The following is a 72089-nucleotide window of genomic DNA, read 5'->3' as shown; positions in this document are numbered from 1 at the left end:
CAACTCGCAACACAGAGCCAAACCCTGCAAACCACCTGCAAATCCTGGAAAGGTATTGCGGTGGTTCTCCGCACTCACAGTTTCCTGCTGATCCAAACTGCGAACTCAAGGAAGCAACTGTTTACAGTCCTCCAGAATGACTTTGCCCAAAATCAGCTGGTTATAGCTCTGTTGACAGACCTGCTGCGAGAAATTAGCTTCTCTATGGACAGAGTGGCTATGAATAGGAGTCCTCAGTATCCTACACAAACTGTGCTGGACTTTGCTACTGGCAGACCCAAAGACATGGTCAATGTCAGGTGGCGGCAACGTAACACCCATGCCAAGAAACACACCTCAGTTGCGGTAGCCTACCACAACAGCAACCCACGGCTGTGCCCGGCTCCCCACTTTCGCAGGTGTAGTTTCACCAAAGACTTTCAGTACTTCTGCCCAAACCAGCTCTTCCTCAGAAACCACACTGAAGGAATGGGCCGGTTGCAGCCCATGACCAGCGACACACGCTGCCCGGCCAAGCCTCGCACCCCAGTTATCGGAACACAAGCCGAGACTGTGGGTGATCGACTGCTCATCCAAACCCCTACTCATGCTGCCATCCTAATCTACAATCAGCACAACACCGCCACTCGTGTCAGCCTGCCCAATCCAAGTAAGTGGATCCAGGTACCCCTGGGTTCCATCCTTCACCGCAGCCATCTGGCGGTGCACTGTCTCTCAAGCAAAGAGGACCAGTCAGAACTGGAAATCCCATCTTCCCCCAGGGATCACCATCACACCTTAGATCCAGGAATGGAACTGAGGATTGACAAAGGGGGTCCCAGCTAAGTGACAGTACTCCTATTGATGCACCCCTCCAAGCACTCTCACGACTGCCTGTCCTGACCAGCCCACCTAAAGCCCAAGCTTGGACTCCTGCCAACACAACCCGTTGCCTCTCCATGGCAATCAAGTACTCACTCGCCCTGGGCCTGGCCTTCATCCTATCCCAAGGGATCAAAGGGATGCAAGAATCCATGGACAGGTGCTTATCTGCTCTCCCTCAAGGACCAGTAGGAACCACCTGCTGCATGACCATCCGGATCCATGTGCCATCGAACTTGGTTACCGTCCAACGAAGTCCGCGCAGGAACTTCGTTGGCCGAAAGGGGGAATCTGTAACGTCTGGATGGATCCGTTCAGAGTCAATAAACTTTGGAGTTTTCAGAATGCTTTTAACCTGATGAACTTTGTTTCTTAATCACTAAATCGGCTCCGAACAGTCTACTAAAGATGAGCCCACTTGACACCTTTGTTGCCCTCCGAGGTAACACAGCAGGCCCAATTTCCTTGCTCTTAGGACATCAAAGGGGCCCCTCATGTGGACTATGGGCCAGATCCACATTCCAGCACCCACACACACTGGCACACACAAAAACACACACACAGACACACATACAGAAACACACAAACATAAATTTTTAACTGTATATATATCCTACCACTATGCTGAAATATATATTTCATATATTTTAGGGCCTATGCATGTTTCCTAGTGTTTAAATTAGTGTATTTGTGCTAGTGTGCATTTTAACGATATAATTTTGTCTGTAAACCATAACTTCTTGTCTATGCCTTTCTAATCTGGCGAGTTTGGTCTCTCCGTAAAGCTCCGGACTCGAGCTATTTACTGAGGTGGGTCACATGGCTGACATATGCATTTTTCTATGTGTTTAATGATACTGTGAAGAAAGCACTCGATCTCGAAATCCGGTCTGATGGCCACTAAGTATGCAAATTCATCTAGGAGACCAAACCAAGGAACTTTGCCCGCCAGATAGTGCTGCGCATCTATTGGCCGCTACAATTCAGGAGGTGTGTTAGTTTGGGTTTCCATAAAAACAACAACACACACCTTTTCTGGGTTCTCCCGGTGACCTCCCGATCGTTTCGTGCACGTCTCCCCGGACGCCTCAGGTGACCGCGCTTCCCAACCACGCGCGCAGCTCGGGAGGACCACTTCCTTTCTCTCTCTCTCTCTTCGGTTAAGTTACTTAAGTTTAAACCTCTTTTGAAAACCCCGCCGGAGAAACCCTCTCGGAAAGGACCAAGCCAAGCGCGTTGAAACTGCTACTCACGGACTTGAACCAATAAGCAAGTATTATCATTTACCTTAAATTTGTCTAAACTGATTTCTGTGCTGGCTCTCTCAAAAGGGTTTAACTGTGTAATTTGCCATTCTTTGATCATCTTTCTTTCCCTGTCTTTTCTTCATTTTCATTCTCGTGTATATATATGTATTTTCTTGTATATATATTTAGATGTATAACCTCTGTATTCGTAGCTGCATGTATTAAAACACTTAATTCATGCTCGATTGTTCTGTTGTTCTTCCAACTGAAGACCAAGTCACTTTAACGTTTTTTCGATCGCTTTATGCTTTAGTTATTTTCATGGCCAGAGAATAACTCCGTTTATAATATTCTGTGAGGGACTTAGTTTGCTGGACAAACGAACAGTTTCTCTAAATAATTATTAAACCAGAACTAATCATATATGTAATTGATTATAATTCGTTGTAATTGATTCACAATATATGTTTAATTCCCCATTGGGTCGATATATGAATCATAATTTATTCATAACCTTATGAATTATTATATTCATATTTCATCCATAAATTGATTAATAACCGCTACACATTCGTTACACTGGCTTAATCTAAGCCCTGTCTGTGAAAACAAGATCTTAATGTTCTGTTATATGTCTAGGGCTGCAACTAACAATGGATTCTCATATTCTTCTTATTAACAGAGTTCATGAGCAGCACGTTCAGATAATTAACCTAATTAACATGAGTGGGAGAGCATTCAGTAATCAATTCAACCAATGACAAGAGGAGTATATACAGCAGACACACCTCTGTTCATTGACAGTTATCAGCATCCCTCCTCCTCCCTTCTCCTAACTCTAGTTCTAACTATTCCTATCATCCGGGGGAATAATCTGGGTTCGGGCCAAAAGCTTGGAGCCTCCCCCTGGGCACCACGCCAAATACACATAACTTTACTGTATTTCATTATATGTAAATGTGAACTCGTGAAATAAAAGCCCAATTTTCTATTATTATTTCATTAATAAAACACACTATTTACATCCTGCCCAATGCTGTCCTTCAAAGAAACATGCCAACTGAATGCTGTGAAAGCATATAGTGGATATATCTGGGTCAATGACGTGACGGGTCATTTTTTTGTCAAAATGCCTTAATAAAAAAAAATAATAATAATAAAATAAAAAAATATGACAATCAAACATTGTGAGGTAGTATAGGTAGATCTTTTTTATTGAATGCAAAAGGTTTTAATTATATTCTGCTACATAAAAAGGTGTTTTAAAGATTTTAAAGTGTCAAAAGCTCATTTGGTTTAACCGTCCAAAATATCTTAAAATGTAATAAAGGTATATATTTTTTATTCTGGTATGATTTTCTAAAATCATATATCAACATAGTGCAAAATGGTATTAACATTATGTGTAGAAGACGTTGCTTTGTTATGAGAAAGAGTGTCCAGAAAAATTAATTTCATTGATGTCATTCAGATTAATCGATATAAAGGGACCATTTTGGATCAAGTCATGTGGTCAATATCATGTGACAGAATGTGACATCATTCAGACACCTGCAAAGGACCACATGGACATGAAGTAACTAACTCTATCTAAACTATTTAAAAAATTGATGTTTTCACTTGCTCATACGCATGTCCCGAAACATCAGGTCATTCGGTACAACCGCTGTAAAACATGGAAAATGTTGTAATATATTAAAAACATTAAATGTTTGATTGTCTTTTTGCTATCTGGATAGACAATCACTCACAGCTACTGGATAGACCGCACTCCTGTAAGCCATGTTCTGGATGAATCAACAAACAAGGCCAGTGTGGCTCAGTTCACTGTTTTGGCTCACAATCAATGGGAAGGGAAGATTTTGGAGGACATTCTGTTCTGTAAGGAGATGCCTGTCCAGACAACGGGTGAGGTAATATTTAGACTCCTGGATGCTTTCAGGACTGAATTGGGACTGAGCTGGGAATGTGTAGTTGTTTGTACGGATGGTGGTGAGGTTATAAGACGGAGTTAAAGGCATGTTCCCCCAGCTGACTGGGATTCTCCACACAAACCACCTGTCTGTGGCTATAGTGAGAGATATAGTTACATCTCACCCCCCTGCACTGAGCGAGCACTTCAGCTCTACTTCTCGGATGTGAACACAGATGCCTGGGACTGGGTGCAGATCCTTTTACCCCAGCTGCCTTTTAAGTGGCCTTACTGGTGTAAGGTCTGCACAGGATCAAAAATTAGCAGACCAACTATAAACTGTGTTTAAGTTTTAACTCCTTGACCTTTTGTTTGTAAATCTCACATTGGCTACAGCCTGGCTGACATTAACAGCTCACTGGACACATTTATGGCTGCATCGATAGATTCCCAATGATTCCCTTGTGACTTCAAACGATCGTGGTCAACTCAGATCGAATTACTGCGAGCCATGCAGCTGCATTCCAGACGTCGTCAAACCACAACACACACCACACACACACACAAACACGCATGAAGATTGTATGTACATTTATCCTCAAAATATGACTGTGCCAAAGTGTACCCGTCGTTGTATTTCAAGTTGCATGCATGTATCCCTATAGTATAAGCTTAACTATGACTGTAGTTGTGTTAGTTTCATTCTAAACGATAAAATTCAAATATAAACTGTATCTCCACTTTTATGTTTTTGCCACCTGACAAGTTTGGTTTCTTTGTAAAGCTCTCTTTATGCCTTATTTGACAATGTATGTCACATTACTGTAAAATGCATTGTTCTATTTTTAAAGGTGCCATCGAATTGAAAATTGAATTTACCTCGGCATAGTTGAATAACAAGAGTTCAGTACATGGAAATAACATACAGTGAGTCTCAAACTCCATTGTTTCCTCCTCCTTATATAAATCTCATTTGTTTAAAAGACCTCCGAAGAACAGGCAAATCTCAACATAACACAGACTGTTACGTAACAGTCGGGATCATTAATATGTATGACCCCAATATTTGCATATGCCAGCCCATGTTCAAGGCATTACACAAGAGCAGCCAGTATTAACGTCTGGATGTGCACAGCTGAATCATCAGACTAGGTAAGCAAGCAAGAACAACAGCGAAAAATGTCAGATGGAGCAATAATAACTGACATGATCCATATCATGATATTTTTAGTGATATTTGTAAATTGTCTTTTAAATGTTTCGTTAGCATGTTGCTAATGTACTGTTAAATGTGGTTAAAGTTACCATCGTTTCTTATTGTATTCACGGAGAAAAGAGCCGTCGCTATTTTCATTTTTTTAAGAACTTGCAGTCTGTATAATTCATAAACACAACTTCATTCTTTATAAATCTCTCCAACAGTGTGTAATGTTAGCTTTAGCCACGGAGCACTATCAAACTCATTCAGAATCAAATGTAAACATCCAAATAAATACCATACTTAAGCGATTAGACATGTTGCAAGACGAACACTTTGTAAAGATCCATTTTGAGGGTTACATTAGCTGTGTGAACTTTGTACATGCACTGTTTAAAGGTCCCGTTTTTCGTGTTTTTTTGAAGCTTTGATTGTGTTTATAGTGTGCAATATAACATGTGTTCATGTTTCGTGTGTAAAAAAAACCCACAGTATTTTTCACATAATTTACTTATCTGTATACCGCTGTTTCCACTGTCATAAAAACGGGCTGATGACTTCCTTGTTCTATGAAGTCCCTCCTTCAGAAATACGTAACGAGTTCTGATTGTGCCAGCGGTTCCTGTGTTGTGATTCGACAGCAGCTTAGCGCTCCTTGCCCGGAAAGGTCACGTCTCTTACCATAACGTGGAGATTCATGCGCTCAGTGTTATTGTAAACATGTCTTTAATTTTACCCTATCAATTTGAGCCGGAATCAGACCCGGTGATTGGACTGCGGGATGAAAATAACAGCGTTTCGACGACATGGCAACAAACACACTCTACAAACACAACTCTTGTGTATTCCTGTGGGCGGAGGTTAGTCAAAAAAGTTTTAGTTTTAGTGACGTCATTAAAGAAGGAAGTAGAGGGATGTAGTCCAAACTGGCCGTTCGATGTAGGCGACTTCTGTTAAATAAAATATCTCGCTTGGCATTGAACTTTGAGCTTTAAAATTTTACAGATTTTATTTATACTCTAACAACAACAACATTACACACTAACTAAAGTTTGAAACATGGGATCACAAAGAACGGGACCTTTAAGGCAAGCGCGAGCTCTGTGGGCGGGGAGCATGAGCATTTAAAGGGGCCGCAGCGTAAATCGGCTCATAGTTAATGATGCCCCAAAATAGGCAGTTAAAAAATGTAATTAAAAAAATCGATCAGGTATTTTGAGCTGAAACTTCAGACACATTCAGGAGACACCTTAGACTTATATTACATCTTTTAAAAAGACGTTCTACGGAACCTTTAATGGTACTTTGAAGAAAATGCACTCCGATCTGACACTTCATAAACCATGCAAATGAGGTCATAAATAGAGACAAAGAAAAGGTCAGAATGCCCGTCAGAATTGCACCCTTATCATTGGCTGACTTACCCAAGGAGGCGTTCTGGTTCCTTAAAACACAATGACACGCGTCTCTTTGTCGCACAAGTTTCCTTTTGTCAAGCCTTCGTCATCCTCCATCGCCTAGGAGACTCCATCACTCTCTCTTGTTTATTTTCCGGTTATCTGACTCTTAATTTAAAACCTTGTTTGAAGAACCCGCCGAAGAGCCCTTCCCCGGGAAAAGGACCAATCGCTCCAAACCACGCGCACTGAAAATACAGCACCTGAACTTATGCAAGTAACAATATTTCAAAATTTATTTAATTGAGGTATATATATTATGCACACACAAACATACACACATGCTCCAAATATGTATATGTATGATTACCATCATATTTAATACGTTTTTAAAAATAGGCTAGTTAAATAAAATAGTTCCAACAGATTTTCCTAAGGTACCGAGAACAGTAAAATTTTACTGGTACTGGTACTGACTACTGGAATCTCTTTATGAACCTTTTGAAGTGTCAGATTGGTAGTTGTGTAGCTGTCTATGGAGGGACAGAAATCTCTCAGATTTCAGTAAAAATGTCTTCATTTGTGTTCTGAAGATGAATGAAGGTCTTACGGGTGTGGAACGACATGAGTAATTAATGACAGAAATTACATTTTTGGGTGAACCATTTAAATACCTAAAAGAATGTGAAAAAATCTACTTCTCCTTCATTTGCTATAGGGTAGAGGTCTCACATCTTCTTCAATAACGTGTGTCCCACTGTGACTTTGAATCAACCCTGACCACCAACATGATAAACATCTGCGGGTCTGACGTTATGAAGTGAGCTCTATGTACAGTACCTTTGGCTGTGCAAGGTTTGACCCTAAGAAGAGAAGTGTTTGTGGATGATCAGGACCACTGCGTGAATTCTTGCGTCTCTTGCTGATAGATATAAGATGTGTAATATTTCAGGGACCAGACAACCACGTCTCATTAGATATAAATGGTTTTGAGTTTACAGCAGTCACTGATCCAGCATATGAAATAATTTAGTCAACTGTGTAACCATAACCAATGTATTACTTATGATTAATTGAAATGTTATACATGTCATGATCATGAGTTGGAGTGCCCTGTTTAGCCACCAGAGGGCACTCCAACAAGGACTATTGATCACCTCAGACTACATTGCCCATAATTCACCTCCTGGACTCATTATCCTCGTTTCATTGCACCCAGCTGTTTTGAGTTTGTCATTAGTGTCTGTCTATTTATACTTGGGTTGTCTTTGCTTTTGTTATGGTGGTTTCATTTCATGTCACCGGCTTCTGTTTTGTCTCTGGCTTTTGTTTCGGTTTCATTGTTTATTATGGACTATAATCTGGATTTTGACCCTTGCCTGTCTGACTACGAGCTTGGATTACTCCATTAAAGATTGCACTTGGATCTCACCTTTTGTCTCTGTGCCAATCCTAGACAATACATGTATTCATCTACTAAACTAGTGATTTAATCGAAACACTGTAGGAGATGAGACATTTTTTTGTTTGTGTTACAGCTCACAGGACTCTACACTCTTGTAGGAAAGATGATCTCTGTGTGCCTAATTCATGGTGGGGTTGCTCCGCATTTTTCTCGAATAGAATATGTTTCTGAAAAATCCACAGGTCCTGCTAGTCTTGCAGATATTGGAGATCAACATGTTCATGAAATTAACCACTGCAAGGATGACATTTTGGTTACAAATACTTTGAATGTCTTTATTGCCACTTTAACTGACTTACCTTATTTTAACTAACCTTCTGTATCCAAGTTTTAAAAAAAAAATTAAAAAAATAAAAAATACAAATGATCAAGCAAGAGAGGTGATTCTTCAGGATTCTGAGACACAGTCCTGTGGACAATGTGTCAGATTTCCTCCAGAGATGAGAGAGAAAGTCTTGTAACCCATGCTATCCAACAGTGTTGAAGGACGTGTACAGACTGCATTTCAAGAGTGGCTACGAACACTGCATGTTTCCATTATGAGAGACGTGAGTGCTGATAAAGACTTTAAAATGTTAAAACTTGAATGAGATGTTACTTTCTACAGATTCACAGAAGGTCTGACTCAAACTGGCATCCAGTGCAGTTCAAAGCTGTTTGTGGAAAACACCCAGCAGCTAAATGATGAGGATTTGATCAACCTCGTTCAGCCTGTGCTACCCACAGTATAGACCCGTTTACAGCCCACGTGATCAAATAGTCGCGCACGCATTTTGGCAATGTAAGTGGTGTTGTTGACAAAACGGTTTCCCAGGATCAAAATGTCTGTTTGTTGCATTTACGGTTGCACTAATCGATATTCCACCAATGGGCTTAAGTTTTATAGGATTCTGGTTGATTATAACCCAAGCCTCATACCTCGTTGTCTTGTGTCCTTGTCTTTGACTAGGTAGAATTTCTGATTTCAACACAAAACTAAGTCTATGTCATGATATTTGAAGTTCTGTACATGACCACAGACAACGTATTCATAAGCATCCAGTGATGATCTGCTACAACTTCTTATAGCAATTTGTTGTTCTTTGTTCACAAAATTTAGGCTTATTGATATCTTAAAATTAGATTGAAATGTCAATGTGGTGGGTGGGGGTAGGAGGGGATTTGAGCCTTTCATAGAATAAATGAAAAACAAACTGAAAAACATGTTACACTGTAGTCCAAAACTTTTTTTCTGCTGTGTTTAGCAATGTATTTCTTTACATTCACAAAGTTTTAAGAAAGTGTTTGGTATCTTATGTTCACATAAGATGTACAAGGAATATAATAAAAAGAAGTTTGAAATGTATTTCTCAGCATCAATATTTCCTTATGTCAGTTTTATAAGAATTGCTCATGCTGTTGCATCAAAATACATAAAGCATATCAACAGTAAAGCACAAGATGAATATAATGTAAAATACAGATCACAGAATAATTCAATATTCAACCAACTTTAGAACTGCACAATGATGGATTGTCTCTTTCGACCCGAGAGCAAGATCGAACAAAAGTTTGTTAAAACCTTATGACTTACCTTAATCATATGATGTCCTCATGTAGATATTTTGCAGCCTTGCCATTGGCCAAAACAAACATTTCTACACAAAATAAGTGATTTCATTTATAATATTTTAAATATAAGTGCAATAACACATACATACGCCTACATTATATCGTCTGTACATGTTATGCCTATAGACATATTTGTATTAAAATACATAACACCGGTATGAGCATGTACTGTACAAGGTCCAAAACATGGAAGCATGCGTCCCAATTCACCTACTTATACTACGTCCTAAAATTATGTACTGTTTTTGTAAAGAAAAAGTACACTTTTGAGTGTGTAGCAGAAGAGTATGCAAGCTTTGGGACATACTACCTCGTCATAACTACATCTTTAATGGACGTTCTGTCGCTTAGTTACGCAACCTGTGACCGTTTAAATTGCCCTGTCAATCATCTTGTCACAGTTCTCCAAATCCTCCACATTCAATTAAATGAAATTTCCTAGCATTTCAGAGAGAAATGTAGTCACACGTTTATCTGCCAGTCGGGTCTCTCCTCATATTTGCATAATGATGCATTTAAAAGTTAATGACCAAACGCATCGTTATAAAAGTTTACAATTAGCTAGTCGTTAAATGTGTGCCCCGCATTAACGACTAGCTAAAACATTCTGTGCTCAACATACAAGCGATTGTTTCCTGCGACTGAAGCTGATTTAAATTCTTACACTTGGAATCTGAACACCATCTGCAATCGCAGACTGAACGCAACTGGCTCTGACTGGACGCGTTTGAGCGTGATCAGTCATAAGTATTAATTTACATTCATAATCAGCCTTACAATCGTCAAGTGTGTGCACGGCTTAACCGTCGGTCTCGCACATCCGTCATGTTTGTAGTTTAACTCTTTTTACTCGTATTTGTAGTTCTAATCGAATCGTACACAGCGCAATGTGTTATGGGCAATATTAGCCATTAGAAGTGTGCACGGATCTGCACTTTGGATTCTAACCGGAAAAAATAAACCATCTGGGTATCTTTGGAATAATCATTTTAACATACTTCTATTTGGAACACACTAATTCTTATTTTGAATATTATTTAGGAAGGATAGTATGTGAATTGGGACTGAAGCTGCAAGTGTCCCAATATGGCGCTGACATCATGTGCTGATTTGGGACCCGCGTCTGTGCAGTGTAGTGAAGTGGAGCATTACATGTCGGTGTGAAATAAACAGTTAAGGAAAATGTAGAAATTAAAGTTACAGCTCCAGTCTCCTCCCAAATATCCCCATGATGTGAGTTAGTGATAAGAGTGGACACAGGATGAAGAATATAAATGAATTCAAATATATAAACTAACTAACTAACTAACTAACTAACATAGACAACGGTCACCATGTACACATTAACCCTTAAATGCATGACTGTTTCGCCAATCATTCTTACATATTCGGGTCGTTATCGACCCGGATCAATATCTAACATGGAAGGATCTCTACCTGTCGCGATAATATAAAACTCCTCTGATATTAGAGTAACAATTACAGAAGAATAAAATAAATCGTATTTTGTTACCTTTTGGAGCTTGAAAGGGCTCATTCTGAGCAGATGTTTTATGCCATCATCACTGTCCTCGTCAGAGCTCATTTCCCAGTACATTCAGCAAATAATGGGCTAGTTTTATGTTTCTGGTCAACGAATATGAGTCCATTCGCGATCTCAAACGTATTCTCAAAACTATTTCATTTTCAACATCTTCAAAATCAATATTTCTATCACTAACAGCTTCACCAGATCCATCCTGTAACAGTTACAGTCATATTTGATTGCGTTCAGTACTTACTCTGCAGTAAATCACTGAGCCATTTCATGTTGTTATTGTTATTTCGTTTTCTGTCCGAATGAGTTGTCACTTCAGCATTGTGTATCAGACACTGCCACCTTGTGGAATAAAGGTGAATCGCACTTATTCCGTCATCTAAGATTAAATTATTGTTGCGCAGAAAAATATATGTACACTCATACACACCTCGGGTCGTTTGCGACCCTATACAATTTTTACAAAAAATGCATACAAAAATAGCCATTCTTTTATGATTTTATGATTTTTTTCTTGTTATATTGTTTATAATGAATTGATTGAGGAATACCAAGAAAGTTGATGTCTAACTTTAAAAAATGAACGAGGAGGAGGGTAGTGAATGACGTCCCGGGTCACAAAAGACCCGAGGTATGCATTTAAGGGTTAACACTGCATATAATGAACTCGACGGAGCATTTCTCTCCTGCTTCTGTGAAAAACATAAAAACTGTGTATAACTCACTAAAAGTGTATATTTCTCAATATTTCTCCTAATTAATGCATTTTTAATAGCACTGAATCTACCGCACGAGCACCATCCAAACCGCATTGTGGATTGCGCTGCTCTCAGTCAACTCTCGCGACACTTCCAGACAGTCAAGTTTCTTAAAGGGCCAGCGTAACATTACGTAAATGTATGAGAAAGGCTCTAAAACATGTTTTATGTGCAATTTACTTAAAACAGGACTTGAATAACCTGTCTCGTGATTGACATAGTAAAGTTTTCACCTGATTTCACAAAGATCCCAAAAAAAGTCTGTTGGCAACTCAGTTCGCTCAAAATCTGTCAATCACAGCTGTCAATCATGACGTCATAGTCCTGTTATTAGAGCGTCAAATAGCTAACAAAAACCTTTTTTTAAAAAAAAAACAATGAACACTTAAATTTACATCAGTGTGATAAAAACTACATAAAATGACATAAACCATCTTTAAAAAAAATATTTGAAGTGTAATTTAATTGTTTAGTTTGTCTCACATTCCATTAGATCAGGGGTTTTCAGTCTTTTTGGACATTTCACTCGCGCCCCCTACACCCCCACCACCACCAACATCATTAATATACTTTACGCATTCAAACAGATAGAGTATAGTGTAGATATAGTATAATGCATAAAACCGTGTCTACAGCTAAGATCCTGATTTAAATGTAGACACACGGAAAAGCTTGCTCAAATAGAGAGAGTGATGGCATTGCAATGGTCATGCGTCTACGCCGCAGCGAGATGAAATAATCTCAACTTTCAGACTGCTGCAAGTGCACAGGGTTTCATATAATTACTGGAGTCACAAAATAGAGTTAGCTAGGGGGTAAAAAAATAATTAAAATAATAATTAAAAATAATAAATTTGCATACTTGTGCACTATTCTATGACGTTTTTAAGTATAAATAGTGCAAGTAGTGCGTTCACACTGAAAATTCCAAAAAGAAAAAGCGCACTTTAAATACCCGGATGGTGCACTAAATTAACGGAAAAAACAAAAGTGTGGAATATTAAATGACAAACGTTGTTAAATGACAAAATAACCTTATACAATTCACGCACTACATGGATGAGTACATAGTGTATAAGTGCATAGTGTATAGTGCGTTGTTTGGGACGCAACTTAAGTCTTTAAGTAGCCTGTTAAGTATTTGGTGCTGTGATGAACACCAACGCGAATACACAATTCTGAGTGGCTGTTTGAAATATTAAAATTAAATATTCTGTTCAGAAACAGAAAGTGCAGCAGCAAATTATGCTGTACACTGGTTTCATGATTGCTTAGCAACGGCAGACTCAGACACCACAGGAGCTCCCGAGCACAATACAAATCTGTTTAGAAAGCTCTGTTCATGCCAGCTGGCACTGCACTTTTTTGTCTGTTCACTAATTGACTCTCACACTGGACACAGCACCATCAAGTCAACACAACACAAGAAATTACAACAACATTACACCTCCTTCTCCTCACTGTCCACATAAGAAGTTTCAATTGCTCTTTTGGCTCACTCTCGGGCTGTCTTGTAGTTGTCTAAGGACAGATTCAATCTGTGTTCTCTTTACAGTTTTGTAATAATTTTTAAGTATGTAAAGAGTTTCTCACCAGCCTCAGAGAGTATTCTTATTTTATACGGACTCCAGAGCTCCTTATCTGGCATGTGGGAGACCTTTGCCATGCGTTCCTATGGGGCCAGTATCAAATCAGAACCTAAACATTTCAGCAAAAAGTTCATGACATCTCACTTTTTCCAAACTATGGATTTGTTACGTTTGTGTGTGTACCCTTACCCCATTCACCTCCTCTACCCATGATGCAGTGCCACAGCAATTGAGTTTTCCTTATCAAAAACAACTCCGTACAATCCACCCTATATTACAAACAGAAGAACATGGACTCCTTAGAAATGAGGGCCAAGAAATATGACAGAAAAAAATAATACCATTGTGGCGAGAGGGGCATGGTTCAGCGAGGTCTGCAACTGGAGAGAGTGTCGGGAGACGCGTGGTAAGCGAGCGGGTTAAATGTAAATTACAAACACCTGTTTCTCATTCCAGTAATTGGCGCGGAGACAGGATAAAACGCCAGGAGAAGCAGGAGTGTGTGAGAGAGAGAGGGACTGCTGACTGAGACACTGAGCACGACAACACTGGAGAGAAGCCCTATTGTGGATTGTTTATACCGTTCTGGAGTGAAGCCTGGTTGTGGATTGTTTATACCGTTCTGGAGTGAAGCCCAGTTGTGGATTGTTTATACCGTTCTGGAGTGAAGCCCTGTTGTGGATTGTTTATTTTCGTTGTTGTGCGGTGCGCAGACTTTTTGTTGGACATTTTTCATTTTACTAAATAAAGCTCAGTCAGCAGTCAAAAGCCGACCCTTGTCCTCTTCCTTCCCCACGAACTTTGAACTTTACTACACTGGTGCCGAAACCCGGGAAGGAAGAAGGGAGCCGCCGCCATGCAAACGCCCTCCGCCGTGCCGTTTGCGGACATCATTACATCCCTCGCGGTCTTACACCAAGACCAACATCAAGCCCTGCTGGACCTCCGCTCGGATCAGGAACGGCGTTTCCAAGCCATCCTTCAGGTCCAGCAGGAAGACCGCGAGAGGTTCCGGAGCTGGATCGACCGGGAGGTTCGTACGGAGACCACCGGACAGCTGGCTGCGCCCACCCATCTCCCCCTCAACAAAATGGGCCCGCTGGATGACCCGGAGGCCTTCCTGGACCTTTTCGAGAAGTCCGCGGAGGTTTCAGGTTGGCCCCGGGATCAGTGGCCCATGCGACTCATCCCCCTGCTCTCGGGTGAGTCGCAGGTGGCAGCGCAGCAGCTGCCTGTACAGAACCTCCTGGTCTTCGACGACCTGAAGAGGGCCATACTTCAGCGGGTCGGCCGGACATCAGAACAGCATCGCCAACGGTTCCGCTCACTGGAGTTAGGCGAGTCCGGTCGGCCCTTCGTGATGGCCCAACAGCTCCGGGACTCCTGCCGCAAATGGCTCCTGGCCGAGGGAGGCGACGTGGAGCAAGTCATCGATCTGGTGGTACTGGAGCAGTTCATAACTCGGCTGTCCAAAAGAACAGCCGAGTGGGTCCAGTGCCACCGTCCCACGTCGCTGGACTCGGCCATCCACCTCGCGGAGGACCACATGGTGGCGTGCCCAGGGGTCGGCGAGCCCCTTCCATCTGCCTCTCTCTCTCCTTCTCTTCCATCCTCCTCTCTCTCTAAGCCTGTCCCTCTCCCCAGGTCTCGTCCGCCCGGCCCTCCTCGTGTCCCGCCCCGGGGGCGGGGCGGGACTGAACAGGGATTCTTTTCTGGACCTCGGGTCCCGCCCAGGGGGGCGGGACCATCTGCGGCCGGGCTGGACCCCACTCCTGCTTCTCCCCTCTCTCCGCGCCAACCCTTTAACCCTCTCCCTGCCACGAGAGCGGCGGGCAGGTCTGGGCCGGCCTGTTGGCGTTGCGGGGACCCGGAGAATTTCATGGACAGGTGTCCCATTATGGAGGTTGGGACGTTGATCCGGGTCCCGGACGTTCCACAGGCCGCCCCTGGTCAAGCTGGCAGGTACCAAATTCCTGTGAGTATCAAGGGGGGTACCTATCAGGCTTTGGTGGACTCAGGATGTAACCAAACCTCGGTGCATCAAAGCCTGATTTCATCCGGGGCATTGGATACAAGCCGCATGGTTAGGGTTCGGTGTGTGCACGGGGATGTGGTGAACTATCCTATAGTGCCAGTCATTATCCAATTTAGGGGACAAAAGCATAATGTTGAGGTGGCAGTTAACCCGCACCTCCGGCATCCGATAATTTTGGGGACGAATTGGCCTGCGTTTAATAAATTATTGGGTTGTTTGTGCTCGGATGCCTCTTGGAATAAAAATTCGCCGGGTAAGGATGTGCGCGTGCAGGTGGGGGAGACTGACCAGGGACCAGTGAGTACTGCCTCAGGGGAACAGAGCGAAATCGGGAGACTAATTCTTTCGGACCGCGATGACTTCCCCCTGGAGCAGTCTCAGGATGAGACGTTAAAACACGCTTTTGAAAAGGTCAGCACTATCGATGGTCAGCCTCTCCAGCCTGGACGTCCACTGAATTATCCGTATTTTGCGATCATAAAGGATAGGTTGTATCGAGTGACCCAAGACACTCAGACAAAGGAGGATACAACTCAGTTATTAGTTCCAAAGAGCCGCAGGGAAATGCTTTTCCACGCGGCTCATTCTAATCCAATGGCTGGTCACTTAGGACAAACGGCAACACTAAATCGCCTCATGACCCGATTCTTTTGGCCGGGCATTCACGAGAACGTGCGCAGGTGGTGTGCGTCTTGTCGTGAATGTCAGTTGGTGAATCCACCGGCCGCTCCAAAAGCACCTTTGCGCCCCCTCCCATTAATGCAGGTCCCCTTCGAAAGAATTGGTATGGACCTCATCGGGCCATTAGAGCGATCAGCAAGAGGGCATCGCTTTGCATTAGTCATTGTGGATTATGCAACGAGATACCCTGAAGCAGTGGCTCTCCGCAATATTTCCGCTAAGAGTGTTGCGGACGCACTGTTTAGTTTAATCTCCCGAGTGGGGATTCCGAAAGAAATCCTCACCGATCAGGGCACGGCATTTATGTCACGCACGTTACGCGAACTTTACGAATTGTTGGGCGTTAAATCGATTCGTACCAGCGTCTTTCACCCACAAACGGACGGGCTGGTCGAACGTTTTAACCGCACGCTTAAATCCATGGTTCGTAAGTTCGTTAAGGAAGACGCCAAAAATTGGGATAAGTGGCTAGAACCCCTGTTATTCGCGGTACGAGAAGTCCCGCAAGCCTCCACGGGGTTTTCCCCCTTCGAGCTTCTCTTTGGACGCCAGCCCCGCGGGGTGCTGGATGTCCTAAGAGAGACTTGGGAGGACGGACCGTCTCAAGCTAAAAATGAAATTCAGTATGTGATGGACTTGAGAGCAAAACTCCACACTCTGGGGCGGCTATCTATGGAGAATTTGTTACAAGCCCAACACAAACAGAGCCAACTGTATGACAGGGGAACTAACTTACGCAAATTTTCACCGGGAGATAAAGTGCTTGTATTGCTCCCGACTTCAAGCTCAAAATTATTGGCAAAGTGGCAAGGACCGTTTGAGGTTACACGGCAAATTGGGGATCTCGATTATGAGGTCGGATAGGAGAGGAGCACGTCAAATTTACCACCTCAACCTCCTTAAAAAATGGAATGAGGCGGAATCAGTGATGCTGGCGACGGTGATTAGCGGGGAGGATGATCTCGGGCCAGAGGCGAATGTCAAAAAACAATCCTTCGCTCTGGCTTCAGGGGGAGATCACCTCTCGCCCTCCCAGCTCACTGATTTATCTAAGTTACAAGCAGAGTTTGCTGACGTGTTTTCTCCCCTACCGGGCCGTACTGACCTCATTCAGCACCACATCGAGACAGAGCCGGGCGTGGTGGTTCGCAGCCGGCCGTATAGGTTGCCTGAACACAAAAAAAAGGTAGTTCAGGCAGAATTAGGGGCAATGCTTGAAATGGGAGTAATAGAAGAGTCCAGCAGTAACTGGGCGAGCCCGATAGTTTTGGTTCCCAAAACGGACGGCTCAGTTCGGTTCTGTGTGGACTATCGCAAGGTGAATGCAGTATCGAAATTTGACGCGTATCCAATGCCACGGGTGGACGAACTGCTTGACCGGCTCGGTGCGGCTCGATTTTATTCGACACTGGACTTAACAAAGGGATATTGGCAGATCCCCTTGTCGCCATTATCCAAAGAAAAGACAGCTTTCACGACGCCGTTTGGATTGCACCAATTTGTTACACTTCCGTTCGGGCTGTTCGGGGCACCGGCTACCTTTCAGCGGCTCATGGATAAAATTTTGCGGCCCCATGGTGCATATGCTGCTGCCTATCTGGATGATATTATTATCTTCAGTAATGACTGGCAGCGGCATATGCAGCATTTGAGGGCCGTCCTGAGATCGCTGAGGGGAGCTGGGCTCACGGCCAACCCGAAGAAGTGTGCAATTGGGCGCGTGGAAGTAAGGTATCTGGGCTTCCACTTGGGGCATGGACAGGTGCGTCCCCAAATTGATAAGACCGCAGCAATTGCGACTTGTCCGCGCCCCAAGACCAAAAAGGAGGTTAGACAGTTCCTCGGGCTGGCGGGATATTATAGAAGGTTTGTACCTAATTTTTCGGACCTCACCAGCTCGTTGACTGATCTAACTAAAAAGGATGCACCAGATACGGTCCAGTGGACGGAGCTGTGCCAGCAGGCCTTTACCCAAGTGAAGGCTGCTCTATGTGGCGGGCCACTGCTTCATTCTCCCCGGCCTGAGTCGGGCGGTGGGGGTATGTGGCGAGGGGGGCGTGGTTCAGCGAGTTCTGCAACTGGAGAGAGTGTCGGGAGACGCGTGGTAAGCGAGCGGGTTAAATGTAAATTACAAACACCTGTTTCTCATTCCAGTAATTGGCGCGGAGACAGGATAAAACGCCAGGAGAAGCAGGAGTGTGTGAGAGAGAGAGGGACTGCTGACTGAGACACTGAGCACGACAACACTGGAGAGAAGCCCTATTGTGGATTGTTTATACCGTTCTGGAGTGAAGCCCTGTTGTGGATTGTTTATTTTCGTTGTTGTGCGGTGCGCAGACTTTTTGTTGGACATTTTTCATTTTACTAAATAAAGCTCAGTCAGCAGTCAAAAGCCAACCCTTGTCCTCTTCCTTCCCCACAAACTTTGAACTTTACTACAACCATGTACATATATTCTTTTCTTTGTTAATCAAGATCATGGAGGAGAAAAAGGACAACATGGCGGCCATGCCCATCCTTGCCCTTCCTTGTAAATTTGTCTTATCCAGAATCTCCATCTTTGATGGATCACATACAAAGGCTCCATAGATCCTTGAATCACATGGCTCGCAAAGGTACGGTGTCAAGTGTGAAACGACTCTACGTAAGAGCTTTCCAGAGTATGTCCTCTCTAGAACTTCACAGCAGGATGTAGGGCTAACAATGTGAACATTATTAGGATTTTTCATATGTATTGGTCTCTCTTCAATTGATTCTATTGGAATCTGTGAACGTTCTTGGAGCCGTTTTTGCTGCTTGGATTAGAACATGGTTTCCTGATCTAACCATATACACATATAGTACACATAGTATACACATAGGCACACTAAAGGCCATGAAATGACAGTACAGGATTTCTGTCAGGATTCCCTGCAGAACAACTTTGCCTGTGTAGAGCATAAACTGTCTAAATTCAGTTGCCTTCCATCTCTCCAGTTCCTCCAGACTGCGTAGCTTCCTGGCAAAAATATGGGATATGTCACTTCTCAAATTCCTTAGACTCTGATTGACCTCCCTCAGCTGAGCTGGTGATAGCCGATGCCCCGACTTGCCCCGTGACCATAGTAGAAGCATTTTTCTCATCACTCCCAGGCAGCACTGGTGCATGTGAGACTTGACCATTTCAATTTGGAGATTGCTAAAAGGGAACACAGCATTTTCCTGATGATGTTCTGTCTGGTGTTGCTCTCTGAATGAGACATCATTCCTCAAAGTGAGGTCATGCACTTGTTGATATGTCATGCGCCCCTCCCAGCCGCCCTTTTGGGTGCGTTTGTCACAGCCAGAGTAACCTGAGAATTGTTTTATGCACTTCAGCATGGCTTTAACTAATGTGGAACGTCCCCCTAAAGTCATATAAGGAACCTTGAGCTGCAGCACTTTTATTACCAAAAGAGGACGTTTTAGGAACATCCTGAATGTTCTGTAAAGGTTCGGAATTTTCGTCACCTTTAGAGAACTTTTAGGGAACGTTGTGCAAGGTCCTGAGAAGTCGCCTTCTACGTGGAAAACCACTGTATTTGAAGGATATAATTTGAGGAAAACTGTAAGATTTGCATGTTTTCTTTTTAAAAAGACGCGCCGAGATAAACAATTGTATTTACACTGCAATAAATAAGAAGGCTGATCTGTTTCCACTAAAAAAATATCCTATTAAAATCCTAAAAGATATGTTTACATCATCAGCAAAACTGCTTAATTTGATGTGAATTGTTTAAAGTTATTAAAATACTATTTGGCTAGTGTAAATGAATGAATCAACTCTATATTAAAACCTTTATCTCAAGTATTTTATACAATTTTGTTTTTATGGATATTTTGATACATTTATTCTAAAACATAAAGAGGATATTGGGTGATTTTTATCAGTATAGTTGTAACGAATGGAGACTCAGGCAGGGATTCATATGCAGCATTTATTAGAGTAGAGTGGTCGAACAGGCAGGGTCAAAACAGGAACAAGCAGGAACAGTAAGGAACAGGCAGAATCGTAGTCAGGGAACAGGCAGTAGATCGAGGCAGGCAGATATCATTCACAGAACAGTATACCAGGCAAGGGTCAGGACAGGCAGCAACGGGTCAAGAAACAGGAACAGGCAGCAACGGTAACAGAAAGGCAGACAAGATATAAACGCTCGGAATTGTACACTGGGGAAACAATACTTCGCGGTGAGGTGGTGTGTGTGACAGTCTGTTATAGTCCTGGTAATGAGTGGCAGCTGGGTGTGGTGATTAGTGTGGAGTGATTGTGAAGTGAGTGCAGGTGAAGAGCAACGGAGGATCATGGGAAATGGAGTCCGGAGTGAACAGGAACAGACTGTGATCGTGACAGTAGTGTTTTGCACAAATGGCATTTATAGTCCATATCTAATATTTTCCAATGTCTTGTACCTTTGACGGTGTTAACCGTGGTGTCACATGGATGGGAACGTGTATGGAAATGATATGCAGATGAGGTTATGCATAGTAAAACTAGTCGTCGTAAGCTCCATATATGGTGATGTCAGGGAGGAGACAGGGTGGAGATGCACGTACGCACAATCTTCCGCTGACTGGGATTTATAAAGGGATTTGTGCGCAGGTTCTGGCATATGCATGGTTTTATAAATCTGATTTTTTTTTGTGCGTACTTTTACGCAAAGTTTTATTAATGAGGCCCCTGATCTTCAAACGAGTACTTTTATATTTTTTGAGAAATGAGGTGATATGCAGTGTATATTGTGAGAAAATGAAAGAGTTTTTTTTACCTTTGATCAATGTAATCCTGTTGTAGAATGTAAACCTGATCTGTGTCAGATGTGAGCCAAAAACATTTTTGTGCCAGTGTAAACACAGGCAGGAGATTCACGGACATGTGCCAGTACAGATTTTAAGTTCTTATTTTTGCGTCTTATCACGCTTGAATGGTTTAATAGCCCTTGAATGAATGATAGCGTGATCATATACTGCAACATATTCTTGCTTTTTACAGAAAATATTCAGATGTAACCCCCTTTGTAATCGTTCACATTTTCATAAGTAACTAATTACACATTTTTTCTTTGTAACTGTATTGAATTAAAGTAACATTTATTTTGTAGTTAAATCACGTAACACCCTTACATGTAACTAGTCACTCCCAATACTGGCAGCAGGTCAGGAAAAATACTCTCTTGCAGTGATACAGTAAGATTCATTCATTGTCATGTGTGTGCAGCTGCAGTTTATTACAACAGAAATACATTCACAAAATAACACAAGAATTTGAAAGGTTAAAATGAGATACAAAATGCAAATTCTTTCGAATAACTTGTGTAACAGGCAGAGAGAGATCATTAACGTGAGTAAACTGCTGCACTTTGGTGTCCCTGTAGGGTTTCTTCTGCAGACTATGCCTGAAAGATGTGTTGGACAAACTAGACAACATACACACCACAAATCACACCTGATTTATATTTCCTAACGTGGAATTAGGGATCCGAACAGATGCTATTTTAATTTTTTTTACTTTGGCTATTGTTCTTTCTACATGCCCTCAGTGTTTGGCTATTTTCTTTGTAATCTAAATAACTAAATAACTAATATAATAAATGGCTCTTGGTCAGAAATTGATCAGGTGTAAAGTGAACATGCAATCATAATGAAGCCACGAGGATCACAGGCTATCAGAGACTGAAGTGTGCTCAACATGCTCAGTTCGAGATTGCGTCTAACAATTGCCATGTACAGTTTTTCCAGGTCTCTAAACTCACCGAGAGTGCTTCCTGTTTCCAACTGAATCCATTTAATCACAGCTTTGTTTTCTATCAGAACAGGTTGAAGAAAGTACATGTAAAGGAGATTAGTTTGGTCATTGTACATCTCCTTTAAAAGACAAGCAGTATATTGTGTACATGAAGCCATGTTAGAGTTCAGTGTGAGAGCATCTTTTTGTTCCACAATACGCTCAGTGCATTCAGCCATCTCAAGCCAACGGATTCAGCTTGGACTTATTCATTTCAAAGGGCAGCCCCCGTTATTAATAGTCTCATATACTGTATTTAAAGGGGAGAGGTGTTTGTTTAAGTAGGGTGAAAAGAGAACAGTGTTTTATTACGCTGGCGTCATCTGTGGAAATGCCCATTATGTGTTTGATCTGCAGGCCATTCTGGGATATAAAGGCAACAGCGGTGTCTAATGTGCCTTTAGCACCTTTAGAGACTGTCAGGTGCTGGTGATGAATGACAGAATAACCCTTTAAACTCTTGCACAAAATGCTTGAGTACATAGAGCAGGCGTGCCCAAACTTGGTCCTGCAGATTAAACACTCTTGAACCAGCTAATCGAGCTCTTATCAGGCATACTAGAAACTTTCAGTCAGGTGTGTTGAGGACAGTTGGAGCTAAACTCTGCAGGACAGTGTTTGGACACCCCTAACATAGTGCACAAGTACAAGTGCATAGTGTATAGTACGTCATCTGGGACACAACTATAGTTTCTTAGTTGTTAGTTTGCTGTGTCATCCTCATTCGTTTCAGGAGTGTCACGTCAAATCACCTTTATATATGGCACTGAATACGATACAGACTGTTTTACAGCAGCTTCACAGTGACAGACTGGAAAATAATGATCAGTGAGGCACACAGAGCTCAATTCTGCTGTAATGCGCTCTACAAAGACAACAGTGTCACTGTCAGTTCAGTTCAGCTCTACAGAAAACAATCCCATTGTATTCGGACTATTGTCACAGTCAATACGATTAAAACTTTACTGCAAGGTTTAAACCTTTTCTGACCCTTTCTAAAATGTTACGAGTTTATATTCTTTGTGTGTGTGTGTGTTTATTTATTTCATGCTCCCATAAGCCTTGTGTGTGTGTGTGTTTGGTTTTTATTTATTTATTTGTTTAAATATATTTATTTGATGTTCCAATATGCTTACAAGCATTTCACTTGTGTTTTGTGTCACCTTATTAATTAAATGTTAATGTTAAAACAAAGGTATTAATGTAATTTCATGTTCTGTTAATATTTATGAACAGAAATTGGAATTTTACATGCTGTTTTATTGTTCATTGAGAATGAAAATATATTTATTTTGTCTATACTCCTGCCTTTTGTCCATGTTCTTGCTTATTGATAAATGAATACATTTATTAATGAATAATGAATAAATGATTACACTTGCCTGTGTTAGTAATTCTGTGTGTAATTTTAATTTCCAATGTATTTTGGGTTCATTTTAAGCCAGCACGTTGGGTCAAATATTTAGCCCAACGCTGGTTTTGTCCAATTTTGACCCAGCTCTGGGTTGCCAAATAATCTCAAGTAAATTCTGTGAATGAGTCACAGCTGAAGGATGCTGTTAGTCACAACACCAAACACTTCCCTTCAGCTATGACTTATTCACAAAATTTTCCTTTTAGTTCCTGCCATGTTTATGTTGTTAAGGGTGTTGCGCAGTGATACACAGAACCGTTGGGTGAAGTCTTGCTTTATCATGAATAAAACACAGCTATTGACCAATCTGCATCAAGGACTGGAACTAAATGTTTTATAGTTGAAACTTTTATATGTAAAATATAATTTCTCAGATCACATTGTTGTTTTTTTACAGGCAACATGCCCAAATAAAAGATTTTTATACACGTATTGCCATGTGTCTGATGTCTTAAAGGGATTGCATTCCCAAAAGGCTTTGTAATGGAAAACAAAAGTGTATCAATTAATGTTTACTGGACTAAAATAGGAAAAAAAAAAAAAGTTTATTAACACAATATAAAATGAAACAAACAAACAAATGCCGCCACTAAATAAAAAATAAATAAATAAAACAGTAATTGTGACTTTTTATCTCAGAATTCTGACTTTTTTTTTCTCACAATTGCGTGATATAAAGTCAGAAATGCAAGGAAAAAAATGTTTCACACATTTGTGAGTTTATATCTCAGAACTGTGACCGTATGACTCACAATTGTGAGAAAAAAGTCAGAATTGCGAGAAAAATTCTGAATTGCGAGACAAAAAGTATTGAGAATTGTGACTTTATATCATGCAATTGTAAGTTTATTTATCAAAGCTGCTTGACCCAAGTCTAGTGTTTTAAGTCAAAATGTATAATTCTTGTTGGTCTTTATTTTGTGTGGCAGACTGATGTACGCATGTCATCTACAAATCATTCGTCTGTATTTGCTCTTGGGTTGTCATGGCTGCAGATGTTGGTGGCGATGAGATTCCTGATCTCCAGTTTGGCCTTCATGATGAGATTTAGAGATTTGCACCTTTCTGAAGTCATATGGTAATGTGTTTTATTTCTGCAGTATACTGTTCACAAGTCAAGTACATTTTATTGGTGTAGTGCCTTTCACAATACACACTGTTTCAAAGCAGCCGTACAGAAATGTGAGATGTAATGCCTAAGAGTTCACAGCGCTGGGAAATAAACTTCTTTTGGCAATTATGTAAACCAGTTCAGCTTTGCTCTATAGTATATATGGCTTTATGTGAATGAACCGCGGGGAATCACTGGTTGTAAAAAAAAAAAAAAAAAAAAAAAAAAAAAGTAAATTATTTATAATGAACACTGCAATATTTAATAAAAAAAATAAGAACCGTCCATTTTGAGTTCATGGAGCCTTTAACTAATATTAATAATGTCGTCAGTAACAGATGGACGTTTTCTTTGTTCGTAGCAAACAGCAGCACAAGATTTAAGGCCCGTACACCATAGCTATAAAACACGTTTTGTCATCTGCCGTTTTAAACTTCTGCGCTTTTATGATTGGCTGTCGATGTTTTTAACATCAGCTGGAAAATTGTGATTCATTATCAGTATAGTTATAGTTATGATGTGAATTCTGCAAATTCTCATAGAATTATAACAAGCATTTTAACTTTATAGTTATTATCATTGGTGCAAACGGGCCTCGAGATTGAAACATATCCAGAAAATGATGGGAAAATGACTAAATAAATGAAATGGTAATGGTGATGATACAACGAATTCAGACTCTGGGCTAAAGTTGACCCTGACATAAACACTTTCTGTTCCTCATCCAGCAATAACGTCAGTATATCTTCATCTCCATCAGACTGATATACAAAAAATAAAAACACTTTAACAAATAATAAAAAAATCAATTCAGTATAAAAATACATCTTTATATGCTTGCGTGTACGGTAATATTCTCACATCTACTCTGAAATAATGCCAAGGATTTAGTCAATTTCTCCAGGAATCTAATTTCGACTCAAGTAGTCTGAACACTCCTCATCTTCCTCGTCTCCCTCTGGGATGTAATTCCCAATGGAGGTTTGGGAATGTGAGTCCGTTTGTAACAGGCTCTGAGGATATGATCCCGGCTCATCTTTAATACTGAGGATTTGATCAGGTTCAGCTTTGTGCGGTTCTGCCGAAACTCCTCCTAACTTCACTGAGAACAGGTTCACATCCGTCCCGCTCTCCTCCTCATCCTCCACATGTGTGGATGAAACCAGGCTTACGCTCAGAAGTGGACTTGTTTCCTGAGGAGGGGCTGTTGGCTCAGTGGTGTCCTCAAACACAAGCAGACTCTGAGCGTCTGTGGAAGAGGTGAGGCTCGGGTCGGCATCGGGACTCTGAATCATAAGCAGACCCGAGCTGGATGACGCTGGACAAATGATCGGTGAGGAATCTTGAGCGTCCATATATTGTGCCACTATTCTCTCATATTTCACAGTCTCCTCTGTCTCTTCTTCCGTGTCTGTTTCCTCACCGTTTCTCTTGATCTTCTGGAGGAAGTCTCGGTCCTCACAGACAGTGTTAACGGGCTCAGCAGCAGTGATGAGAAGAACTTCCTTCACACTCACAACCGACCGCTGGAAAACAACAGGCATTAGTTACACAGAGCCAAAATGACAGAAACTGAGTTGATGAGACAGAGCTGGAGAGGTTTTGTGCACTGTAAAAAATCCCAAATTGAGGATTTTTGAGGATGATTGAGGATTTTTTTGGAAAGTTTTATGCAGTATCATGCAATAAAGAACTATGACTTAGAGTTTTAAAGTTTTACCATTTTACCATTTAACGTATTACACTTTATTTCGATGGTCCACTTTAGACATTCTACTTACTGTCAGCTTAATCAGAGCATTAGGAGACGCTCCACCTGATATCTGCCAACACTTTATAGTGATGCTCCTCAACAGACATTGAGACAGACACTGGCCAGAGCCTAAAGTAAACACTTGCTGAGCGCCTAATGAGAGTAAATCATTGTTGGCTTGTTTATGAAACAGTGTCAATCGCCAGTACACATGCACTCCCATAATGCGATTATAATGGGATTTTGGCAATTAAACTTTACCTCATGTCAACGCAATATTTTGATCAAACGATTATGATTATTGCAGTAACCATAATCGCATTAAACTAGATGGCGTACGCCGATTTTAATAACAATATACAGGCGTGTTAACACCTTAATCGCATTATTCCTGCTTTGACCAAAGTGTGCGTGTGCTCGGACGTACACGGATGCCGTGTTGTTCACACAACTTCATGAATGAACTCCATGACAGTTTTCTCTCCAACAAATTGCTAAACCCTGTCAACACGACTCGCTGCACAATCTCTGCTCCGTAAGTAGATTAAAACAATGGCCGGTAACATGCGTACTGTATGCCTGTCTGAGTGTGGATTAACCACACGTAAGAGTCATAAAACTGCATGAAAATTTCTTATCACGATTATAACGGTTATCAAATTTATCATGGTATTGTTAAAATGTGATGGAAATGTTCAAAAAGTATTTACATGTTAATCTTTTCACCAAGTTTTACATTTAAAATCAACAAACAACAAATAAAATTGTCTTATTTGTTTAAAACACTAAAAACATAAATGACATGACTGACAACTATCTAATAACATATTTGAAATGTTCAAATAAAGCTTTATAAAATGGTAAACCACACATTTCAGCCTTTAAATAAAGTCAAGATGATAATAAATGATTACAGGTATTTTATCTGCTCCATAAATAATTCGGATGCTTTATCCAAAGTCTTTAAAATTGTAGAATCCACATAAGCTTGTTTTTCATCAACCGGTTAAAATTTATAGTGGTTCATGTGAATTCTGTCTGTGTGCAGTTTTTGTCTGGCCAAAAAACAGTCTGAATGTGAATGTAACCCTGTAAATCCACTCTCTGACACTGGGTGGCGCTCATGGAGCTGCAGAAATAGGGTTAGAGCATGAAGGAGTTGTCTGGCTATCACCAGACCAAGCTCAATTTAAAAATGAACAGAGTTTGCTCTACTGCACAAGAGGCGTGATCAACGAGCATTATGGATAGTCCTTCAACCAATCAGATCAACGACCCGGGTGACGTACTTTGCAGAGCGACGCTAAAACTCCAGACAGGTTTAGTTTGTATTGGTTTGTAGCATTGATCAGCGGTTTGCAGGAGCACCAATGGCATCGAGCGACTTTTGCAGGTTGTGCAAAAAAAAAAAAACACGAAAGTGAGTAGTATTTACACCCAGTCAAGCGATTTGTTTGCTAAACTGAAGAAGTCATTTAGCATCGTTGAGAGGTTTAAAGGAATTGGATTGACGGCCGTGCGAGAGACGTCATCGTGTTAAACCCGCCCAGAGCCATAGAAAGAGCTCTGTACCCGCCAATAGCGAGCAAGGTGGATAAGCCAGTCTGTGATTGGTTCCCGCAAAAGTGTAACAGAAGCAGCAGAAATGAATGTACAGGTTTCCAGACTGAGTTGCCGGGCAAAATCGAATCACCGGCAGATTTACCCAGTCTAGTGAAGGAGTACAGCTATGGCCAGACTGTCCTACTGGGCACGCGCACGTCAATATTTCGTCTTTTTTGTTACACTGAACAACAGTTAATTACTCTATTTGCATTATTGTAAGGGTGGGTTTAGGATTGGGGTAGGTGTAGACTTTAATAAAATAAAATCTGATAAGTAGCAAATTTAATCTATTGTTACTTTAAGGCGAGATTTTGCGTCACTTCTGGCTGTAGCTGTATCCCTTCTAGCCACAGCCCAGAAATAGAGACAATTCCCGGTAACCTCCGTTAAACAAAGAAGCATTGCGATTTTAAACACTAATTTATAGGCTTTACATGAGCGAAGATGAAAACAAAACTTTTCTGAAGACAGTCAGAACCTTCAGAGGTACATTCAAATATTCATTCTCTTAGCTTTACCTCACCACTTTCTGCCATGTTCTCACATAAAATTAAACTATGTTGCTTAAAACTTTGCATAATGCTGGACAGTGTTTATTTATCATGAGTTGTTCAAATCGTGGTAACTGAATATGGTTTTAATGACAATTAAAACATGAAACAGTAATACTAACCGTGGGGAATTCTATCATGATTTATCGTCAAAGCGTTTCATCCCTAACTCTGATTAATAGCATATAATAGCATATTGGTGCACATGTGAACATAGTCATTGAAAAGTTGTGAGAACGTGAATGTGAACAAACGTGAACGACGCTCTGGACAGTCAACAGGCCAGTGCTGCAACGTCACAAAGCCTTGACAATTGAAATATTCAAGTGCAAGAAGATGCAAAAGGGAACTTAATTTACTTGCGCACTGTTTCAAGTTGTGTGTGCAAACATCCGAAGCGCGCACCCAGAAAGCCACGTCAGACAGCGCACGAATACTACACTGAGGTCTCTTTCACATCTTGCACTTGAACAGACAAGTGACAGCATCCTAAAACTACTAGTCAGACCTGTTTATTTCATTTGTATCGTAGTTCTATTGTGTTAAGCAGTCTACTGATACCCTTAATTCAGTTAGTACAATATCTAAAGTGGACTATTAAAATAAAGTGCAACCGATTTAAGAGGTCATATGATGCTTTTTAATTTAGTGTGTAAAGTATGTTTGAGCATGTATACGATCTGCAGAGTTACAAAGCTCATAGTCTCCAGACTGACACTGATCCAGACCTGCCCAAAACACTCAAAGTCCAGATATTACTTTGTCACAATGTGAAATATTATCAGTCTGCTCAAGTCAAGCTTGCAAAGTTGTTTCCGATCGATCTGCGTTTGTGTGCATCTCCCTAATCAGAACAGACTTGCTTTAAATCATGGTTTTGTTAGTAGACTCCAAAACATAAAATAGGTGTGCTAGATAAGGAAAACATCTGAAATATGTTCTCCAGGATTCTCCAGAAGCAGTGTTGGGAACCACTGGTCCACCGACTGAAGACAAACGACAGCTTTAATGTGAGGAACAGACTCAGATTTAATGAGCTTTGCGAGCAGGTGGAGAAGATTCACAATTAATACCTTTAATGCCATTCTAAGTCTACTTTCTTTGTCTGGACCTATTCTTTTATTTAAAAATGTAATTAATATCTACTATACAATGACTTGAATATACCTCTTTTATTTATCATATATCATATCTAATATCATAATGAAGAAAAAAGTCATTTCTTGCAATACAAAGAAAAAACAGTGAAGCAGGATTATAATTATACATTTCTCTGCCAAATCAAAAATGTGGTGCATCAAATGTGCAGCAACACGCAGGGGAAAATATACAACTTCATACTTTTTCCTATTCTAAAAATCTGTTTAAAGGTTTTTAAACTAATGATGAAAATCGTTTTTCAGATTTTCTTTCTTTCTTTTTCAGTGCAAAGCTGAAGTGTATTTTACTGCACTTTAGTCAGACTCAGAAGTCAAGTCTCGTATCACTTCATCAAATCAAAACCCTCTTGCATCATTTGCATGATATTTTGAGTTTGCACATCCTGTTAAAGTGTGTTTCTCTTACCAGGACTGCAGGAAGGGGTTTTGAGCAGAAGTAACGAGTAACCAGTCTGGGGGTGAAAATCAGTAACAGCATCATCAGAAGAAACAGGACGACAGAGACCACTGCATCTGAAACACACACACAACACTGGACTCAAGTCTTCAGTATTTCAGCATTTAATCTCTTACTTTCAGTGCTTTCACACTTGATTCCACTGCTGGGTCCAAACCAGATCTTAATTACTCCACACTTCCCCCTGCTTTAGTTTACACTGTATATTTGGGCAAACATTTTCACAGTATGTGAGAATTAGCAGCAGCTCTTTACCACTGTAAACAGATATTTCTGAAATCAAATTAGATTCAAGTCTGATTAAAATCTTGATCTGGATCAAACCTCCAGTATGTGTTGTTCAAAATGTTTTAGTGGGATACTTCTGAGGCAAAAAATAAATAAATAAATCAGGATTATCCTGATCCTAGAATAAGGGTGGATTCAGGATGGATACGATGTTTGCGTCGTATGTCAGGGTCTGTTTACACGACACCGTTTTCAGCTAAAAACACAAAACGTTCAGTGTGTTTTGGCCGTTCATTTACACAACAATGGTGTTTTGGAGGCCTAAAAACACAATACAGTTCTCGTCTCACTGCAAGTTTTCTGAAAACGATGACATCACGCACATGCGTGTTACGTGTTTCTTTAAAAAGTGACATCGCCAACTGGTCTGGCAGCAGAATTCAACATTTTTAGACATTTTTTCAGATCAGTGTGAACAGGGATCATTCTATACGAAAAACACAATTGTTTTTAGTACAATGATGTTGTGTAAACGTTCCCTGAGTTTCTTTGTGTTTTAGCTGGGTTTTCCTTGTTCCTGTTTTCCTTAGTTCTCATTCATTCTTGCCATGTTTCCAACTGAGCTTCACACCTGTTCCCTGTTCAGATGATTATTATCATTCACTGTGTGTGTGTGTGTGTGTGTGTAGCCCTCAGTGTATTCAGTTCTTTGTCTTGTGTTGTTTGCACAGCCACACGTTTGCTCCTGTTTGGGTTATCTTTGTTTTTTGTTATTAAGAAATAATATTGCTGCATTTAGATCCTTCCTTCTTCCTTTACTGTCACACATGTAATATATACACACATTTTGCACTTGATTTTTTTAGCCATAACAGTGATAAAGTAGATAAAGTAGATGAGTATCTTTGAGTATCTTGATTTTTCCCTACACAAAATTATCCCCAAACAGCTGTCAAAAATAATGGCTTATTTTAACTGTCATTTATCACAGTATATTGATTATGAGATGAACCAGTCAAAAGTGGTTTATAACAACTGCACTCCTCATTGAATGCATATTTGTCAGATGAGGGCATGGGATTTCAAAAAACATGGGATTTACAAATCCACTCTGATCCAGATTAAACTTTTTGAACAACTGGGCCTTTATGATCGCAGTTACACAAATCACATGAGCACTTCTGTAGTATCAGTCTAATACAGTTGGAGCCTGTTGTAATAGTTTTCCTGTTACTAATATATACCAGCAGTTTTCTCCAGTGGATTTACTGTTATTACTCACCTGAGCTATTTGAGGTGTATGAGTTGCCCTATTTAAGGGAACAAAGAAGGAGAAATGGCAGGAAGTTGATCCTCTAGCTGCAAAGAGAGGCTTGCCTCATGGTGGTGGTGGGCTTTTTACCCAGGTTGAGGAACTTTAGAGTTATAAGCTCATCTGTAAGTAATTGTCATTGTTTCTATTTTGGTTTGTTAACATTAGTGTTCATAGCACATGGTTATGGTTTGTTTGACTTTTGTTTGCAGAGGGTTTGTGTTTGAGCGTATATGGATTACTCGGGGGCTTAAACAACTGAGAAGATTGGGACTAAGAGTTGATTTCCATTTACTACTTGACTCTTATCGGTTGCTAAATAACGTCTTACTTCAAACATGGACAAAGCTCCCTGAGGATTGAACTCTGCTGTGGATCATCCTGCCATTTAAGTACTGTTTTCTCTATTCATATTCAACAAGGACAACTGATGAGAAACTAAAGACTATGCTTTATGTGATGGACTAAGTTTTTTATCCTTTCGTTCCAACTGTTTGACCGTCAGCTATTGGTTGAATTATGAATGTTTTGTGTAACTATGTTTAATACATTTGACGCATGAGTAAGATTGGTCTGGTTATTTTACGTAGCACTTCAATAAAAGTTAACAGGATCGGCGTTACACTGTTACATATTGAAGAAAACTGGATACCTGAGTGATTTGCAGTTTGTGGGGATGGAGGGATGGAGGCACACACGGGCGGTCTGTGGGGTGTGCTTTGATCGACGATACGGACACTCACGCAGTACCGTCGGCCAGGGGCCAGGTCGGGAATGGTCTCGTTCCCTAAACCTTCAGCGTACTGAGCAACCTAGAAGTCAACACAAAGAGCAGCAAATACAACATTTGACATCGTAAATAAAGTATTAAATTAATGCACACATTTAACTGATTTATATGGAGGTTATACTAGAGCAGACGGTTCTCTTTCAAACATTCACTCAGCACCAATTACACCACATCTGTCAGGGAGTCCCGCCTCCCTAATATATACCGCTGCCGGTGGGCCCTACTTCATTCTCTCTTCCCCGTGAAGATCAAACTGGAAGCTATTCTTCAGCAGGACCGGTCTTTAAAATAGTTGTTTAACTGTTCTGAGACAAGCCGTCAAGGTACGTCACCGAACGCAGCCGTTTTGCTGGCGGGTCTGTTTCACTGTAGCGGTAATTTATTAGCTTCATGTATACTAAGAAAATTAATGCGTTACGGCGAATGATCTTAGATATTCGTTGTGCAGCTGGGGCGAATTTATGGATGAAGACTCCCCCGACCTACCTACCATTTTTGAATCCTTTACGGATGTAAGGGAGGAAGACGATGATGACGACGAAGCTATCGCTCGTCTGTTGGACGAGGACAGAGAGGAGGATGATGACGACGCGATCCTCCCGCCAAATCCCTCCCGGATTTCCCGTTAAATGAAGGGTCACCCTCCCCAGCTCAGGAGGAGCTCGACCTTCTCGAAATGAGCCGGAGGGCGGCGGCAAAACACTCCACAGACTGGCCGTCGCAGCAGATGGGCCAGGGGACGAAGAGAGATCTCTGGAATGAACCCTTTTCACACAGGCTTCCTGTAAAAGGATTTTCTAGGCTGGATGTTAATAACATGGATGTGTTAGGGATGTCAAATCCCCCTCATGTTGAGCTGTCAGTGGCACATTATCTCAACCCGAACCGCAGAGCAGTCTTTTCATCGCCGCAGCAGGCAGAGAGAGACAAAAATTGTCGTACCTCATTTGGAGAGCCTAGGCTTCAGGATAAACGAGACAAAAAGCTGCTTAGTGCCCACTCTCAGACTGAACTCAGACCTGTATCAAGCGTTTCTGTCGGAGGAGCGCATGTTTGTCCCCCTTTCAGAAAGGAAACAGAGTTCAATTCAGACTGTGTTTACGTCTTCTGGGTCTGATGGCCTCGACAGTTTCAGTCATTCCACTGGGACTGTTGCGAATGAGGGATTTACAGCACTGGACAGCGATGCAGCACTTGTGTCCAAAACGCCACCTAAACCACAAAGTGATAGTAACATCACTTAGCATGCGCCCTCTCCGTCACTGGAGAGATCGTGTTTTTCTCGAGTCAGGCACTCCGCTGGGAGCAGTTTCTCTGAGAAAGGATGTCACAACGGATGCGTCGCTCACAGGTTGGGGTGCAGTGTGCGAGGGCAGGATAGCGAAAGGGAAATGGCCCATCTCGCAACAGAACGCACACTTAAACTTCCTGGAACGGTTAACGGTGTTTCTAAAGAACCACCACGTTTTGATCAGATCAGACAACACATAAATAGTCCTAAACAGTATTCGAAATAAGAATTAGTATGTCCCAAATCGTAATATGTTGAAATGAGTATTCCAAAGATACCCGGATGGTCTACTTTTTCCGGTTAGAATCTGAAGTGCAGATCCGTGCACACTTCTAATGGCTAATATTGCCCATAACGCATTGCGCTGTGGACGAGGATTCGATTAGAAATACAAATACGAATAAAAAGTGTTAAACTACAAACATGATGGATGTGCGAGACCGACGGTTAAGCAGAGCGGTTAAAATAAAGTGGTTTGAGTGATTAATAATCAGTATCTAACCTGACGAAAATATATTAAATGTTATCCACATTATATTTCATCTGCAACAGCATTGTGAACTTTTATAACGATGCGTTTGGTCATTAGCTTTTAAATGCATCATTATGCAAAGACGAGAGACCCGACTGGCAGATAAACGTGTGGCTACATTTCCCTCCGAACTGCTAGGAAATTTAATTTAATTGAATGTTGAGGATTTTAACTGTGACAAGATGATTGACAGGACAGTTTAAACGGTCACAGGATGCGTAACTAAGTGACAGAACCTCCATTAAAGACGCAGTTATGACGAGGTAGTATGTCCCAAAGCTTGCTTACTCTTCTGCTACACACTTTTTCTTTAGAGAAACAGTACATACTTTTAGGGCGTAGTATAAGGAGGCGAATTGGGATGCAGCAACTGTCTTGTTGGCAGAGGTGTTTTACACTATCTCCACATTTACCATTAATCTGACTGAGAAAAAATGACAAGAAACCTGTCTGCACCCTTTTCCCATCAGATGAGAAAGGTGTTTATTTTATTATAAAAATGAAAAACATATTTAAAAGTGGAAATAAAGTGCCTAGCAGGTCTTTAATGGATTAGTTCACTTCTGAAAGAAAATTTCCTGATAATTTACTCTCCTCCATGTCATCCAATATGTTTCTCTTTCTTTCTTCAGTGGAAAAGAAATGAAGGTTTTTGAGGAAAACATTCCAGGATTTTTCTCCATATAGTGTCACTTCACCCCTTCACTGGGGTTCAACAGGTTGAAGGTCCATATGTCAGTTTCAGTGCAGCTTCAAAGAGCTCTACATGATCCCAGACGAGGAATAAGAGTTTTATCTAGAGAAACCATCGGCCATTTTCTAAATGTAATTTTTAACTACAAATTACCATTTTGTGGTTAAAAAGTATATATATTTTTTTTAGAAAATGACAGAGAAGAATCCTGGAATGTTTTCCTCAAAAAAGTTTTCCTTCATTTCTTTTTCTTTCTTCAGTCGAAAACATGAACACCTTGGATGACATGGGGGTGAGTATTCTCTTCAGTAATATAAACAGTGTTCAATAACAGCAACTGCCACAATTTACACTAAGTACAAATAGCATCTAAGAACTATTTACACATAGTGCAAAGAAAATACTGCTATTTTCCCTTTTACTGATATTTATTAGGCCTGGAAACAATTATACTTAATACACCTCCTCTGATGCAACTGCTCAGCTGACCCAAATTCACCCTAAATGAGTGTCATGTCAGTTCTCTCACCTCTGTCCCATCTTCACTGATGGCCAACAGTTTATAGCGAAACCTGTGTGAATTGTAAGCTTCGTGGAGTCTCTCAGCTGGAGCTCTGAGAACCACACAGAGCGAACGATTACATGCTGTGACTTTCAGCAGCGGCTCCTCGAATGTAGCTTCAGGAGAAAAACAGAAAGAAGACATGTTGTACGAGGCATTCCACACAGGTACCACATTATTCAGTAGTGTACGCTTACAAAACACAAGTATCTTCATCTTATTAAGTATACTTAAGTAACGTTCAAGTATATTTTATGTGGTAGATATACTAAAATCAATGCACTAGTAGTTAACTTGTAAATGTGATATTTCAATACTGTCTGGGACACTTTTTAGTGTATAAAAATATATTTTTAAGTATACTTTAAGTGTAAACTTGAGTACACAACTAGTTTACTACACAACTACATTTTTCAGTTGTACTGCAGCATTTACTAGTCACATGTAGCACATTTTGTAGTTTATGAAAGTACGCTTTGAAGTGTATTAAGTAAACTACTGCACGTATACTTCTGTGTTTTCTTTAAGTGAACGTAACATCACACTTATAGTTTACTAATACTATTTATATATTATTTTTGCAATTTAAGAATATAACTATGTTCCTGTTTAGGTATTAATTTGATACTTGAAATATGCGTTTAAGTCAATTTTAAGTAAATTCCCACTGTATGTACACTACCAGTGGACTGACTACACAAATATTCAGAACATGTCTGTTTTCTTTATAAATCAATATTTTCAAACAATGTAAGTTCGTAAGACAGTGTGTAAAACTATGTGAAAAAAGTATTTAACAGTCTACTCAATCAGAAGAGACGCAAGTGTTTTTTGCTAGTTTCAGCCTGACACAGTTATCATTGTCACGTCCTACGCCACGTTGTTTAAATAGCAAATTATTTGCGCATATGTCTAAAGACGAGGTGTGTTCAGGTGCGTTGTTGGCGTGTGGCTATTTTGAGGAAACTAAAAACGACTGTGCCATTGACCAACCAAAACCTGGTCTAAAGTCAATGCTGCAGTATTTTTTTGTTGTTTAAAAAGTCAAGTATGCTTGAGTTTAATTTGAAGTATTTGTCTGAAGTAAAAGTAGAATGAAAGTATACTTGCTTATGTTTTAGTTTTAAAGAAGAATACTAATAACACACTTGAATTAACTTTTTTGTAAGAGTAAGAAAATTCTTCACCCCTTATTAAAATATTACTAAAAATGTGTTAGAGATTTTGTAAGCATATTGTGTGGTTGTACATGAAGTCAATTATTTTATTTATGATCAAGCAATGAAACATGCCAAAACAGTAAACTTGAAAGTAATGCAATTAGTTACTTTTTAGGGAGAAACACAATATTGTAATGCACTACTTTTAAAAGTAACTTTCCCCAACACTGAACCTAGGATTGTCCACACAATAGCTGCTATATGCATTATCCATGGAGCATGTTTTGTAGTTCAAGTAGGTCTATAAATAAAGATATGTCTCTCTCTTACTGCCAGTAATGGGTTTGAATTCATTGCAGTGTGCTTCTGGTGACTTCTGGCTGCCCAGAGCAGCAAACACACTGATGTAATAGGTTTCCTCCACATTAGATAAGGCTTCTGTCAGGTCACATCGCAGAGGAGACGTCACGTTCACGCACTCCTTCACCACCACCTCTCCACTACTGCAGCACAGAGCAGAATTACACTTAGATTAAGCATCCATCCTAAAATATAAATTGACACTCTATGCAAAGAGACATGAAAATGTTGTTTTGTTGTAGGGTGAATGTTCGCACCTCATGTGAATAGCCATTCAAATACTATACTATACAATACTAATATCTTAAACAGGCTGTCACCATGTCATCTTTATTGGATTTATTGTTATGCATTAATAATACTGTTGTAGAGTCACTTAGTTATTAAACAATTGGTTGAAGGAATGGCTGAGTCTATATGTTTGCTTTTGCTGTGTGAGAGGCAGTACATACTCGAGTGTCCGTATTCTGACTGTGTAGATGACACCATCAGGAGAGCCGGGCCCCATTTCCCAGGACAATGTGTGGATGAAATACTGAGAGGATAGGTTCAGATTTACCGGGGCAGGTATGTCCATGCATAATGCTTCAGAAGGGAAAAAAAAATGAGATAAAGTTATGAATTAGTCAAGTTTTCAATTCTACACTCTTACATAAAAAGGTTCAACGACTCAAAGTTAGATCCGGACTCAATTTTTAAGGGGTGGTTGATTATGATTTGACCTTTTTAACTTTAGTTAGTGTGTAATGTTGCTGTTTGATCATAAACAGTATCTGAAAAGGTACGACACTCAAAGTTCAATGTAAAGGGAGATATTTTCTTTTACAGAAATCCCTTTTTAGGACTACAACAAAAAGGCAGTAGAGACTACAACGAGCTTCTTCCTGGGTTGGTGACATCACTAACCCTAAAATTTACATAAACCCCGCCCCTGAGAACACACAACAAAGGGGGCGGGGCCATGTTGGGCTGCTTTAGAGAAGAGGAAGAGTGTTGTTGAGATGCCGTCATTTTACGCCGGACTGCTTCACAAACGAGGGTCAATTCAACACAAAAGATGAACATGACGGCACATGCTAGTGGATGAGTTGAATCAACTCCACAGCAACTACATCAATTTATCCGCTAACCATTCAGAAACGTCTAAAAGTTGTAAAAGCTCCATCAGTGTCGACTCCGGTTTGAACAATGTAAGGCTGAACACTTTCCTCATTTTGGCTGCGTGAGATTCTCCAGCTTTGTTGTTGTTGAGCTGTTAAAGCTCCACCCTCTTCTGGAAAGGGGGCGGGAGCAGCAGCTCATTTGCATTTAAAGGGACACACATAAAAACGGCGCTTATACCCAAATAGGGGCAAATTTGACAAGCTATAATTAAATGATCTGTGGGGGATTTTGAGCTGAAACTTCACAGACACATTCTGGAGACACCAGAGACTTATATTACATCTTGTGAAAGGGGCATTATAGGTCCCCTTTAAAGAACCCTTTATGCCAAAAAGGTTCTGCACAAGGAGAAATGTCTTAAAATGTAATTGAAATTAAAAAAAATAACCAATTTTCCTACCATGAACTTGACCTTATAACATTTCACCCCAAAATCAAAAGAAATGATAAAATAAACAATGTATGAGTGCACACCCTTTTATAACCATGTGGCTGTGTTCAGAATGATCTAATCATTAAGCTCATGTGAAACAGTGCACAACTACAAATAAATCTTCTTGCTGCTATAAGAGCCATGGGCCACAAAGAGCTTACAAAACATCAACAAGATCTCAGCGTTGAAAGGCATCGCTCAAATCAGGCAAAATTTTCCCAAAATTTCCAAGGCATTAGATATCCCATGGGACACAGTGAAGACAGTCATCAGCAACTGGGGAAAGTATTTCACAGCAGTGATGTTATCAAGAACAAGGCGTCCCTCCAAAAGAGAAGACAAAGAGAAGACTGGACAGTAAGGCTGTCAAGAGGCCGACAGCGACATGAAAAGAGTAGCAGATCTTTCTGGCAAGTACTGTTTGTTCCCTACATGTGACTCCTGTATTTTCCATCTGTTTGCGCTATGAGACTAAAAACATCAAGCCTGGCTAAACTTTGCAAAAACACATATTCAGTCTTCCAAAACCTTCTGGAAAAATGTGTTATGGTCTGATGACACCTAGACTGAACTTTTTGGCCGTAGAACTGTAATTGTGACATTACTTCAGATCTTAACTTACCCCTCTAGTGTATGATATATGAATTATTTTGAGATTAAACCACATGATACTTGCTACCTTAAACTGACTGTTTGTCATAGTTTACAGCATTAATATTTTATGTGTTTGCCAATTTTATGTTTTCTCCAACAGCCCAAGCTATAGAATGATGTATTAAACAAATTCAGAAGGAATAAAATGTAATTGGGTCATTGATGAATAAGGTTTTCTAAAAGTGTAAAAAACATTATAGAGATGTAATTAATTGTTAACACTTTATAAAAAACACAGTCTCATTTTTAGTTTTATTATCAATTAACACTGCTTTTGTCATTTTTTTTTTTTTTTTTTACAAGATGGACAAAATTGGTCACCAAAAAAGTCATTTGGTATAACCAAAATTTTGGTTATACCAAATGACAATATTTTCAAACAATGCTAACAGGCTGATATCTAGCTAGCAAAGGACAATCAAACATTTTATGTTTAGTACAAGTTTTTAAAATATTGCAACATTTTTCATGTTTTATAGCGGTTGCACCGAATGATTCGGGACATGTGTATGAACAAGTGAAAACATAAATTTATCGAATAGTTAAGAGAGAGTTAGATACTTTGCTTCATGACCATGTGGTCCTTTGCAGGTGTCTGAATGATGTCACATCCTGTCACATGATACTGACCGCATGACTTGATCCAAAATGGTCCCTTTATGGTAACTTTTGGTTACTCTGAATTTCATCAATGAAATTAATTTTTCTGGACATTCTTTCTCATAACAAAGCAATGACTTCACATAATTTTAATAATAATTTTAATTAACATTTTGCACTATGTTGATATATGATGTTATTAAATTATGCCAGAATAAAAAAATATACATTTATTACATTTTAAGATATTTTAATCAAATTAAATGGCTCTATTGGCCTTTGGATGGTTGAACCGAATGACATTTTGACACTTCAAAATCTTTAAAATACCTTTATATGTAGCAAAATATAATTAAAACCTTTTGGATTCAATAAAAGAAATCTAGTTGTACTACGTTACATACTTTGAATGTCATATCTTTGTTTTTTATTATTAAGGCCTTTCGACAAAAAAAAGACCTGTCACATCATTGACTCAAATAATAAATCGGAAGGTAACTTAGGAAGAGGACTGCTCCCTCAGTCTGTCCATTTCCTCATCCGTTTGACGAAGTGGAGCGCACTTCAAAATGGCGGCTGGGATTCCGTGAGAAGAAGTGCTCAGGGAAGTGTCTAACGAGCTTAGCCGTGTCCCACTGAGTGTTCTGAAATATTTGGTGTCTGTTGGATGGGGAGGAGCAAATATTTCCCATGTCGGTGTTAAAGCGACACTAGAAATTAGTGCACGCTCTCTGGATCACGGAAACTTCTCAAACAGGTGACTTCATGTCAAACACACCAAATGAAATTAAGCTTTGATTGTGACCGTTCAGATATGCACAACAATTTTTTAATTGAATCTTGTGTATAAACTTGTGATTTTTCTGTGCTAATCCTTGATCACTTGCTCAGTTGGTAAATAATTTAAAACCGGCCTCAGTATTAAATAGGGCTGGGTTTAAAAAATATTGATTTCTCGATTTTAATCGAATCTCATTTTTACGAACCACTATTGATTCTTAAATCCCAAGAATCGATTAGTCTAGGCTGTTTTCAGTTGATGAATGAGCAGAATATGTAGCGCCTCCCATCCAATAAATCGCAATAATCTTTGTTACTTTTGATATGAAGCAAAGTCTCAGATTTCAAATGACGTCCATCTTATTATGAGATTCAAAAAATAAATACAGTTTTGCCGCTGTTTAATGTGGCGTGACGGATCGCTTTAGCGCCTCAGTTAAAGAGAAGCATGTGATCATCCTCTCCTCCGCTTTAATACCAGTTACAGCGAAATAAACATGAACATCTGAAGGTATGTTAAAATATACAGTACAACTTACTGAAATCCGTATCATGTCTCGTGTAATCACTCAATCAGTGCTTCAACCTCGGAAAGACTCAATAAAACAGCTTCAGTGTCACGTGACGTCACATTTACCTCAGAAAAACACATTCAGTGACCATAAACTTATTAGTCAGCTAGAAAAGTGCTCTAGAAAGATAAATATAGCTATGCACCATTACATATTCATTATAATTTTTAATGTTCTTCAATATTTAATGCATGTTTGAATAAATCAGTTTTGACAGCCGGGATTTAAATGTTTATATTTTTAAAAAAAAACTAATTGGAGTAGAAATATGAATATGTAATTGTAAACTTTATTTATAATAAAAACATCATTGAGTGTAATTTAAGTGTTTGTATATAAAGAAGTTAATTTAACCTTCAAAATTATTATAGTAGTACCAGCTGACTCACATGAGTAGTTTACAGCATTAGTTGAGAGATTTTTGTCCTCTAGAAAATTTGCCATGTGCTGAAACTGAAATACTACATCCAAAATAATCGATATCGAATTGAAATCATAATCAAATCGAATTGTGAAAATTGTGTCAATACCCAGCCCTAGAATTAAATATTCAAGTGATTTCCTTCTCTTTACATCTTCACATTTTCCCCTTTAACAATACATTTAGTGGACACAATATGGTTGAAGACAAAAAATTGTGAGGATGTTAATCTTTTTTTCTTTTCTGCACTGTGAATCAGGATGCAAATAAGTTTGAGACGATTGGTATCAAATGTGTGTTGGTCGAGTTGAAATAAACGAGCATCTCTGCAGTAAAAGATTTCGACAAAAGGCCTTGACATCCTGGACAAATGAAAATTGTTTTCAAACTTTAGGCCCCAAAAAGCGAAATCGAAGAATGAACTAGTGTGACGTAATTCTGAATGAAATCAGGCCAAAACGATGTTCTTTGGTGCTCGTTTCGGGAGTTTAAAACCGTTCGCCAAAGTGACTTTCCCAATGAAAAGGATGTTAACGCATGTTTTCACACGTGTCAATGCTGGACTCGTGAAATTCACGTCTCCCCATTAGAAGCGTATCTAAAATTAGGAAGTTGAGCAGGAATAAAACAATACATTTCAAGTAAAATGAAGATTTGCACAAACACCCCAGATGAACTGCTGTTATAAAGTCTACACCTGATAAGGGTCTTTATTTCGCCCTACAGCCTTGATGCAGGTTTCCTGTCGTCTTCACCACAGGAGCTGCTCACTGTGCCACTGCCACCACAGACACTTTCACAGAGTTATCAAACGACCGTTTTAAAGCCGTGATGTAAAGCAGAAGCATAAGAACATGGCTGTCGGCTCGCTTACTTGAAGAGGATCAACGACAGGCCTACCAAACCAAGGGCTGTTAATGAAATCAAACAAAACTAAACAAAATCTGATGCACATAGAGTACAGTTTATATCTCAGCTTTAGAGATGTCTGTTTCTGTGATCCAGTGCTTTAACGCCAAACTCATCAATATTCACATATGATTGAAAGTGGATGTTTAAAATAAAACTATTAAGTCTAAATTAAGCTCTTTTACTTGTTTTCTTTATTAAAAAAGTTTTCACAGGATGACTACTGAGAGTTTAAGCTTTCGACTGACACTAATTTATGATGATTACTAAAAAACACAGACAGTTAACAGCTCAAATCTCATTCAGTTTTAGTTTTTAGTGCAAACACTTAATACTTTAAATAATAAGGTTATAATTTGCATAAACATTGAGTAGAATGGACGCAGAATAGCTTAAACGGAGTCATTCAGTTAATATCAACAAAACTTGGGAAAGTTCAAATCATGTTGGTTGTACTAAACATTGTTTATTCTCATAAAACAGTTTAAAAATCTCGATTTTCAAGAGTTATCCAAACAATATTAGCAGAAAAGTATTAACAGAATAAAATAATCAGGTTGGGAATTTTTTAGTTGATTAGACATGGAAGATTTCACATGTCCATTTACTGAACTTGAGAGAGTTTGTCTGGTCAGGTTTGATCAGTATAAGTCATGCACTCTTACCCAGCTGAAGCAGAGCAAGTGCTGTCAGTGTTCTTGTTATCACACACATCGTGTGTCTGTCGGCTTCACATCAGTCCAGTCTTTCCTCATGTTCTCCCAGAGACATCCCGTGATTTAGCTCCCTCAGGATCTACACCACTTTCTCACACAGCTCTGTTTGAATACCGCAGCATTATGTGCTTCTACTGACACCGAAGAAGAGAAATGTTTGACAGTGGATTCCAGATACTTTCATTTTCTTTGTACTATTTCCGGTTTTGACTCGTTTCAAGTCTTGACGGTGGGCGTGGCTTGTTCTGCTCGTCACGGAGCATGCGCAGCATTCGGCGTTACACACACACACACACACACACGCTCTGTCCGAGCAGACTTCACGGTGAATAACAAGACGCCGCACATAAATCCCTAACTCTGCTCCAAACACTGGATTGTGTGGTTTATCTCAGAGACTGAACTGGCCTGAAGCGAAAGGTTTGTGCTCCCTAACTAGTGCACTAAATATACACATGCAGGGCGCCAAACACAGTGTTTGTCCACATGCGGACATTTGATGGCAGGGGAATTACGCAGTTCACTGAATTACTGGAGATCATTTCATTTTCGCTTAGGAGGAAGAATACAGATCAATATCGAAACTTACTGGACACAACATGCCTATGTGTGTGATAAAAGCGTATAACGTACATCTCAATCACCAAAGACGCGAGAAATAAGCGCAATAATTTATTACAGGCTGCATTTTCATGCGTCACAATATATAAAGTGTAATGGGATATTGATAAAGAGTGTTCAGGGAGAATGATTGTGTTCCTGCAGAACATCACCTCTGACCTGAGCTTCTATCATTTAATGATTTAAAACTTTACACCGTAAGTGTAACTATTTTATTTAAATGAATACATTTGTTTTCTATAATATATATATATATATATTTTTTACTTTATTATTTTGTATTTTGAGGGGATTTTGTGCAACTAAACAATATTTACCTCTAAATTATGTGTTAAGACATTTGCACACTGAGTTCTGAAATTTTGAACTCTGTGCAAAAAAAAAAAAAAGTTTTTATATATATATATATTTCTATTTAAGATCAAATTTAAAACATTTAAAATTGAAGCACAGTAATCTGGTGGAAAAGAAACATAAAATCTTATGTAAACACATCTCTCAGTAGTTGTTCATAATGTTTTATTGAAATAAAATTCTAATTCCTCAGTCATTTCCTCTCATGTCAGTGTTCATTACCCATTGAATTAATGATAGATTTCTCTGACATTTTGTCTGAAACAAAAATCTTGCTAGTCATTTGGAAACTTTCTCTTAAATGAACCCCTTAGTTCACTTTCAAATTAAATTACCTGATCATTTACTCACCCCCATGTCATCCAAGATGTTCATGTCTTTCTTTCTTCAGTGGAAAAGAAATGAAGGTTTTTGATGAAAACATTCCAGGATTATTCTCCTAGCTTTGAGTTTTCAAGCGCATTTGAACTCTCATGCTCATTAAACTCTCACAGCATTAAGCCAGTGTTTGGAAGACTGTGAATCCCAAATAATGTACAACCAAAACAGAAGATTGACTCTGAAGATTTTGAGTACATTAACCGTGATCTATGTACGCTCTCTCCATTTTTCATCCTCGCAGTCACCTAATGTAAACTTCTTGTCTATTGATCTGTTGCATAAAATCAATATCACAATTGCATTCGTCCTTACATTCGGAAAAACACAACTCTTTTATTGCTTAACTATGTCCTTACAGAAACATTTTCCCCATATCTTGAATTTGGTGGTATTTTATTATTATTATTATTAATTTTGGTGGCACTTCTGCCCCAAGACCAGATGGCGGGCTCTTTTGCGAGCGGAGGCCCCTTCTGTTGCGAGGCCCATTTCAAGTGAAGCAAAAGCCTTTACTGGGAGAGAGAATGTACTGAACTGAGGCTACATCTGCTCTAATCCACACTTGAAAACGCATCTTTTTCTCTATGTTTTGGCCTTCTGTCCCCACTGAACTTTTTGAATAAGCTGATGATTTATGTTGTAGCCATAGATATATTTGTTTATATTTGAGTAATTTACTAATAATTACGACTTTGTGGTGCTCCAAAATTCCTGCTGTAAAATTGAACAGAAACAGAAAGAACTGGAGGGAAGAGTGAAAGAACAGGAAAGTCTTGGGAAAAACCACAGTTCTGAAAAGAGAAAGTACCAGACAACAGAAGTAAAGATAGATCTGCTTTGAAAGACTTTTCTTTTTGAATGTTTGTCTGTTTTGATCCATGTTCATCCAATTTCATGTTGCCACCATGAATGGGGAGAACAATTTGTGAACAGAAAACAGAAAAAGAGGGAAATCATCATGTAATTAGGCATTTCTACTAGTCAAAAAATAAAGTGATATAGATGCAGCTTTAATAAAACTGAGCTGACTTTATATTGTGAACAGTGTGATTAATCCAGGCTAAAATCAAATTCTCAGAACTTAATTCATAAAAACACTTTCTTCTGGTCATTCTTCTGGCACTTGGGAAGGAAATCCCAATAATTCACCATATTAAACTCTCTGCCTTGATCAGTCAAAACTCATTCGGGAACTTTGTCTGTAAATAACAAGTTTCTTGCTACTTCCTTGGCTGACTTTACCTTCAGTGGAAATGCTTCAACCCACTTGAGAAGTAGTCTGTAATTGTTAATATGAAGACATTGCCATTTACTGCTTTGGAAAGTGGCTCAGTCATATCCATACCAAGTAACAGCCTGAAGAGACCTAACATAAAACAGGAAATGTAATTATTATCTATCAGCAGATGTTCTCATTGCCACAATAAAGAAATAAAAGCAAATCAAGTTCACATACACAGATACTGTCTATGTAGCTAAACTCTGCAGGACAGAGAATCTGCGTCTGAAATCACATCTGAGCACTCAGACTGGCTCAGACTCACAGTCACCTGCAATCACCATAATCACGTACATCAGCATTTCAGTTATTTATTCATTATTTATAAAGCACATTTAATAAACAACACAAGGTTGACCAAAGTGTTGTACAGAACAATATAATCAATAAATAAAGACAAACACATAACAATACATAAGAAATAGAATACACAAAACGAATAGATTCATGAAGTCTTAAAGAGATAACGCTGTTCTGATAGATACCGGAAGGCTATTCCTAAGTTTAGGGACTACTATAGCAAAAGCTCAGTCCAATCTAGACCTACGGACAGAGATCATCCAAGATCCCCGGACCCAAGCGATCTCAATGGATTGTGAGGACACAGCATATCAGAAATATATCCAGGTGCTAGGCTATTTACAAACAAAAATTAAAATTTACCAAAGAATTCATTTGTTTATCAAACTTAAGTCTGGAATCAAATAAAAGCCTAGGTTTTTTCGCACATGCCAAGGTCCATATTACAGGTGTCATATGAATCACTTGGTCCAAACAGTACCACTTCTGTTTTATTCTCATTCGAGGACAAAACGTTTTTTTTTTAGCTGTAGTTTCAGTTCCTGTAAATAAAGTGTCAGTGACCCTGTAGAGAGTTTATCATTACGTTTAATGGAAGGAACAATTGGATATCATCAGCGTATAAATGAAAAAATAACCCATATTTATGTACGCTGGAACCCAAGGGCAGCATCTATAAGGAAAACAAAATTGGTGCAAGGATAGATCCCTGCAGAACACCACAGGAGTCCAATGCTGTCCGATACAGACAGAAAACTTGCTATTGGTTAAGACTGAAACCATTTTAAAACAATGCTTACACAATTTTCCAGTCCAGACTGAAGAATTTTATGATCAACCATATCAAATGCTGAGCTAAGATCTAAAGGACCAAAGCAACAGCATTCCCATCATTCGTAGCCAACAAAATACAGAAGATCTCTGATGTTGCTTTTTGCACCATTGCTTTGACAAAGCATCAATTGAACTAAAATTAAAATTTGGGAACGCACCAGTTACGCATTATTTTCATTACCTGCTTCTAATGCATAAATAATTTCACATTTAGCAGTGAGAAACAGACAAAAATCTAACTCCTTTAGGCAATCATGTTTTGAAGCTCTATTGCACTTCCTTGTGCTTAACACAAATGCAGAATGTACATGAACGTAATTTCTACAGTTTGCTCTGTTTCATCATCTCCATCAAAATACGTTTATGTTCTGTATTTTTTATTCTCTTACAGCTGAGAAGAAGATGTCACAGAAGATTTAGATGATGTCACACTGACCTCTCTTATCCTATTATTGGACTTTGTTTAAAATTTAAGAAGTATGTGCTTCATATATAAGTATAAGGTGTAGAAGGTATGGGGTACATCTGCTTTAAATGCAGACAGTCTTTGGGAGCTGAGATCAAAGCTTTTTTTTGCACATTTGAGGGGTTGACCTTCATGTATTTTCTAGATCTCTAGATACTTTCAGTGTGCTCAAGCTGGATATCCTCACGCATTACATGCTTACTAGATCATTCAGAAGACACATACTGGAGTGTGTGATGACACTGGAAATGAAATGGAGGAAACTCCTTTGGTTGAGCCTGATAACAATTCATCAAATTCAGTTTTAGACACTGTTGAGCAGTGTGATGAAGACTGTGATGAGATAGAGGAAGAAAATATACAAGACATTTTTAGCTAAATTTCAGATTATATTCCTCTCGGATGTTGAGTGCTGTTAATTTTGTGGTAGATCACACATCTAGCCTTATCAGTGAGGTTGGATCTCTACAGGGAAATATCAGTATCAGAGAGAGTCATTTCTAAACAGTTGTCCATTCCTCTTGTGCTTTACAATGATGAATGTGAGAAGGCCAATCCACATAAACCAAACCCAGCTTGTGAACTGAGGTTTTTGATCCATTTTACTCTTAAATGCTTGCGACCAAATGATCTTTCTGGCCTAAACTCTCACTTCTTGTTGGCAGTGTATGGACGATGTAAAAACCTATGGAATAAATGCTGTCTTAAATCCAACTGTGTGAGGATCAATTAAGGAGCTGGAATTGGAGGGAACTCAGGTTGACACGAATCATTTCAAGGGCACTGTCAAAGCAGGAAGCGGACAAGTTTGTGAAGATAACCTAAGTCTTAATGCCATCCCAGGGTAAGCTGTGTGTCGATGGTGTCGGGTACATAGAGAGGTTATGAGAGGACAGACAGTTGAGGATCTGTCAATGAAGTGCAACTGGGATAACTACCACTCTACTTCAGAGTAACTGAACCTGGATCAGAAGAGTGTTCACTAAATAAACTTCAGTTCTACCATGTAACTGACAATGTAAATCCAGATGTCATGCATGACGTTCTGGAAGGGGTTGGAGGTTATGAAACCAAGCTTGTTCTTAATTCTCTGATTGAACAAAAACTGAATAATAGACTGACAAGCTTTGACTATAGTTTTTCTGATAGTCACAACAAGCCATCTGCTATCTAACCTCAGGATATTAAGAACCCTGTTATGACACGAGACTTTATTCCAGGAGGAACTGGGATCAACCCTGTGACCTACTACTTTCATTACTGGGCTGTATGGAGTTGATTTGCTCTCCAGCCATGAGAGCAGACGCGGATATGTTTTTGGAGCATCTGATTGAGGAGCAATATGGGGCCATCAGGAAACTTTGACCTTTGGTTCAGTTCTGGTGCATGCGTTTTAAGGCAATGCATGTTTTTTGTTGTTGTTGTTTTTGAAAGACTACATCATATAACCTGCAATTTCTGCAACATTTGTAAAACACAGGCTCTGACACCAGATAATGTTGTGCTACACCCTGCTCTCTGTGAAGATGTTCTCACATGACATTAAAGTCAGTCTGGATACGCCACACTCCTGGGATCTATAGAGGGTTTTGAGAGAGTGAAATGTGGTTTTGAGGGAATTCAATTGTCTCTGTCTAGGCAGATGTCTATTTACAATTTTTGATTAAATGCAAGGGAACTACCTACAGGTCAGGAATGACACTGTGTTTTTACACACATTTTTTCAATGTGTTTTTTATTGTTTTTGTGTGCGTATTATAATAAAGTATATCCTATGTAGCCAAGAAAAAAAAATGTAAGAAAGTAAGAAAATGGTGGAGGGCCACCTCCTCAAAAATAGACCACTGCAGAGGAGTTGGCCCTGTCCAGTAACCAGGGTCGACCCATGATGGATGGCATTGATGGGAGTGCATCCTCAGATCCAGGTGCTGCCTCCTTCAAACAGGATACACTTATACAGGGTATGTGTACATAAAGTTTAGAGATAATAAAAATTAGCTATAAAATGCAAGCACTTATGACTTACTTAACTCCCTCGGGTTGGCAGTCACGTCGGCGATACCACCTCAGTTTTTTTCTTACCAGTGTGAAAGAGACTCAAAATACTCCGTCAATGTTGCACATAAAATTAAGAGTTATACACCATTTTAATCAGTGGAATATCTTCTTTTATTTGTGTACACTCAGAGTAACAACAAAATGTTGTGCTTTTTGTAAAATAAAGAAAACTAACATGATGCGTGATCTCTCGTCTCCCTCTGAACGAAGTCCAATCTGATAGTTCTCAGAAAATGAACTGTAACTTAGTGAATACGAATGACAAAAAAATTAGACTTATGTCTAAAGAAACGTTGAAATGTCAAGTTTTAAATCGTGTAAGTCAAATTGAAAACAAAAATTCTGTGTTTATGTAATCTGTATGAAAAGAGACACGTCAGACGCCCGTCACCCATGGATGCGAGCACTACTGAGACGCAAATTCTGAGGCAATACATGCATACATCGTCTCAATCGTGTATTTATCGTCTTGAAAAGTGTTTATCTGGATGTTAAAGCCATGGTTAGCGATCTCTAGAAGCCTTTGTTTGTTCCATAGACAGTAAAAGAAATGGACACAGCGACCCCATTGGAACTCAATTGCATAGCTGTCAACCCTCCCGTTTTTTCCGGGTTTCTCACATATTTTAGCTCTTTTCCCGCTGTCTTCCCGTTTTAGTATTTTCCCGTAAAACATCCCGTATTTTTACGCTCTGATTGTGTTAACTCAGAACACGCAACTATCTGTGTCTGTGAAGTGGCTTGCACTTGACCACGGGCGATCACGTATGCATGTGCCAAACGTGTCTTTCCGCGCTCATGGAGTTTCTCTGAAAGGCTCGCGGGAAATGTAGTATATAAATTGTAATGGACATCGGGAGAAATGGGAACACGGGGCACCGCGATGCGACTGCAAAGGGCACTTTCACTTTCACGATCAAAGTGCACGCCATTGATAAGCATTATAAATGCAGTATTACAGATTAAACGCGCAGGTCTCCTCTCGTGCGTCCTCCTCACTGGACGAGGCAATAGGCCTATCACTTTCGTTTCACTTTCAGATATCTCTTTTATAGATGCCATCAATGCTTTTACCTAGATGTATTTACCGAAATCAAAACAGTCCATAAACTATTATCCTCACGAAAACTTCAGTCAAGCCAGCTTGCGCGTCAATCTGAGAGATCAGCCTTCAGTTTCTCGGTTTCTGAATGGGCGGTTTGGCTTGATTGACATTATATACCATCGACCTGTCCTAAAACGTTAGCACGCTTTGATCGATGGTTTGGAGATCGCGTGTTTCTCCGTTCGAGAGCGCATTTGCATTGATTGTTTACGAACGAAAGCTCACAGAAATGTGAAAATGAAAGAAAATATCCTAAGCTAAAAGATGATATAGTGTGACTGATTGAAGCAACCCTTATCAAAAGTGCAGGGGTCCTGACCCCCTGTCCCCAGTGCCAACCTAATAATCGTGTAAAAAAAAATCCCTTATTTTGGGGATGTATCCCAGGAAATCTCCCTTATTTTCAGTGTTCAATGTTGACAGCTATGCAATTGAGTCAAGTGAAGCCCATTTTTAGCGATTTTTAGCACTTCCGTTTCTGACGCTCAGACTCAAACTAAGCTTGATGACGTCAGCAACCTGTCTGACATATGTAAATCTTCTAGTAGCTGTGCGTGCAAACTGCCATCGTTAATCTTGCAGAGATGGCGAGCTTGAGCGGGGAGTTCTTTGGCGTGAGTGAGCAGGAGCAGAGCCGGATTAACGCAAAGGCAAACTAGGCACGTGCCTAGGGCACGATTGGCGGGATGGGGCCCAGACAGAGGGACAATAATAATAATAAAAATAAAATGTACAAATGTCCTATCTACAATTTATTTCAATATTTATTAATTAACTAAAAATAGTGACAATGCTTATCTTAACTTTAGACTGTTATATTACGTCACATTAACGCCAGCCCATTAAGTCCGAGGAGACGTCAGCGGCGGTAAGAGCGGGACAACAATGCTAGCAGGCAGGTGTGTTTTGAGTAGGCTAACATTCAAGATGCTTTCGGGTGCGGCAAAACGTAAAAAGAAAAAAAAATGAAGAGGAACAAAAGAAGAGACAGCAGGGGGCTTTACAGAAGTTTCTGTCGGGCAGCCGTCCGACAGCTGTGAACCTGCTCGATTCAGCAGAGCCAAAGGCCGAGCCAGGCCCGAAGACGCGGTGGAAGATTCGGCGGGAAATGCGGCGGAAGACACTGTGGCGCCCGCGCCGTCAACATCCGCGCCATCACAGAACGACAAACTGGTGGAAGAACAGCAGCCAGCCAGAAGTGAGCCCAATATCGTTTTGCAGCAGGAGCCTCTAGACCCAGAAAGGGTATTAACAAGCTACCCATCTGATCCTGCAAAGTGGGACCAAACTGATGACAGGATGTGTGAGTACTTTGCACTAAACCATCCCTGTCAAAATATTGGAGATTTCTCTGCATCACAGAGGAAATATGGAGACATTAACCGAAGCTTAACCAAGGAACATTTCTTTAGAAAAAAGCTAAAGGGAGAAACCCTGTCAAGAAAATGGTTAGTGTACTCACCGTCTACTGGCACTGTATTCTGTTACTGCTGCAAGTTGTTCAGTATAAGAGACAATCAATTTCTTTTATCCATTGTTTTATAGAAGGTGCTTCCATGCTCTTCCAGTTCATAGCAATGGCTCTTCTGGCATGTAACAATCCAAAGTCCAATAGTCTAGTGTGTTTCTTTGTTTGTGAGAAAACTGTAGGATATATTCCCAGTACACAAAGTTTGGCACAATGTGGTATTTTAAGATTAAACCGTTCTGACAAACAGTTTATGACATCCTTCCAGATCTTCTGTATATCAGAACATTCCCATAGACAGTGGATTAGAGTTCCTTTATAATTTTGGCATTTTGTACATATCAGGAATATTGCTAGACATATGATTGAGTTTTTCAGGTGTTATATAAACCCTTGTCAACCATTTATACTGTAATAATTTAAGCCGCGTGTTTATGATTTGTTTTTGCACCTTTAAACATGCTTCAGTCCATTCAAATTCCTCTATTTCTTCTTGAATGTCTTTCCTCCATGCGTTTCATTTGTCTACAGCAGACTCTTTAGAGTTAGACATTACTAAATTATAATATTTTGACAATTGGCCCTTTTCACCTCTTTTTTCAATTATTTCCTCATTTAATGACAGTTTGGGAATGTACATAATATCTGTAGACCTGGAAGACATACAACTTTTAAGCTGTGAATATTAAAAAAAAATGTTTTGAGGGAATCTGGTGTTTATCACACAATTCTTGAAATGTAAGAAGTATTCCATCCATATACAAGTCTTTAATAGTCTGAATACCTTTAGTTTTCCATAGTTTAAATCCTCCATCCTTATATTTATAATTATTTATTGTTAGACAGTTTCTAAATGGTCTTGATGAATGTGAAGGGGTCATGTTTGCCTTCTTGTTCTTAATTACAACATTTATAAATGTTGTAAGCTATTGCATTTTGCAGAAAATCTTAATTAAATGTGTTGATTAATTGATAATATAAACTTATTTGCTCTGTTTACATAGTTTACTGACACCTATTGGTTATTTACTGGTACTACTGCCTTAACAATGACACTCCCAATGGATGAGGATAATTTAATAGCATTTAATAGAGCAGTGTAATGACGTATAAATAATGAATATCAAAAAATAGTCTGATAGGCTGTTTAATATACAACACAACCAATTTGTAACCAAAGACTAGGCTAAAATGTGAATTAACTTTTATTAGTAACTTTGGTAAGTTTCAGATTTCAATTCATAAATAACATCGATGGAGGGGGGCCCAAAAAATGCAGCCTGCCTAGTGCAGTCCATTTATTTAATCCGGCTCTGAGCAGGAGTAAGTATTCTGATTAATTATTTTGTATAGTATTTTAAAATGTAACGCCAGTACGCCATATTAAGTTAATGCATACCATTAAGAAGTTATGTAAAATTATGTTCAAGAACTGATATGAATTCATTCCCAATAGTTATTTAACGGCCCAGGGATTGAATATTTTAAATATAATTAAATTTTTGATGCACATGATGTTGTATAACGTTAATGGGCGCCGAATATAACCACAAAATGGCGTTAACTGTTATCTACAGATCTACATCGCAAGAGAAATGGACGAATCGGTCATTTAAAAAAGTTATTCAGTAAATCGCTTGGACAAAAGCGTCTGCTTTGGCCTGTTAAATAACATATAGATAATAAATGGACAATAACGAATGTCACCAATAACATAACTAATGGTTGCCCTTTTCATTTTTCTATAGGTAAAAATACAAACTTTTCTTCTGCTAACACCAGAAAAAGAAGAAAGAAAAAAAACTAAAACCATGGCTAACTACAATACCAACAAAGGTAAGCGATATTAATATAGTATCATTTAGAATATATAGTATAAAATATGGAAAGCAACACTGTAAGAGAGAATAAAATAATACATTAACCTTGTGTAATACCTATATTGTTATTATTATTTCAGTGAACAGATAAGAGCAATTAATTTGTGTTTTATTGTATATTTGCATAGACTTTTTTTCTGTTTTATTCGGATAAAAATAAATCAATGGCCAGAGACAAGTTACTTGTGTGTTAAAATCTGTTTACTCATACTGACAAAACAGTGTTTTGATTGTGATTGCTGTATGCTATTAACAGGTCCAGTGATTTGGATCATCGGGAGTAGCTACATTCGTCGTGGGGAAGAGAGGGCCAGAGAGACCATCGGGGCCAAGGTTTACTGGTTTGGCTGGGGTGGACTTCGATGGCACGGACTCCTTCCTTTCTTCTACCGGTCCCTCAGAGTATTACATGTATAACATGTAATGTAAAATATATGACAAAATATATGGTCATAAAATGTTTAGCTTGCTAAAGAAGGGTCGAAAATGTATTTTGATCATAGTAATTCCTCTACCTTTTCCCCTATACACAACAGTAGGCTATATTTCACTACTGAATTATGACACACAGCTATAATATATTGTACTGTACTTACATTTAAATTACTGCAATGTAAAATGACAGATAGTTGCTTTCCTAGGACTATTAGGCCAGAAAAAAACTCTGCATTCTGTGTGTTATTACATAAAATTGTCATTTTAGGCCAATAAAGTCAGTAAAGGGGAGGCCGTGGCCTACTGGTTAGGGCTTTTGGGCTTGTAACCGAAGGGTTGCCTGTTCAATCCCGACCAGTAGGAAAAATATGGGTCGGGGAAGTGGTACAGCACTGCTCTCCCATGCCCACATCCACGGCTGAAGTGGTCTGTCTAAAAATATAAACTGAAAATGTGTTTGTTTGTGAAAATGTTAACTTTTTACATTTCAAAATATATTTCAAATGAAACAAAAGTTAAAAAATATATGAAAATATATGTAAAAATATTTACATATTTAACTTAAATATATTTATTGGGCCAATTTCAAATATTTGCATATATTCCAAAAATATATTTCAAATATATTTATTTTGTGTATGGGATATGACACACACACCCATATGAATATGCACGTACAGACATGTGCATGCACAAACACACACACATTATGCAACTATACACTCCCTATATTAACAAATATATATGACTGACACAGCCATTCATTTAAAATAAACCTGTTGTTGTGGCATATCACAATTAGTTTTTGGGCTTGGTTTCTGAATTGCAGGTGTTTGAGTTCGTGACCTATAGTCATGCTGCAGCTGGCTGCTGATGAGGCCGAAACCAGCACATCCAGTGCATTTCATTTTAACTTACACTATTTTATATATCCTCTATATTGACAAAATATAATCTATATTTATAGCATTTTATAGAAAATAAACATGATTGAAATCAGATACTCTTACTGTACTTTTACTTAAGTAACGTTATGGTTTTCAGGTAACGTTACTCTTTACACCTCTGCTTAGGCCTATATAATGATGATTCAAAAATTCATAATCTTGCATTATACAGATGGAGAAAGTGTACTTACCTGAAAAAGCTTAACTCGGAAGAAGAGACTTGCCTCTTAGAACACATGTATGCTACACAGCAAGACATGTTCGCACGAGGGAAAATATGCTAGCAACAAGTAAATTGAAGTAAATGGGAAGATGAAAAAAACGAAAAAAAGGCAACAAACAGTTAACACACTGAATTAACAAAATACCACCTATAACACAATACTTAGATGAGTCTTAGAGTCTTGAATGATGATCAGAAGTTTCCAAGGTCGAAGCTTTCCAGAAATAAGGGCTCAGACTAGCCAGGTGTATACAACGTTACGTTAAGTGCAAGCAAGCTGAACTCGAACGCTCAATGACGCATCAGAATAAACTCACATATGTCTGTGTGCAGGCCGGCGGTTGCCTAGGGCGACAAATATGTTGGGGGCGCGGGCGCCCTCTAGGGTCGCCGTTACATTACGTTACGTTAGGCAAGTGCGCAGTTGATGAAGAAAATGAAGCGGTCTAATAAACCCTCTGGATTCTCCAGATCACACAGATGGCCAGTCCGCCCCTGATTGTGCACCATCACCTTGAGCTAGTGGTTAAACGGATCTTTGTTGATCCGTGATCCGCTCGGATCAAGCACCACGGTTCGGGACGCATGTGATTCACGAATCATTTGCAAGTTTCACCGCAATAGAGTGAACAGGTGAACGTGTTTGCTATTTCACACATTAAATAGATATAAAACCATTCCAGCGCTAGAAGAGGAAAAAGGGGATTTAATTCGGTGTCGCACGCAGGTCTGTTATCGGTACGCGCAGACACGCATACAAGGCTCGCGCGCACAGAGAGCGAGAAAGAGAGAGAGGCGCGTTCCAAATAGCTCTTAAACTCTAAATTAATTTCTCTTTCGCGTCCTCAATGCACTTGGATGGTCACATACACGCATTATGTCAGTCAAAATAATAAAATAATAAAGTATTCTCTAAAACACATTCGGTTATGTCTTAATTGAACGAGGTGAGAATTCGGAATCGGATGTGTATCTATCTGATGTGCGCGTGCATGAGTCTTACTCTTAAAGTGACAGCAACCTAAAAATACCTGCTGTTGTCTGTCATGTAAATCAAACAACAAAACACAGCTTTAACAAAGATTAATCTATATTACATTACATTTACACAGTGAACAGTTTCATTTTATATTTATTACATTTCTGTACACGAAAATTAATACTACAGTTAGAACTCATTTTATTTGTAACTTTATGTTGTATTTATCTATGCTTGTAGTTGGTGTACAGTATTTGTCCTTTTTACAGTCTGTTCACTTGCCTTTAATAATGTATTAGTTAGGCTTGTAGTTTCTGCTGTGATATCAGAGTAGTTAAAGTGGGCTAAGGAAATAAATCCAAAGTTAAGTTACCCCCCCCCCCCTCCCCAACCCCTAATTATTATTATATATATATATTTTTTTTTGCTGATCTGAAAAATGATCTAATCCGTGACTACATAACCGTGAGTTTTGTGATCCATTGAACCACTACCTTGAACGTTTCATTGCTGTCACTAAGCTATCACTAGCTAGCTACTAGCTAAGCTAGTTACTTTGCTAGTTTGCTACGTATTACTAGCAAACGTAACTTCACTGATAACCTACATGGATGTAAATGTCAAAAGACCAGTATTTCGGATAATGTATGCATGCTAGTTATGAAAAGTACACTTGCTCTCTACTCTACATTCATTATAACTAGCAGGCTCATACACATACAGTAACCATTATGCTGATAGTGGTGTTACTTAGGTAAAGTTGGTTTTATATTCGCACATTCAGACTTCTGATAAATTCAGACTTTACAATAAATGTGCAATAAATTAATGTTTGCGAATTTTAAGCAGCGATATGATATTGACAACCAACGATTGTCAATTTACAACATTTTTCACAGTCGATCAAAATAGGCAAGTATTGTTTTAATGGCATATTTACTTGTGAATGTCCAATGTAGTGTGATTAACAAGACTATTGAATACGGATGGCCGAATGTGCTAGGGCAATCTCGCCTAGGGCAACCAAAGGGCTAGAGCCGGCCCTGTCTGTGTGTGTGTGATTTTGGAAATCAAATCGTATTGTATAGTAATAACATAATATAATATAATAACATAATATAATATTATTATAATAATTATATATCATATCATATTACGCTACATATAATTACAATATGACATCTTACATTAAAACATTATAGGCCTGACAAAAGAAGTGGCTAAAATCGACTTTTATTATTATTATCGACTGAAATTATAGCCTATTTTTGGATTGTAATCGTTTGCCTTTCTGCAGTACTTATTCATTTTAGTTAGTTTAGTTGGCTTATTTTGCACACACACACATAATATATATATATATATATATATATATATATATATATATATATATATATATATATATATATATAAATAACAGATAACAAAGTTGTACAATCATCCAAAATTATTAAAAGTGATTCAAATAGCACATGCACACATACATGCATAAACGCACAAATTAAAAAAACGTTCGTTTCCTTTTATCTACATCAAACCGAATAGTAACCCATCCAAAACAGACATATATAATCCCAGGAACCATACTGTCAGTATACAATATCCCCTCAAGTCTTTTTCGTATCGATTCAATATAGGCTGTTCATTTATAGTCTCTTAAAATAGCTTATTGTTCTACATGATTTCATCTCTTCACGTAAAACATTTGCCCATAGGCTAATATTCAAATAATTGTGAGCTAGGTGTTAAATCATGCAGTTTTGGCTAATAAATCATGGTCAAAAACACTTGAACAAAAAACTTTTTTCTTTATTTCACGTTATGTAGGCTATGACATTTTGTAGATGGCTTCCGACTATGGAATTACATTTGATCCAAAAATAATGAACGTAACTTTTCAAAAAAACTAATAAAAATATAAATTGAAAGTGAATAAAATGTTTTTGAAACTTGAAAAAATAAATCGCAGGCAAAATGTTTGACTTTGTTTTTAATACACTGCATGTTTTGCTAACAGTTTATTTTCTTTCTTTCACTGATCTTTACTTACAAAAGCATTTCCAGAGTTTTCGTTTACAATCCCAGAGTTTTCGTTCGTCTTTCTGACACAAATCTCTCGCGGGGGCGGGGCCAGCAGTGGTGTGTTCTCATTGGCTACTGAGTTTTTGATTGACAGTTTCTTCTTGACCTGGAAGTGAAGACGTCAGCGTTGTGTTTACAATTACATGTGTGGAGGTGAGCGTCTGTAAGCGGCTTCTTATTTCATTTAAAGATATGAGTTTTGTTTTTGAATTTTATCTGTGGCTTCTACTTTGTCGACATAAACGTTTAGGAGCGTGAGAGAGAAAATGAATGTCTTGAGGTTTAATTGTACATTAAAGGTTATAATACTGAAGATATTGCATAATGTCCAGTGTTTTTGGAGAATATTTGATTATTTCTGATGACTCTTCTCTAATTAGGTTGTGCTGTTACAATTTAAAGAGAATACTAGTATCATATACATGTATATATTCAGCCGTCAAGAAAGTCTCACTCCAACCAGGTAATCAAGGTTGGCAACCATGGCCATCACTCTACCCATTGTTAGCATATGCACATACACCATCACAATTAATGATCACTCAATTCTGAAGGATTCAAATATGAAAATAACAGTCGTGGCTTGATGTAAGACGGTATAGACCTCAAAGGGCATTTCAGTACTCCACACAAAGAATGATCTTGTTGCCATTTTTTATCATTCTAATAATTTGATTTAGTTAACATTATCATCTAACATATAAAAGTAGATTTTTTTTTAAACAATCATCAACAGTTTCAATTGTGACTTACATATAAAAAAAAAAAGTTGAATAAATGTAAATGAAAATATGAATCAATTCATATAAATTTAAATTCTTTATTGTCACTACAGCATACACACACGTATCAAAGTGAAAGTGTTGGATGCAATTATGTTGTGAAAGGAACGACCAGAATCCACAAAACACTAACTGCATATTCATGTAATGCACAGTATTCTCATGATATACAGTACAGTACTATAAAAATGCACAAGCACCTATTATAGAATACGTGTGTAAAATTCATTTTATTACCATTTTTTTAAACTATAGTGAATAAACTTAATGGAATGAAATGTTCATGTTGTCTGAATACATTTTGGTTTGACTGTATGACTTTCTTTCTCCACATAAGCACAAATATCTTTAAGAAAATAGTCCATCTCTGTGAGCCCATAAGTGGACTGTAACCCACACACGTATGATGATTGGTGGGAAACGATTGTTAATAATTAAAACAGTTTAAATTATTAGTATTTTTCTCATCTATTGTTTCACTTCAGAAGACATTGATTCATCCACTGGGGTCGCATGGATTACTGTGTCTTTAGGACTCGAAGACGTATTATTTTCCTAAAAATACTAATTCATGTTTATCTGTAGAAAGAAAGTAATACGTATCATGGACGGCATGAGGGTGAGTAAAATATATGAGAATTTTTTTGGGGTGAACTATCACTTTAACTTTCATATGTTGTTGGTATGCTAATCCAAGATCAGTATGGACTAATAAGAATAAAGTACAACCTCTTGTGTGTTTGTGAACTGTGTCTTGTTTTAATCTAGAGCTCCAAATAAATTAAAATATTTGCATAATATCAGGTGTCTGAAGATCAAGATCCCAGTCAGTCAAAGGTGATGTGTCTGAACAAAATAAGATTCTTGTCTGATGGGGACAGTGGATCTCTGGGGCTTCCACTCCCTCCTCTGGGTCAGCATCAGAATTGTTTTAATGGAAAAGTTGCTCCACTCCCTGGAAAATAAGAAATCAGATGTATTATAATCTAACAATACAAACTGCTTTGAATTCCCACATAACAAATTATGCAGACTTAAAATATTTATTTCAAACAAATTATATATAACATGGCGGACGGCAGCAGGCTCCGGCCCACGGCAGACGGCGGCGACTCCTCCGCTCCCTCCAGGTCCAGGACGGCAGCCACCCCACCTCGTCCCAAGAGCACGGCATCCGGGTCTCCGTCCCACCTTTCACAAGGCTCCAGCACCACCGCCTCGGGCAGCCTCTCGCGGTCTACACACACTCCCGCGCTGCCCGAACTCCGCAGCACCGCGATCCCCCTCAGCAGCGAGGGCTCTCCGACAGCATGTCCCTCCGTCCTCCCGGGTTTCGGCACCAATGTAACGAGGTTAGTAGATGGGGGAAGAAGGAGGCGGGAACCGGCGAACATTCAACAAACTTTAATTCAAAATAAACAAAGAACAAAACGAAAGTAATGCCAGCAGACCCTCACGGACGTCTGCCGGCCACACAAACATAATAAAACATAACATAAAGTCCAGGCCTGGTCCTCTCTCGTCCTTCACTGATGTCGCTCCTCCTTTTATGCCTCCGGAGCTCCTCCATGAGAGACTCGAGGCCGGCACGCCTCGCAGGTGACGCTCATTATCACTCGCGTCACCGGCCTCGCACCGTTCCCTCACGGCTCTCGCCCGCCCTGCTCGTCACAATCACATTCATCTTCAAGCGTAGATCTGTAAATAAATAAAGGAACGTTAACCGCAATTGACATTGAGATTTTTCTTACACTGCCTGTATAATTTCCTGATAATTTCTTACCCATACTTCATTATTTAATGAAGTAGATAAATTATTAAAGTTCGTGGATAAAAGCTACTTCATATGTATTCACTTGCCACATACCGAATTATTTCCAATTCCCCAAAAACATTGTTGAAATATTTTGTCCCGTTGCTTTTATGGACTCTATATCTATGGGCTTCTCTCTTGACGTCTCCCCGATTGCCTGCGAGCTTCTCCTCCTGTCTGTACGGTAATTTCTCTACTGTGCGACAGAGAGTCAAGTGGTTATGACGCAATCGTTAGCCTATTTTTACAAAAACTGTTTCTACGGGGCCATAATGTAACATAGAAGGTAATGTAGCCCTTTATACATTGTTGTGTATCTTTAGAAATAAATAATGGACAAATGGAGTCTTTAAACACCTCAGATGTAAAGTTATTTGCTGTCAAAGTGACGCCAAAATGAATGGGAGTCAATGGGATGCTAACGCAAGTGAAGTTCTGCTACAAGATGGCGGCATGCGGCTGACTTCAACTTCCGGTCGACTTCCTTCCCGCTTGGTTAGTTCTTGGAATGTCCTGTTCTTCTTTAGATGAATTTGTGGACTAAAGGTACACAGAGCGCCCTCCAGCTGCGAGTATGAATTGAAAACACAGTATCCAGCACTCATAGTGATGACAATAAATATTAAATAAATATTACTCCTCTGTATAGAAAATTGACAAACACATGAGAATCCATCAATATTTCTCCAAATGTGCATGCTTTTAAGCTAAAAGCCTATATGAAATGCCATAGAGGTAACATAATTGTTCAGACACTTTGCATCACAGAAATACATTATATTTTAAAGCATATAATAGAATATCATTATTTTAAATTGTAATAATATTTCACATTATTGCTGTTTTTTCCTGTATGTTTGATTTACACCATGATGAGTGTAAGACATGATCACAGAGGGTTTTTTTCACAGCTTACCTGACTGAAAGAGCTCATTATTATGCAGGTCATTACACCTCAATGTGCGATTCTTTTGTCTTCTCAGGTGTGAATTACAGCATTATTCATGATGATTCACGCCTCCACGCATACTGTGTTTCTTGACAAAAAGTGTCTTACAAAAACTAAATCAATATATTGTCTTATATGAACGAGTATGCAGGATAATTTTTACATCATTTTGAAGCAAAAACTCTAGTCTACAACCTCCAATACCCAGAAGTCTTGTAAACATAGATTTAATATTTTTTGGCTTTATTTCTGTGACTTAAGTTTTTTGTTTTTTTCAATAACCACGCATAAACATTATTCCTTCAAAAACACAAACATATACATACATGTTCCTCACATATTATTGTAGCCTAGTTTGTGCTGAATACAGTGTAATGACACTTTTGTCATTTATATGTTTATGAACAACTGAAAAAAGCACAAATGTCAGGGCATGTCAAAACTTCTCCAAGGCCTCGAAAATTCTCAGACCCCTCAGGGTAGGGCTGGGCGATATATCGCATGCGATTGTCACGCGCATTTCGTCAGCAAAGCCGGTTCCCTGATTGCCGCTAAATCGCCATCACCTGCTTTCAAATGGAGTGGCATTTAATAGACAGAGCCGTAGTTCACTGATAAGCCACGCAATATCGCGTTCATATCGCAGATGTATCGCCTTCGATAATGAACGCGATATTGCGTGGATTTTCAGTGATCTACGGCTCTGTCTAATAAATGCCACTCCATTTGAAAGCAGGTGATGGCGATTTAGCGGCAATCAGGGAACCGGCTTTACTGACGAAATGCGCGTGACAATCGCATGCGATATATCGCCCAGCCCTACCCTGAGGGTTAATTTATTTTTCAGCTGGAGGAAGTTCAGTTACCTTGTTGGAGCCAGCACACCCACCTACAGGGTCTCATACAGAGGTAGTATCCAGCACAAAACACACCATGAGAACATGCTATTGGCATTTATTGCATGGCTTTATTTGGTTACCGGTGAAGTTGAGACAATATCTGTGTGCTCAGAGACCACTGCAGAGGTAAATGTGCTTTGTTAGAACATGTTAATGAAGAAGATAAAGTTTCTCATGTCTATTGTATTATAGGATTACTCACTGCATCCTCTTCATGAGGCCTCTTCTTCACGCAGCTTCCCGGACCAGAGCAAAAGAGTAATGTATCTTTCCATATAAAGTTACAACACTATAAAATCATAACCAGTCTGTTACTACATTAGCAAGAAACAGACACCATCAGAGCCCTCTATAAAAGAAATTCGGAGCTGGACCGTGACATAAAATTACTTGAAAAAAAGAAGCTGAAACTACAGATTGAAGAGTTGGAATGCAATATGTTAATATGTGAAGCAATAGTTGTGATTTGAAAGACTTTAAGAATGCACTTTTTCTTTCTTTTCTTGTTTAAGCAACATGAAAATCAATAAAACACATTGACTCCCGAGTATGTGTACTGTACTTTTTATTAGAAATCAACTGAAATGCTGTGCTGTTATTGCATCTCTCAGTGCTCTGCCAGATGGACAGTACAATGTAATGGGATCAGTTCATCAGGGGGAGTTAGTGGTTTGGTGGTGGCACTTGCTCTTTTCTTACAGTGGCTATATTGTGCAGTATTGCACATGCAGTCACTATCTAGGATGCTTTCTGTGGTGATGCTCTCAGGCCACGTAGACAATAAAAATCGTGCCTTCAGAATGCCAATGGTATTCTCAGTTCTGACCCTGGCTTTGCTGTGGGCCACTTTGAATTGCTGCTGGGGCCTTGTGTCAGGGTCATGGGTCATTAAAAATCTCTGACAAGCATAACCCAGCCAACAGGCAATCGAACATCCCTGTTAATAAGCATAAAAGAAATTATAGAAGTGTACAATATAGTTCCATTCTAAGTATGTGTGAATTTCCCCCCTCTCTTTATACCTTCCTTTAAATAACCCAAGTAACCCAACTGTGAGTTATTTTTAACCCAATGATTGGGTTAAAAACCAGTTGGGTTAACTGTTTACTTTTATTCATGAGATTAATTTAATGAATAAAACACACTGTTTTCAAATACAGACTGTTTATTCAAGTAGGAAAACAATAAATCTGTTTTAAAAACGGGTTTTAAGTTTTAAATGACAACTGTACTCAATATTGGTGAGCCCAGTATTTAATATAAATATGCACACTTATTTGCATATATTGAATTTAAAATACATGAGTAAACTTGTAGAACACATGACAAATAAATTTCGAAATACAAATATTCAAAATACACATTAAATCCAAAACAAATGTACACATACAATATACAGAAATTAAAATACATGTTAAATTCAAAACAAATATCCACATACAGTACAAATATTCATAACAAATGTGCACATATGACTGACTAAATGTGATTTCCCCCTCTTCCTCAAAGCGCTGACCGAACACAGATTCTGGAGTCATGTACCGAGACAGGCCATCTAGCATCCAAACTTGTGATCAAGTATTGATGGTCACAAGTCATCTGCAATTACCAGGGATGTCAATAAAACAGATGGTATGACCATAGGTAAAAAAATCATATAGGATTTGATAAGAGTCTAATCAGTTGAAGAGAAATATACTTGCTTATGTTTTCAGCATCACCTACTGCATGAAAATATGTACCACTAGGAAAGAACCGCAAAGCAATACCTTTCGTACAGACGCTCATTGGGAAAAGCTAGGGGATTATGCCTGTCCTAAAAAGTGCCCTTCTTATTATCTCCGATCTCCACAGGGTTTTTCAAAAACGGTGAAGCCATCACTACAAACTGTAAAGGGTTAACTGAGATGTGACAGGTTTATGTCACTTTACTCACAGCTGACTGATTGAGTTTGGGTTTGTGATCTCTAACTCAGAATTAAAGCTGCTCTGGAGTAGGTTAGCCATGTAGCGTAAGTTACCATAGCGATGAACCCCACTGAAAACCAATCCACCTTCATGAGTTTGCTCAAACTAATCTTGAACTTTCCTGTGTAGAAACTGAAACCGGCTTTGTGCAACAGGCCACTGATAATGCAAAGGTAGATTAACTTGAAAAACTATCAAGTGTTCATAATTGTACATAATTCTGTGAGTTATGTTGATGAAATTACACATACAGTAATATCACACTTCAGTAGCGCTTTGGTGACCACGTCTATGGTTGTGAAATTAACTTTTTACAGTATGTGTTGCACAAAAACATTTATGTTTAAACTCGTGAAACTGCACAGCATTAACCCACCAAATCATTTGTCAGATAGTCTCATATCAGTAACAGGCTGATATAGCATTGAATTTCATGTTGCTTGAAGCGAATTCATTATGATGACATAAAATAGTGATCAAATATATAGATTACAAAATCTAATTCATGACCTCATCTGTGAACATGATTCATGAATTCATACTTCTCTACATGGTGAAAACGACATCTCCTTCGTTACACTCTCCTTCACAGCATCATCAAGCTTCGATTTTGTTATCGTTTTGAAAATGTGACCTCTGGTGGAGAAAACTAACATTTTGTGTCTTTAAAGGGTCATGAAACTCCCCGGCTGCAGCAGTGTTTTTTCACTCCTTTCATTCAAAAAGGCTTCCAAAAAGGGGCGTGGTCGACTGTGAAAAGGTGGGATGGGCATTGTGTGGAAAGAGGGAATGATTTGCATAAATAGGGGAGTGTCATTAGGCACATTAAAATTAGCTAATTTGCAAACCGGCAATGCACACACAGACACAGGTGACATGGATAGCGATACCAACAACAGCAGTAACAGCATCTTTTGTGAATACTTCTGTCTGGCACCCCGGCTGTCGGCTTTTTTCTGCAAATATACAAAAATAAAGAATGTTAGCAAACACCACAGTTTTGGAGATGGGAATTGGTACAGCGTAAAACAAGGTTTAAAATAAGGCGATTAGCAAAGCCAGATTCCACCTGTCCCAGATTTACAAAGTTACGACCCATGTCTCAACAATAATGATGGAAGACGAACCTGACGGAAGTGACTGTCTCATGCATAATAACTAAATTATACTTTATGCATACTACAGCGCAGTGATTGGATTAAATGAGCTTTACATCATGGATATATGTCGAGAATCACTTGAAACGGTCTACGCCAGCATGTTCGACCATGGTCATACTTGGGCCGAAAGTACACGATCACGTCAGATTTTGTGATGCTGCTCCGACTCAGCTTTTCAAACCGGAAGACAGAAATTGCTCTGAAAAATGCAACAATAACTATTATTTTTCACTTATGAATAACATTAATGAGTACCTTTAGTGTTTTCAATGATGTGCAGCCTATACATATCTGTTTACAGTTTCATGACCCTTTAAAATAATTTTTTGAGCCTTGAGTCTCATCCTGCGCTTGATTTGGTGGACATTCATTCTGTTGATGATCTCAACCCTCCTTTGAGGACAATGAGAATGAGATAAAGGCTATTTTAGCAATGATGCTTGTCTACAGCCACTACCAAATACTGCCTCTTGTAGTTTTAAACAATATTCTTTCAATACAAATATCAGTGAAGTCATCATGGGCACATGATCGCAGTACATGGAGAGGGTTTCTCAATTTGATGACATCATATTCATTTTGTAAGTCTCGCTGAAAAATAACAGCTTAGTCACAATTAGCAGAAAATGACCATTAAAGGTGCAATATGTAGTTTTTCCATCCGCTTCCAGGCGTAGCTTGATGACGCCAAGTTTGAGAGCACAAATCTTGGGACATGTGGTCTTCACCTCACAGCCGGTGGAAACAATGTGATTATTAACGTTACTGTAGTACGAAGCAGAGCAGGAGTGAGTGTTGTGGAGCTGAACGAGGAGCTGGAGCGATTGATCAACATCATTTTTGCTCCTCCCGAACTTTGTTATTAAAACATCATATATAAGCTTTATTGTGATTTATATATCACAATTCTTATGAGTTTCTTGTTAAAGGGTTAGTTCACCCAAAAATTAAAATTAGCTGTGAAAGTTGAGATATGAGTATAGTTTTAGCTTATGTTATTTTATAAACTAAATTTCCTAAAGTTTAAAGGGTTAGTTCACCCAAAAATGAAAATTGTCATTAATGACTCACCCTCATGTCGTTCCAAACCCGTAAGATCTCCGTTCATCTTCGGAACACAGTTTAAGATATTTTAGATTTAGTCCGAGATCTTTCTGTCCCTCCATTGAAAATGTATGTACGGTATACTGTCCGTGTCCAGAAAGGTAACAAAAACATCATCAAAGTAGTCCATGTGACATCAGTGGGTTAGTTAGAAGTTTTTGAAGCATCAAAAATACATTTTGGTCCAAAAATAACAAAAACTACGACTTTATTCAGCATTGTATTCTCTTCCAGAATCCTTTCCATTGAATTGATTCCATTAAATCCTTTCATCTGTCGGCGTTGGTAATGCACTTTTACGTGGTTGTTTTTGGCGATTAGGACATCCGCGACATGCACACTTACTCACCATTTTAAAAAATGTAGCAATACCAAAAAACAAACAATGTAGAATAGCTTGAATACAGCGTGTGTCTCCCTCAGACTGTAAACGAAGCTCGGCCGCACCGGATAACACGTCAGCAGTGTCACTGCGGAGTCGTGAACCGGATTGACAACAGACCTGGAAGAGAAGACAATGCTGAATAAAGTCATAGTTTCTGTTATTTTTGGACAAAAATGTATTTTTGATGCTTCAAAAACTTCTAACTGACCCACTGATGTCACATGGACTACTTTGATGATGTTTTTATTACCTTTCTGGTGAATTAACCCTTTAAAGCTACTGTAATTGAAATTGAAAAAAATTTAAAGAAATTGAAGAAAAAAAAAAGGAAATTCTGTCATTATTTACTCACCGTAGAGCAGGGGTCTCAAACTCAAATTGTCGGGGGGCCGTTTCTGTGATTGACACCTCATAGGAGGGCCATATTAACATTCAAGCGCAAGAAAGCGCAACATTTCAGAAAATTTACTTTCCTTTGCATTATTTCTCACTTACTTTCATTAGGCCTACTAAAATGTTTTTATACCTATACTATAAATATCTTATTTACCATACTAAATGTAAACAGCAGTGTCTCTCTCATTCTTACAGAGTGTATTATAATTATATAATACTATTACTAATATAATACTACTAATATAGCCTACTAATATAATACTATTACTAATATAATACTACCTATATACTAATATAATACTATTACTAATATAATACTACTAATATAATACTATTAATTGCAATAGTCTGGTGCAAGTTCTCACATCCAACAAGGTGCATGGAATAAAAAAATGTGTAATTAAGGAACAAAACCAGCAACACTTGTGGCGTGGAGGAGTCAGAAATAAACAAAAAAACTGGAGCTAAATATATCAACTTTATTTTGCCAAAAAAAAAAAAAAAAAAAAAATCTCATTGTTACATACATTATTAGTTTTAAACATCTAGTGGAAGTATTTTGCCTTACTTCATGTTAGCTTAAATAACATTAAAATCTTGCAACGAACAACACTGTACTGAACAAATACAATCCCTGAATACATTTGTACACTTTGTTTCTTGACAGCAGCGCTTCTGCTCACACAGCTGAGACGCATTTGTCCAAGATGCCGTTTGAGCATCGGTAACGTTTAATGGCTGCATCGGACGCATTTCGGTGGTTTAAATCAGCGCTCGTGACTTAAAGTCGAGTGCTTTTACTGTAATTTAGGCAAGCACGCTCATAATAGAAGCGACGAGCGCGGCTCATGGTTGCATAGCAACGACAGACGCCACTGGAGCGAAAGCGCATTGGAAAGAAGGAGAATGCGGTGCGACCGCTTATGTGACGCGATATGTGAATGCCCCTTAGAACGGCGCCTTTTTCTTTGCATATCAGACAGGTAGAAACTAGGGAATAATAATAATAATAATTTAGCGGTCTGGATTATGTTTTATTTTTGAGATTAGTTGCGGGCCGGGTAGAGAGGGAGGGCGGGCCGGCAGTTTGAGACCACTGCCATAGAAGTTGCTTACAACCCAAATACATTTCTTCTGTTGAACTTACAAGGGTTTTTTTTGTTGTTGTTGAAGAATGTGGGTAACCAAACAGCTGGTCCCCAGTGAGTTCCATAGTAGGAAAGAAAACCGACTCAGAAAGGAGGACTGGATGGACATCAGGTGGAAGCCCGGAAAGATTATCCACACCTTTCAAAAAGATACCACCAACTGTGGAGTCTTTGTAATGGAGGTAATTCTAAGAAACATATTAAAATTAAGATCGATGTGACAACATGCACTGTATTTTTACTGTATAAGAGACAGTATGTGTGTTATCCGTACAGATGGCCAAGAGGGCAGTGAAAGATTTCCCAAACATTCCACAAATGTTTGAAATTGACCCGTCACAAGAATCACTTCATAAGCAAAGAAGAGACATGGCTGAAATCAGTCTAAAAGGATCAGGTATTATTGTATTTAAAATTTCTGTATACTTCCTGCAAACTTAACAGGTTGTGTGCGAGCGTCTGTGTATATACTATATACTATACTATATATACTGTCAAACCCACATTTATTTCGATACCTTATACATTTTATTCATTTTTACAGTTTATTCACTATAGTTTAAATCTTCATTATGTCAGATTGTCACTAAACCAAAACATGTTCAGGTTTTTTTTTTTTTTTTCTCCATTTCCAAACACAGATTTCTGCTCCTTTTGTGGAAACAAGGACCTACCCAAAGCTGTGGCTGCTGTTTGGGTGAGATTTATACTTTAATTGCTTAAAACTTTACAGTAGACATTGTAGTGGATATTTGAAAGTTGAAGTCATCTATAATACATTTAAAGTAATTAAATATTTCAGTATGTTTATGCATTACAGGATTCCTAAAGCAAATATTTTATAGATATAATTTACATATTTTCCCCCTTATAGATTCAGTGTTGAACCTGCACAAGATGGTTCCACATTAAATGCCTCGGGATGACAGAAGCACAGATACCGAGCGGACATATCCCGTGGTATTGTGCATTGAGCTAAAGCAAGTACAGAGACCACAGAGTTTAACAATATCTCTAATAGCTCTTATATAAGCAGCAGGATTACATATGTTTGACAAAAGCGGATTTACACACTGAAGTTTACATCACAGTGAAATTTGTATTGTTGTATATTGTTCATAATGCAAACAATAAAAAATAATCAAAAAGCAAGGTTTCTCAAAATAGGTGTTGTAGTTTAACTATCAGGACATCAGTGATGTGTGAGCTGAATTTGGTGACAGTACAGTGTATTACAGTGAACAATATTTCTTCAAAAACAGATTGTGGAGACCTTTTAATCGTCCACGATCAAATTTAATAATTTGCTAATTTTTTAAGTCTTGCCAGTTTAAACAAGGCAAGCACAGTAATGGTTCATGGATTATAGTCAAAATGATTATGTCTTTAGAATAGTGTTGTGGTAGCTTTTCTTTGCGTAGGAACAGGACATGAATATGAATAAAATGGTTTTAGCAGAGGATGGTTTCGATCCATCGACCTCTGGGTTATGGGCCCAGCACGCTTCCGCTGCGCCACTCTGCTTTAGACCACCCCAGATGGGACTCAAACCCACAATCCCTGTCTTAGGAGGCCAGTGCCTTATCCATTAGGCCACTGGGGCTGGTACAAACTAGCACACAAGTGCCCCCATTACTTCTGCTTCAGTTACAACAAAAGGCTTGGTGTTTAAACACCAAGCCTTTTGTTGTAACTGAAGCAGAATTTTGTTTGTAACTGAAGCAGAAGTACCAGTACCAGCCTCAGTGGCCTAATGGATAAGTGCTATTCAGACGCAAATTCTGAGTCAATACATGCATTCATCGTCTCAATCATGTATTTATTGTCTTGAAAAGTGTTTTGAATAGCCATAGTTAGCGATCTCTGGCCTCTGTTAGTTCGGTTAGTTCCTGGATTGCCTATTCTTCTTTAGCAGGCATTGGTAGACTAAAGGTGCACAGAGCGCCCTCCGGCTGCAAGTATGAATTGAAAACACAGTATCCAGTGTTCACAGTTATTACAATAAATCCTGAATAAATATTACTCCTCTGTATAGAAAATTGTCAAACATATGAGAATCCATCAATATTTCTCCAAATGTGCATGCTTTTAAGCTAAAAGCCTATATGAAATGCCATAGAGGTAACATAATTGTTCAGACACTTTGCATCATAGAAATACATTATATTTTAAAGTATATAATAGAATAGCATTATTTTAAATTGTAATAATATTTCACAGTATTGCTGTTTTTTCTGTATGTTTGATTTACACCATAATGAGCTTTGAGACATGATCACAGAGGGTTTTTTCACAGCTTACCTGACTGAAAGAGCTCATTATTTATGCAGCTCATTAGAGCTCTTTATGCGATTATTTTGTCTTCTCAGGTGAGAATCACCCATTATTCATGATGATTCACGCCTCCACGCATATGGTGTTTCTTGACCAAAGATGTTTTAGAAAATTTAAATCTCTCTATTGTTTTATATGAAGGAGTAGGAAGGATAATTTTTACTTCATTCTGAAGCAAAAACTCTAGTCTACAACCTCCAATACCCAGAAGTCTTATGAACACAGATTTAATATACTTATTTTGGCCTTATTTCAGTGACTTAAGTTTTTTGTTTTTTCAATAACCACGCATAAACATTATTCCTTCAAAAACACAAACATGTACATACATGTTCCTCACATATTATTGTAGCCTAGTTTGTGCTGAATACAGTGTAATGACACTTTTGTCATTTATATGTTTATGAACAACTGAA

The 72089-nt window shown here is 38.9% G+C and overlaps 1 protein-coding gene and 1 long non-coding RNA gene across 3 annotated transcripts; one reads left to right on the top strand and one right to left on the bottom strand.

Annotated features, from left to right (window-relative positions):
- Positions 1 to 24149: 24149 nt before the first annotated feature.
- crfb2 (cytokine receptor family member b2) lies at positions 24150 to 43508 on the bottom strand. Of its 2 annotated transcripts, none has more exons than XM_067408896.1 (7): positions 43273 to 43508; positions 37527 to 37659; positions 37045 to 37217; positions 35522 to 35670; positions 32338 to 32497; positions 30095 to 30201; positions 24150 to 26145 (listed from the first exon to the last, which is right to left on the bottom strand). In XM_067408896.1, the coding sequence occupies exons 1-7, from the start codon at positions 43319 to 43321 to the stop codon at positions 25528 to 25530; spliced, it is 1389 nt and encodes a 462-aa protein (XP_067264997.1). In that variant the 5' UTR covers positions 43322 to 43508; the 3' UTR covers positions 24150 to 25527. The 2 variants fall into 2 exon arrangements, with proteins under 2 accessions (XP_067264997.1, XP_067264998.1); XM_067408897.1 differs by having other exon boundaries at positions 37045 to 37214.
- Positions 43509 to 43642: 134 nt separating this feature from the next.
- On the top strand, positions 43643 to 54790 carry LOC137035542 (uncharacterized). Its single transcript, XR_010897088.1, has 3 exons — positions 43643 to 43743; positions 53938 to 54025; positions 54326 to 54790. It is a non-coding gene; the product is annotated as an uncharacterized lncRNA (long non-coding RNA).
- The last annotated feature ends 17299 nt before the right edge of the window (positions 54791 to 72089 follow it).

The sequence above is a fragment of the Chanodichthys erythropterus genome, chromosome 14 (genome assembly GCF_024489055.1).
Source record: "Chanodichthys erythropterus isolate Z2021 chromosome 14, ASM2448905v1, whole genome shotgun sequence".
Taxonomy (NCBI): domain Eukaryota; kingdom Metazoa; phylum Chordata; class Actinopteri; order Cypriniformes; family Xenocyprididae; genus Chanodichthys; species Chanodichthys erythropterus.
Note: the sequence above shows the minus strand (reverse complement) of the source record. Positions and strands in the feature narration are given on the sequence as shown.

Coding starts and splice junctions, on each gene's coding strand:
- crfb2 (XM_067408896.1), bottom strand. CDS start 43,321: ATGTGTGTGATAACAAGAACACTGACAGCACTTGCTCTGCTTCAGCTG. Junction 37,218..37,526: donor GTCAGAATACGGACACTCGA/GTATGTACTGCC, acceptor TCTGTGCTGCAG/TAGTGGAGAGGTGGTGGTGA. Junction 30,202..32,337: donor ACAAACTGCAAATCACTCAG/GTATCCAGTTTT, acceptor TGTGTGTTTCAG/ATGCAGTGGTCTCTGTCGTC.